This window comes from Lepisma saccharinum, chromosome 25 (genome assembly GCF_977018435.1).
Source record: "Lepisma saccharinum chromosome 25, izLepSacc3.1, whole genome shotgun sequence".
Lineage (NCBI taxonomy): Eukaryota > Metazoa > Arthropoda > Insecta > Zygentoma > Lepismatidae > Lepisma > Lepisma saccharinum.
The window spans coordinates 56,857,644-56,929,732 of NC_139253.1; the positions used below are offsets into that span (position 1 = coordinate 56,857,644).

General features: G+C 34.2%; 6 pseudogenes; 3 read left to right on the top strand and 3 right to left on the bottom strand.

Annotated features, from left to right (window-relative positions):
* Positions 1-155: 155 nt before the first annotated feature.
* LOC145978572 (cytochrome c oxidase subunit 3 pseudogene) lies at positions 156-932 on the top strand (annotated as a pseudogene).
* A 1,299-nt stretch (positions 933-2,231) lies between these two features.
* On the bottom strand, positions 2,232-3,279 carry LOC145978793 (NADH-ubiquinone oxidoreductase chain 5 pseudogene; annotated as a pseudogene).
* A 290-nt stretch (positions 3,280-3,569) lies between these two features.
* On the bottom strand, positions 3,570-4,757 carry LOC145978794 (NADH-ubiquinone oxidoreductase chain 4 pseudogene; annotated as a pseudogene).
* Positions 4,758-13,729: 8,972 nt separating this feature from the next.
* Positions 13,730-14,398, top strand: LOC145978795 (cytochrome c oxidase subunit 2 pseudogene; annotated as a pseudogene).
* A 1,002-nt stretch (positions 14,399-15,400) lies between these two features.
* On the top strand, positions 15,401-16,177 carry LOC145978581 (cytochrome c oxidase subunit 3 pseudogene; annotated as a pseudogene).
* Positions 16,178-17,325: 1,148 nt separating this feature from the next.
* LOC145978796 (NADH-ubiquinone oxidoreductase chain 5 pseudogene) lies at positions 17,326-18,018 on the bottom strand (annotated as a pseudogene).
* Between the last annotated feature and the right edge of the window lie 54,071 nt (positions 18,019-72,089).

Here is a 72,089-nt window from a genome sequence, read left to right on the forward strand (position 1 = left end):
TGCAGGAACAATATTAGAAATTATTGGGATTTCAATACTAATTTTAGCACAAATTATATTAATTATTATAGAAACAGCCGTAGCATTTATTCAGTCTTACGTATTTGCCTTATTAATTGCTATTTATTCTAGTTATTAGTTATTCAAAATAACTAATGTCAGCAAATCAAAATCACCCATATCACTTAGTAGATCAAAGCCCATGACCAGCAACAGGAGCCCTTAGAGCAATAATATTAACAACAGGGATAATTAGTTGATTTCACCAACAAAATATAGTACTATTATTAATAGGGATAACAACAATACTCCTTACAATAATTCAATGATGACGAGATATTTCACGAGAAGGAACATACCAAGGATTACATACAAATCAAGTTATAATAGGACTACGGTGAGGCATAATTTTATTTATTATTTCAGAAGTACTATTTTTCGTATCATTCTTTTGAGCATTTTTCCATAGAAGTTTGTCTCCAACAATTGAACTAGGAATACTATGACCACCAAGGGGGATTACTCCATTTAACCCAATGCAAGTACCTTTATTAAATACAGCAATTCTGCTAGTCTCAGGAGTAACAGTAACATGAGCCCATCATAGACTATTAGAAAAAAACCATTCACATACAACGCAAGCACTTATATTAACACTAATATTAGGAGTATATTTTACTATTCTTCAAGCATACGAATATTATGAATCCCCGTTTACTATTGCTGATGCAGTATATGGATCCACATTCTTTATAGCAACAGGATTTCACGGACTACATGTTATTATTGGGTCAACATTCCTAGGAGTATGCTTAGCTCGACACATCTCATGCCATTTTTCACCAACACATCACTTCGGGTTTGAGGCAGCAGCATGATATTGACATTTCGTAGATGTAGTATGATTATTCCTTTATATTTCAATTTATTGATGAGGTAGATAATTTAATTAGTATATTTAAAGTACACTTAACTTCCAATTAAAAAGATTATAATAAAATAAAGTAAATAATTAATATAATCATAAGTACTTCATTATTAATTATAATAATTACATCAATTGTAATAATATTATCCACACTACTATCAAAAAAAATAATTACAGACCGAGAAAAAAGATCACCATTTGAATGTGGATTTGACCCAAAATCCTCAGCACGAATTCCATTCTCTATAAAAAAAATTTTAATTGCAGTAATTTTTCTAATTTTTGATGTAGAAATTGTATTACTATTACCAATAACAGTTATTATTACTAATTCAAAATTAATATATTGACTATGTGTTAGACTCCTATTCCTATTAATTTTACTTTTAGGTTTGTATCATGAATGAACCCAAGGATCACTAGAATGAGCATGCTGGAGTAATAGTTAATAATAACATTTGAGTTGCATTCAAAAGGTATTGAATTATTCAATTTACTTTATTAAGCAAGAAGCAAAAGCAATCAGCTTCGACCTGAATAAATTGGTGTATATTACCCTTGCTTACTTGACTGAAGCCAAAGAAAGGCGGCATATTAATGTTAATAATAAAATTAGGATTATCTCCTCAGTTAAGGGGTATGTTACTAAGTGGGAGCTGCTAACTTCCATCTTTAGTGGTGAAATTCCATTAATACTCTTCACACTATTTCTTTAGTATAAAGTTACATTATCTTTTCATGATAAAGCTGAACTTTAAATAAGTTCAAGAAATGTTTACAGAATTATTTTATTCTTCTTAATAATAACAATATTATGCTTTATTATAAGCTATATAAACACACATAAATTATTAATAAAATTACTATTAAAAATGAAAATATAAAATAAATATTAAAATAGTTAGAATGTATTAATTGAATGTTTAAAGAACCACTCCTTATATATTTATACATTCCCTGACCCCCCATAAGTTCACTTCATCCATAATCAATAGCCTTAATATATAGCCCCCCCAGTAATAAATGAACTACCAATTAATCCACCAGAGGATAAATAAGGTAAAAATCATATTCCTCCTAATAAATAGTATATTATTTTATTATTAAAAAATGGATAAACTTCGAACAAAAAAGATGTAATATTATACCCAATTCATCCCCCCAATAAAATACAAATAACTGCCCCTATTTTCAATTTAAGAGGAATAATAACAACAAAAACAGAAGGAAAAACTAATCACATTAGCCCAGAGCCACCTACAACAGATAACAACAATAAGCCTAATATGCCTTTAAACATACCTCACCCCCCATCATCAGAAAAGAATTGAAATGATGTACCTCTATAAGATTTACCAGCTAAATAATAATTTAATCGAAAACTATAAGCTATGGTTATGCCCGTAGAAATTCATAATAAAACAAATATTACTAAATTAAAAGAAGATATACTTAATATTTCCAAAATTAAATCCTTAGAATAAAATCCAGCCAAAAATGGTATTCCACATAGGGCAAGACTAGAAACCATTATACAAGAAATAGTTATTGGTATTTTATTAATTAACCCCCCCCATACAACGGATATCCTGAACATCTCCTATAATATGAATTACTACACCAGCACATAAAAACAATAAAGACTTAAATATAGCGTGTGTCAACAAGTGAAAAAATGATAACTCCTTTAATCCCATGGATAATGTTAATATTATTAGCCCAAGTTGTCTTAATGTAGATAAAGCAATAATTTTCCTTAAATCATATTCAAAATTAGCACCAACCCCAGCTATAAATATAGTTAGCCCAGATAATAATAAAAGTACCCTACCAAAAGCAGTATACATCAATATATCTCCAAAACGAATTAATAAATAAACCCCAGCAGTAACCAAAGTAGAAAAATGAACTAATGCAGAAACTGGGGTTGGTGCAGCTATAGCTGCCGGCAACCATGCAGAAAACGGAATTTGTGCACTCTTTGTTATTCCAGCAATAATAATAAATCTAGTAATTAATATTATATCAAAATCAGAAACTAATCATAAATAACAAATATAATTTCATCTACCATAATTTAATATTCAAGCAATAGATAATAAAATAAATACATCACCAATTCGATTGGACAGAGCAGTTAATATCCCAGCGGAATAGGAACGAACATTCTGATAATAAATTACTAGACAGTAAGAAACTAATCCTAGACCATCCCACCCTAAAATAATTCTAATAATATTGGGAGAAATAATTAAAAACATTATAGATCCAACAAATAATAAGACTAAAATAATAAATCGATTTATATTATAGTCTCCCTCCATATAAGAACCTCTATAATTAATAACCATGGAAGAGATATATATAACTAAACCTATATAAAATTAAAGATATTCAATCGAATAGTATTGTTATAATAATGCTAGAACTATTCAAATTAACAATATTTCACTCAATAAAAATTGTAACATCCTTAATTAAAAATATTATCCCTAATAACAATAAAATTATTCTACTAATCAATAAAATAATTGATACTATGCTTGTAATAAAAAAATTAAAAACCATTGATTTAAGAACTTTTAGTTACCACTAAGTCCACAACTTACTATTCTATTTAAACTACTTAAATATTTTAAATTCAATGAAATATTGGAGAACAAAAAATAATTAAAAAATTTAATGGAAATAAATGACAAAATAATAATAAATATTCACGAATATTACTTCTTCAACAAGAAAATACACCAGAATAATATATTCCATGCTGAGTATAAGAATATAAATATAAAGTATAACCAGCACTTAAAAAAGAAAGTAATGCAACACCCACAAAACTAAAATAAGATCACCCAATAATTCTATTTAATAAACTAATTTCACCCAGCAAGTTAATAGAAGGAGGGGCCGCCATATTAGTAATTCTTAATATAAATCATCACAAAGATAATCTAGGGATATAATTAATTATTCCCCTATTAATTAGTATACTACGACTACCTAATCGTTCATAAGTAATATTTACTAGACAAAATATCCCAGAAGAACAAAGGCCGTGTGCTACTATTAAAGTAAGGCCACCATTTATCCCTCATGCTCCTATAGTTATAATCCCTATTAAAACAAGACCTATGTGTGCTACAGATGAATACGCAACCAAGGCCCTTAAATCAATTTGACGTATACAAACAAGACTAATTATTCAAATTCCAACAATTCTAATGCCAAATCAAAAAATATTATATTTAATAGCTAATCTCTCAATACAAGAAATAATTCGCAAAATCCCATATCCCCCAAGCTTTAATAAAATTCCAGCCAAAATTATAGACCCACTAACTGGAGCCTCAACATGAGCCCTAGGTAATCACAAATGAACCAAAAACATAGGTATTTTTACTAAAAAAGCAAACACCATTCTAATATATCAAACAAAATAATTCATATCAATATTAATATATCTAAATATATACATATATAGACCACCCACCTTATAATTTAATATAAAAATACCAACCAAAAGAGGTAAAGAAGCAAGTAATGTATAAAAAAGTAAATATACCCCCGCTTGTACTCGCTCTGGTTGATATCCTCACCCTAAAATTAAAAATAAAGTAGGTACTAATGATCCCTCAAAAAACAAATAAAATAAAAAAAAAATTATTCTTATAAAAGTTAGTATTAATAATAATAATAAAATAATTAACAAAAACATAAATCTACAAGGATAAAAATAAATAGATATAATACTACCTCTAGCCACTATTATTAAAAAAATAATTCAAATACTAAGCAAAATTAGAGAATAAGACATCACATCTAATCCAATAAAATAACCAGCCCCGCACACTCCGATACCAAATCACACTATTAGTAAAAACAAGAAACAACCAAAAACAATAGAAATTTGAACCACCATTCATAAAGAACTATTAAATCTTAAAAGGATTAAAAATATAAAATAAAAAATATATTTTAACATTTTAACAATACAAAAGAATTAAAATAATCATTACCGTGAGTACGTGTAACTGATACTATAACAGATAGACCAAGAGCCCCCTCACATACACAAAATGAAATAAATAATAAACAAAAATAAGCTTCTTCCTGATTATTAATAAAATAATAAGTTATATATAAATATAAGGATAATACAATAAATTCAAGTCTTAATAGAGTTACTAATACATGCCTACGTTGAGAAATAAAACATAAAAATCTAATAAATAAAATAGTTAATATAAATAGTATGCTTAACATCAGTTTTTATAGTTTAATAAAAACAATGGTCTTGTAAATCATAAATGAATTAATAATTCTAAAAACATCAAGGAAGATATAATTATATCATCATTAGCTCCCAAAGCCAATATTTTTATTAAACTACTCCTTGATATTAAAATACAATTAATACTAATTACCATTATATTATTATTAGCACTAATAATATTATATATAAAACATCCACTATCTATGGGGGTTATACTAATTATACAAACTGTTACTGCATGTCTAACAATATCAACATTCCTAAAATCCACATGACTTTCCTATGTATTATTCCTAGTATTTTTAGGAGGGATATTAGTTCTATTTATTTATACAACAAGACTTACACCAAATGAAATATTCAAAATAAGAATAAAAATATTGGTTTTGTGTGTAACCCTCATATAATTATGTTTATTTATATTAATAATGATAGATCCATTATTAGCCCCCTCAATATTACAAAATATGGATACCTATACAACCTGAAGAAATACCCCCATCCTGCCAGGAATAAAATTATATAATGAATCCATTATAATAATAACTACTATAACAGTAGTATATTTATTTATTACATTAATTGCAATTGTAAAAATTACTAGACTTTCACATGGTCCTCTAAAAATAATTAAATAATTACAAATGACAAAGCCAGCACGGATTTATCACCCCCTACTTAAACTAGCAAATAATGCATTAGTGGACTTACCAGCCCCACTAAATATTTCATACTGATGAAATTTTGGTTCACTTATAGGAATGTGTCTTTCAATCCAAATCTTAACAGGTCTTTTTTTAGCAATACATTATATTTCAAGAACAGAGTTAGCCTTTTCTAGAGTAATACACATCTGCCGAGATGTAAACTATGGATGAATATTACGAACTATTCATGCTAACGGAGCCTCCATATTCTTTATTTGTATATATATACATGTTGGACGAGGGCTATATTATGGATCCTACCTATATTTTCACACATGGTCTATTGGGGTCATAATTATATTAGCAACAATAGCAACAGCATTTGTTGGATATGTACTACCATGAGGTCAAATATCATTTTGAGGTGCTACAGTAATTACTAACTTACTCTCGGCAATTCCATATTTAGGAACTATATTAGTTCAATGAATTTGGAGTGGATTTGCAGTAGATAGTGCCACACTAACTCGATTCTTCGCCTTCCATTTTTTATTACCATTTATTTTAATAGCAATATCCATAGTTCATTTACTTTTTTTGCATCAAACCGGATCTAATAATCCACTATCTATCAATAGCAACATGGATAAAATTCCACTCCATCCATACTTCTCCATAAAAGACATATTAGGGTTTATGCTTATAATTTTAATATTAATACAACTCTCATTAATATTTCCAACAACCCTAGGAGATCCTGAAAACTTTACTCCTGCAAATCCGCTAGTAACCCCTGTACACATTCAACCAGAATGATACTTTCTATTTGCATATGCCATTCTACGATCAATTCCAAATAAACTTGGAGGAGTAGTAGCACTAGTATTATCTATTATAATTTTATTTATTATACCAATACATCATAAAAGAAATTTTCGTGGACTATAATTTTACCCCTTAAATCAAGTACTATTTTGACTAATATTTGCAACCTTTATTTTATTAACCTGAATTGGAGCCCGACCCGTAGAAACTCCATATATTACTACTGGGCAAATATAAACAATTATATATTTTATATACTTCATCATATCCCCGGCAACCCTACTACTATGAGATAAAATTTTAAAAAAATGACTTCTTGACTGAAATTTTAAGTGTATGTCTTGAAAACATAAAATAGAATGTAAATATTCTAGAAGTCTTCACATTCTAATTATTATGCAACTAAATATAAATTGATACAATCAAGCCCCTAAAACCAACAAAAATAAATAAATAATTCAAAGAAACCGGAAGAAAACTCCTTCAAGCTAAATATATGAGCTTATCATAACGAAATCGTGGTAGTGTACCTCGAACTCAAATATAAATCCTAAAAAAATAACCCTCAAATAAAAAAGATAAGAAAAATGGTATCCCCCCAATAATAAAATTCTAAATAAAACACTTATAAATAAAATACTAGCATATTCAGATATAAAAATTAAAGCAAACCCCCCAGCACTATACTCGATATTAAACCCAGAAACAAGTTCAGACTCCCCCTCAGCAAAATCAAAAGGAGTTCGGTTAGTTTCAGCTAAACAAGAACTCAATCAGGCTAACGCCAATGGTATAGCAATAAAAATAAATCATAAATAATCCTGAAAAACATTGAATAAAAGTAGATTATAACCACCAATTAAAAAAATAAAAGACAATAAAATTAATACTAATCTAACCTCATAAGAAATAGTTTGAGCAACTGCTCGAAGCCCACCAAGTAATGCATAGTTAGAATTAGATGATCACCCAGCAGATATTACTCTATATACTCCTATTCTCATACAACTTAAAAAGAAAAACACCCCCAAATAAAAATTAAATAATAAGGTGTGATATGGAAAAACAACCCAAACAACCAAAGATAAGAATAAACTAAAAACTGGAGATATATAATATGGGTAATAATTTCTCAAAGTAGGTAATGTTTGCTCCTTAGTAAATAATTTAACTGCATCAGCAAAAGGCTGAAAAATACCACAAATTCCAACCCGATTAGGCCCCCTACGAATTTGAATATAGCCTAATACCCTACGCTCAAATAAAGTAAAAAAAGCAACTCTAATTAAAACACACACAACCAAAATAATAAAAGAAATAACTCCAATAAATAAATCTAATATCATCTACTATAAAAAGAAATTTATCTTCATTATTGAATTCTAAATTCAATGCACTTCTCTACCATAATAGTAATTATTATTAATCAATATCACACATATAATATAAGTATTTGGTCCTTTCGTACTAAAATACTTTTAATATTAAGAGATAGAAACCAACCTGGCTCACGCCGGTTTGAACTCAGATCATGTAAGAAATTAAAGGTCGAACAGACCATCAAATTCGAAATGCTACACCCAAATGATATCTTAATCCAACATCGAGGTCGCAACCCCTCCTGTCGATAGGATCTCTCAAGAAAGATTACGCTGTTATCCCTAAGGTAACTTATTCTTTAAATCACTAAAAATGGATCCCAAATAACAAAAATTATTGAATATTAAATAAAAAAGAGCTAATTATTATCTTCCCATCACCCCAACGAAATATTATTAAATAATATATATAGTTATACTGCTAATCAAAACATTATTAAAATAATATAAAGATCTATAGGGTCTTATCGTCCCCTTAAAAAAATAAAGCCTTTTCACTTTAAAGTAAAATTATACATTAATTAACTAAAGACAGTCTATTCCTCGTCCAACCATTCATTCTAGCCCTCAATTAAAAGACTAATGATTATGCTACCTTCGCACGGTCAAAATACCGCGGCCATTAAACAAGTGTCATTGGGCAGGTTATACTTCATATAAAAATCATGAAAAGATGTTTTTGATAAACAGGCGAGAATAAATTTTGCCTAATTCCTTTAATTAATTAAATAAATATACTAATAGAATCATAATTTCAAAATAAAACCAATTAAAACATATAATTAAGTAAGAAAGTAAAACCAAACTAAATTTTTAATAAAATTTCAAATAAATTATAACAAAATTACAAAAATTAGCAATCTCCAAACCAATAAATATAATAGTTTATTATAAAGTTATAACCAACATATTAACCAGAAGCACATCCCCCTAGTCATAACTAAGCATTAATATTATAATATATATTAATATAAAAAATATTAAAATGTAAAGCTATATTAAATATAATTCCCTAATAACTAGATATAAGGTAAGTCGAATAACATTTTATTACAAGTAGCAATTTTAACAGAAAAATATAACACTTTTACCTTAAAATTAATTCTACTAGCTCCTCACCCTTCGAGAAAACAGAATATTCAATTAAAATTTAATCCTCCCTGATACAAAAGGTACGATTATTAACATCTCCTATAATAAAAATTAATATTTCATATATTTAATAAATCCCAACACTGTACTAATAATCTATAACAAACTAATTTATATGTACTAAGCATATAACCAACCACAATAAAATTCCTTTTTATATATAAACAATTTATAAACAAAATTCAAATAGTAATAAAATTTCTATCAAAATATATCGAATTGCACGACTAACTACTCAATGTAAATTAATATTCTAACTAACAGAAATATTTTTATAATATTCAAACTAGGCACACCTTCCGGTACGCCTACTATGTTACGACTTATCTCACCTATATAAATGAGAGTGACGGGCGATGTGTGCATGCCCTAGAGCTAATAAATCAAAATGTTATTCTAAAACAAAATTACAATTAAATCCAATTTCAAATATAATTACAATACATTATCCAAATCAACATAATGTAACCCATCTCCACCCACTAATAAGCTGCACCTTGACCTGAAATATATTCCAATAGAAAAAAAACATATATATTTAAATATTCAAACTACGGCGGTATACAAACCGATATTTTACAATAATAGGTCAAATAAAACGCGGAATATCGATTACGGGACAGGTTCCTCTAAATAGAATAAAGCACCGCCAAATTCTTTGAGTTTCAAGATCATAACTAATACTACTCAAACCAAATTCACAATGATAATAATAGGGTATCTAATCCTAGTTTAATATATCACCTTTATAGAATTAATAAAAATAAAGAACAAATTATATTAAAAATTTCACCTAATAAATAAAATATAAACAACCAAAAATCAATTATTACTACAATTAAGCCAACAACCCTCCACTTATGTCCCCACGTCTAACCGCGGCAGCTGGCACGAATTTAGCCGGACAAAATAAATATTAAAACTCAAAATCCTGTAATCTAATTTACATTAAAATTAAACAAACCCACACACTGCGAACTAAATCAAAATAAGCCGTTTCAACCCATAAAAAATTGACGGAAGTTTTTCCTCTCTTTAATAAATACATAAAATTTAACTAAGGAGATTTAAGCTAGAATAAAACTTTAATTTTAAAATATAAAGAGAGGTTCTTTATTATTACATACTATGTATTATATTAAATTAAATTATAATTAGAAATTATCTCACGAAAACTTCCTCCCTTTTTATTTTTACTCACTTTCCCGTACTATATAGAACACAATTTTTTTTCCCTCAAAATTGTGTTCTATATAGATATATTAACTTCTTTTTTCTCTAGATTCAATAAGTGTTAAAATGACATGTTAATTAAGTCAATTACTTTAAGTTAGACTACAAAAACTTAAAAAAATTGGATAAAATTAAAATCAATTCTGAAGTATTTTATATTATTTAATAAATAGGTTCTTATTGATCATAACAATAAAAGTCTAATAAATAATATTATTAGCCCGCTATTATAATTTACTTATAAATAAGATGTCTGAAAAAGGATTACCATGATAGGGTAAAGTATACATGAAACTTAACATGTTCTTATTAAATTCATTTTTATTAAAAATGAATTTATATAACTGAAAGAATTAAACTTTCTCCAATGGTATCAAACCCCATAGTGCATCATACACCAAAATATAATAAAAATGTAAGCTAATTAAGCTAGAGGGCTCATACCCCACATATGAAGGTCTATAATTAATCCTTCCCTTTTTAATACTCACAACCCCCCAAAAAATAATATTCCTATTGACCCTCACAATAGGAACCCTCCTTTCTATTTCTTCCACCTCATGATACGGAGCCTGAATAGGCTTAGAAATTAATTTAATATCTTTTATTCCATTAATTTCCACACCAAATAATCAACGAAATACAGAAGCATCACTTAAATACTTCCTAATCCAAGCATTAGCATCATCAATAATTTTGGCCGTAGCATTAATTATAATTAATGCTGCAAATTTCAATATACAAACCCAACTTCTAATTATAGCTTTATTAATAAAAATAGGAGCCGCTCCATTTCACATTTGAATACCAGAAGTTATAGAAGGAATAACATGAAGTAACTGTCTAGTAATAACAACTATTCAAAAAATTGCCCCATCAACATTACTTAGATATGTAATTGACAATTTAAATATAATTTTAATTTTAACAATTAGAACATCAGCAATTATTGGGGCAATTGGAGGATTAAATCAAACCTCATTACGAAAAATTATAGCCTTTTCATCAATTAACCACATATCATGAATTATCCTAAGAATAACATCAGAAGATAACACCTGATTAACATACTTACTACTATATGTCCTTATAACCACCTCTACCATTATGCTATTTTCAATAAACAAAACATACTACATCCATCAACTGTTTATATTGAAACTTCCTCCCATCAAAAAAATATCTTTATTTATATCAATAATATCTCTTGGTGGGCTACCACCCCTACTAGGGTTTTTACCAAAATGACTAGTTATTATTCAAACAACCAACCTTAAACAATTAATTATAATTATAATTCTAATTAGTATATCACTATTAACCCTATACTATTACTTACGAACCTCACTTACATCAATTTTAATAAATTATAAAACTAATATATGAAACATTATTAACAACAAACCATTAAATTTAAAAGAACAAGTATTATCGGTAGTTACAATTTTTCTCGCAGTGTGTGGGCTACCTATAATTCAACCAATTTATATATCTTTATACGATCTTTATAAGGTCTTAAGTTAATTTCAAACTAATGACCTTCAAAGTCATAAATAAAGGGTATTCTTTTAGGCCTTAATACATATAACGTATCACCCTGAAATTGCAGTTCAAAATTATTATTCTTAACTATAAAGCCAAGATTTAATGAGAGAGTTTAAAACTCATAAATAAATTTACAGTTTATCACCTATATAGCTTCAGTCATCTCATTCTTGCAACGATGATTATTTTCTACTAACCATAAAGATATTGGTACAATATATTTAATTTTCGGAGTATGATCAGTTGGCATAGAATTAGGCCAACCAGGAAGTTTAATTGGAGACGATCAAATCTACAATGTAATTGTAACTGCACACGCATTTATTATAATTTTTTTTCATAGTAATACCCATTATAATTGGGGGATTTGGAAACTGATTAGTACCTTTAATAATTGGAGCCCCAGACATAGCCTTCCCACGATTAAATAATATAAGATTTTGATTACTACCCCCGTCATTAACTCTACTATTATCAGGAAGAATTGTAGAAAGTGGTGCAGGAACTGGTTGAACAGTATATCATCCCCTATCTGCAGGAATTGCACATGCTGGAGCCTCTGTTGATTTATCAATTTTTTCATTACATTTAGCAGGAGTATCCTCTATTCTAGGGGCAGTAAACTTTATTACAACAGTAATTAATATACGAACCATAGGAATATCTATAGAACGAGTACCATTATTTGTATGATCAGTAGTAATTACTGCAGTTCTACTATTATTATCACTACCAGTTCTAGCAGGAGCAATTACTATATTATTAACGGATCGAAACTTAAATACCTCATTTTTTGATCCATCTGGTGGTGGAGATCCAATCTTATATCAACATCTATTCTGATTTTTTGGACACCCAGAAGTGTATATCCTAATTCTACCAGGATTTGGAATAATTTCACATATTGTAACTCAAGAAAGAGGTAAAAAAGAAACATTTGGAGTTCTTGGAATAATTTATGCAATAATAGCAATTGGATTCCTAGGATTTATTGTATGGGCACATCATATATTTACTGTAGGAATAGATGTTGATACACGAGCATATTTTACTGCGGCTACAATAATCATTGCTGTACCAACAGGAATTAAGGTATTTAGATGAATTGCAACATTACATGGGACACAAATTAATTACTCCCCATCAATATTATGAGCACTGGGATTTATTTTCTTATTTACAATAGGGGGATTAACAGGATTAGTATTAGCAAATTCATCATTAGATATTGTACTACATGATACATACTATGTTGTAGCACATTTTCACTATGTACTGTCTATAGGGGCAGTATTTGCTATTATAGCAGGACTAGTACATTGATTTCCGCTATTTACAGGAGTAATAATAAATCCAGATTGATTAAAAATTCAATTCATCTCAATATTTATTGGAGTAAACCTAACATTCTTTCCACAACATTTTCTAGGATTAAGAGGAATTCCACGACGATATTCGGATTATCCAGATGCATATATAATATGAAATATTGTTTCAAGATTAGGATCAATCTTATCATTTACAGCAGTAATTATTATAATTTTTATTACCTGAGAAAGTATGACAAGCGCCCGACCAACATTATTTAATCTACAACAAGCATCATCAATTGAGTGATATCAAATGTCACCTCCTTCTGAACATACATATTCAGAACTTCCAATACTACTTACTAACAACTAATCTTTAAGGTGGCAGAGAAGTGCATTGAACTTAAGCTTCAAATATAAGGGATACCCCTTACTTAAAAGTGGCAACCTGAAATCAAATAGGACTACAAGATAGATCCTCCCCATTAATAGAACAAATAATATTTTTCCATGACCTCACAATATTAATTTTAATTATAATTACAGTATTAGTAGGATATTTAATAGCATCATTATTTAATAACAAATTAACAAATCGAATACTTTTAGAAGGACAAACATTAGAAACAATATGAACAATTATACCAGCAATTACCCTAATTTTTATTGCCCTACCCTCTTTACGTTTATTATACTTATTAGATGAAATTAATCAACCTTCATTAACGCTTAAAACTATTGGGCATCAATGATACTGAAGTTATGAATACTCTGATTTTATAAAGGCAGAATTTGATTCATATATATCCCCAACAAATGAAATATCTTTAAACTCATTTCGATTATTAGATGTAGATAATCGAACAGTACTACCAATTAATATAGATATTCGAGTATTAACTACATCTGCAGATGTATTGCATTCATGGGCCATGCCATCCATAGGAATTAAGATAGATGCCACTCCAGGACGACTTAACCAGGCAGGGGTAAACATTAGTCGAATTGGTCTATTTTTTGGACAGTGTTCAGAAATTTGTGGATCTAATCATAGATGTATACCGATTATTGTTGAAACTACAACTCACAAATCTTTTATTAATTGATTAATAAAAATTATACAAGAATCATTAGATGACTGAAAAGTAAGTAATGGTCTCTTAAACCACAAAATAGTAATATAACAACTACTTCTAATGAAAAGAGTTAGTTAATATAATAACATAGGAATGTCAAACCTAAATTATCCTTGTAGATACTTTTTTATTCCACAAATATATCCATTAAACTGAATTATTCTATTCACAATATTTATATTAATTTATTTTTTATTTTTAATTGTCAATTATTATAACTATAATAAATTATTAAATAATAATAATTTTAAAATAGAAAATAATCCAAAAATTAAATACTGAAAATGATAACAAGATTATTTTCATCATTCGACCCAACATCATCAGTTATAAATATATCACTAAATTGAATAAGAACATTCTTGGGATTATTAATAATTCCAGCCCCATTTTGGTTAATACAATCACGAACCTCAATATTATATAATATAATAATAGTAAAATTACATGAAGAATTTAAAACATTTTTAGGAATAATTAGTCACCAAGGAAGAACTCTAATATTTATTAGTATATTTTCAATAATCTTATTTAATAATTCAATAGGATTATTACCCTATGTATTTACTAGATCAAGCCACTTAGTATTTACCCTAACCCTAGCTCTACCAATATGATTATCATTTATACTATTCGGGTGAATTAATAATACAAAACATATATTAGCACACCTAGTACCGGAAGGTGTGCCAGCACTATTAATACCAATTATGGTAGGTATTGAAATAATTAGAAACCTAATTCGCCCAATAACTCTATCAGTACGATTAGCAGCCAACATAATAGTTGGCCATTTAATAATATCAATAATTGGAAATGCAGGAACAATATTAGAAATTATTGGGATTTCAATACTAATTTTAGCACAAATTATATTAATTATTATAGAAACAGCCGTAGCATTTATTCAGTCTTACGTATTTGCCTTATTAATTGCTATTTATTCTAGTTATTAGTTATTCAAAATAACTAATGTCAGCAAATCAAAATCACCCATATCACTTAGTAGATCAAAGCCCATGACCAGCAACAGGAGCCCTTAGAGCAATAATATTAACAACAGGGATAATTAGTTGATTTCACCAACAAAATATAGTACTATTATTAATAGGGATAACAACAATACTCCTTACAATAATTCAATGATGACGAGATATTTCACGAGAAGGAACATACCAAGGATTACATACAAATCAAGTTATAATAGGAATACGGTGAGGCATAATTTTATTTATTATTTCAGAAGTACTATTTTTCGTATCATTCTTTTGAGCATTTTTCCATAGAAGTTTGTCTCCAACAATTGAACTAGGAATACTATGACCACCAAGGGGGATTACTCCATTTAACCCAATGCAAGTACCTTTATTAAATACAGCAATTCTGCTAGCCTCAGGAGTAACAGTAACATGAGCCCATCATAGACTATTAGAAAAAAACCATTCACATACAACGCAAGCACTTATATTAACACTAATATTAGGAGTATATTTTACTATTCTTCAAGCATACGAATACTATGAATCCCCGTTTACTATTGCTGATGCAGTATATGGATCCACATTCTTTATAGCAACAGGATTTCACGGACTACATGTTATTATTGGGTCAACATTCCTAGGAGTATGCTTAGCTCGACACATCTCATGCCATTTTTCACCAACACATCACTTCGGGTTTGAGGCAGCAGCATGATATTGACATTTCGTAGATGTAGTATGATTATTCCTTTATATTTCAATTTATTGATGAGGTAGATAATTTAATTAGTATATTTAAAGTACACTTAACTTCCAATTAAAAAGATTATAATAAAATAAAGTAAATAATTAATATAATCATAAGTACTTCATTATTAATTATAATAATTACATCAATTGTAATAATATTATCCACACTACTATCAAAAAAAATAATTACAGACCGAGAAAAAAGATCACCATTTGAATGTGGATTTGACCCAAAATCCTCAGCACGAATTCCATTCTCTATAAAAAAAATTTTAATTGCAGTAATTTTTCTAATTTTTGATGTAGAAATTGTATTACTATTACCAATAACAGTTATTATTACTAATTCAAAATTAATATATTGACTATGTGTTAGACTCCTATTCCTATTAATTTTACTTTTAGGTTTGTATCATGAATGAACCCAAGGATCACTAGAATGAGCATGCTGGAGTAATAGTTAATAATAACATTTGAGTTGCATTCAAAAGGTATTGAATTATTCAATTTACTTTATTAAGCAAGAAGCAAAAGCAATCAGCTTCGACCTGAATAAATTGGTGTATATTACCCTTGCTTACTTGACTGAAGCCAAAGAAAGGCGGCATATTAATGTTAATAATAAAATTAGGATTATCTCCTCAGTTAAGGGGTATGTTACTAAGTGGGAGCTGCTAACTTCCATCTTTAGTGGTGAAATTCCATTAATACTCTTCACACTATTTCTTTAATATAAAGTTACATTATCTTTTCATGATAAAGCTGAACTTTAAATAAGTTCAAGAAATGTTTACAGAATTATTTTATTCTCCCTAATAACTTCAATATTATGCTTTATTATAAGCTATATAAACACACATAAATTATTAATAAAATTACTATTAAAAATGAAAATATAAAATAAATATTAAAATAGTTAGAATGTATTAATTGAATGTTTAAAGAACCACTCCTTATATATTTATACATTCCCTGACCCCCCATAAGTTCACTTCATCCATAATCAATAGCCTTAATATATAGCCCCCCAGTAATAAATGAACTACCAATTAATCCACCAGAGGATAAATAAGGTAAAAATCATATTCCTCCTAATAAATAGTATATTATTTTATTATTAAAAAATGGATAAACTTCGAACAAAAAAGATGTAATATTATACCCAATTCATCCCCCCAATAAAATACAAATAACTGCCCCTATTTTCAATTTAAGAGGAATAATAACAACAAAAACAGAAGGAAAAACTAATCACATTAGCCCAGAGCCACCTACAACAGATAACAACAATAAGCCTAATATGCCTTTAAACATACCTCACCCCCCATCATCAGAAAAGAATTGAAATGATGTACCTCTATAAGATTTACCAGCTAAATAATAATTTAATCGAAAACTATAAGCTATGGTTATGCCCGTAGAAATTCATAATAAAACAAATATTACTAAATTAAAAGAAGATATACTTAATATTTCCAAAATTAAATCCTTAGAATAAAATCCAGCCAAAAATGGTATTCCACATAGGGCAAGACTAGAAACCATTATACAAGAAATAGTTATTGGTATTTTATTAATTAACCCCCCCATACAACGGATATCCTGAACATCTCCTATAATATGAATTACTACACCAGCACATAAAAACAATAAAGACTTAAATATAGCGTGTGTCAACAAGTGAAAAAATGATAACTCCTTTAATCCCATGGATAATGTTAATATTATTAGCCCAAGTTGTCTTAATGTAGATAAAGCAATAATTTTCCTTAAATCATATTCAAAATTAGCACCAACCCCAGCTATAAATATAGTTAGCCCAGATAATAATAAAAGTACCCTACCAAAAGCAGTATACATCAATATATCTCCAAAACGAATTAATAAAATTGAGTAAAAATGAATGAATTGAATGGTGAAAAGCTCATAAGATTTTCCGCAATAGTTGAAGGAGCTATCATAGAATGGACCCTTATACATTTGACACTATTATTCAACAGATACAGATAGTGATCTACATATTCATTTTCAGTAACTTTTCTTGGTGATGACACGCTTTGACCTTAGCTCACAAACAACTCTTGCATCATGGAATTTATCTTTCTTGAGTGACATAAAATGCAGAATGCTTTGTCTTGCATAGTTATATGTTTCTAAAATAATTTTTCATCTCTTATTTTTCTCGTAGAGCTGAGATATGGTTGGTTAAAATATGGCGAAAGGACTTGAGGCACAAAACATACAAAAGTTACAGAGTTTGTGGAGACAATTTTTCAGAGAAAATGTTTATGAATTCTAATAGAAATAAGTTAGTGCATGATGCGTACCCAGATGTAGAACCAAGTAAGTATATTTATTGCATTTCTTATGGAATGACATTGTCATCAGTTATGTGGCCCATGCATAAGAAATTGTATTTTCCCTTCTCTGCATTAAAAAAATATATGCTTTAGAGATAAATTTTGCTTAAATTACATAACACCTAACAACACAATACATGGCTTGAGGATGTTAGAAACAAATGTATTTAATGTTTCACTAAATATTCCAAGCAGGGTGGATAAAAAAGATATGATTTTCAGCTAAACAGTCCTGTAAAATATTTGAACAGTTTGATTAAAGGAAATAAAATGCACACATTTTTCTGTTTGAGACTGTACATATGTGAACCTACTATGGAAATGTTTGTTGAGTGTGTTAAGGATGCTTTAATAATTTCAGTAACTTTTATTCCAGTGAAAGTCTGTAGGACCTCAAAGAGATTATCATACCTTATGCAAAATATATTAATTACTAGTGATTCAATAAATATATGTATACCTGAATAAAAATATGTTTGTTTATTTTCCCTTACATTTGTTATTAGCAATAGAATATAATGTTTTACATTTCCACAATATGAGTACTAAATCATTAAGAGTAATGTACTTACTCTGAAACAGTTCTCTTCTTCTGGAGTATTTCAACATGTAAATTCATTCTTGGTGAAGAATAACATGTCACCATAGTGAGTGTCCGACCAAGAAACCTATCAGTATGACTATCAATGACTAATGGAATTTCATTAACAACATTTTGATAATATTCAATACAGCGGAAATTAATTGATGTAGGGTTTTAAGGATTTCTTATAGTATTTTACTCTATATTCCATATGTTTAATGCTAACAATATAATTTATATATGTAATTGGAAGTAAGATGCTTGAAATAGATTTTGGGACTTGTAGGCATAATGACCATATTGGGCCATTCAATGTATGTGAGGAAGAATCATCTTGAGTTTGAACTGTTCTTTTAGGTCTACTTTATGCACAGAAAGGCTAATTGGGTTGAGCCTACAGTTTAAAGTGGGATCCGAAACACTATGGGTCTCCACCAGGTATCGAACCCATACCTGAGTTAAAAAATGGGTATGAAGAGCCCCTTGTGAAAGGTTGAAAGTGAAATGTTATAAATACTTGCAAAGGATATACACAAAACTACGAACTTCCTCAGAGACAGTATAAGAGCCCCGCTCTTCTCAAAAAGGTAATTACATTTATTAAAGTGCTGTCATTATCTCCCAACCTGGTCAATAATTGGTAAAATCAAAAGTTTGAGGAAAGTATAATCTACACATTAGGTAGGAATAAGCCAATCACTTAACATTTAGACATGACACATTGGATGGTCTAGCCCTTGCAGCAAATCATCATGAGTGAGACACCTATGTTCGATACGAAGCCAAGTTAAATTTACTTCTTGATGGAAGGGATGGTATGAGAAATGCACCAATGATGGACCTGATAGTGTGAAGCTTGAAAGAATGATTATTTATTAATTATTTATATTCACTTTCTTTGGACTGACTAAAAACATGTGTGACATTATTTAGAAGCTGATAATGAGTAGCAGGGATTTTGTCAATATGGCATCCACTATGGGTGAAACGTTGCTGTTCATTGGTTCATTTCCAAGTGACATATGTCACATGTCACTTTGGTGTGAAATCTCTCTAAATTGCAAAAAATACTGTTGGTTTCTTTGTCATCAGCTGGAAATTGCACATTCCTTTGTTTTTTAATTAACTGAATGCATGGATTGTATCATCTTCAGTACTGTATTAAGTATTTGAATATATAAAATACATATCTGTGCAGGATAAAGATCTTTCAGTGGTGTATTTATAATTCCATTGTGTGTGTGTTTAGGAGTGGGGGACTGGGAGTGTGCTTATCTAGCTTGATCGTACATACTCCATGCTGCTTTGTTTTGTATTCTAAGACATTCACATTTCGAGTCCAGTTTTTTGTGTAACTATGAAATATGTAATGCCATATGATGAAATTGTAGTCGATATGTAGAGTGGTTCCAGTAAGTAACTTCGAACAAAACTCGCTTGCATGACATATTCCTACTCCCATTCTAGATTAAAAATTAAGGATGTTTGACAAATACTAAAATGAAAAGCATGCAGTGATTAGTTATAGTGCTGTTATAGGAGATTTCCCAGACTTGGTTACGCAACTCACTTGTAGGTCCCCAATTTTCTTAGGATGGTGGTTAAGTTTGGAAAACAAGTACTGACCATATGTATATATCATTTATTCCAGTATTTCATACCTACAAGCCGCCAGCCGATTTGTAATGGTTTCGTTCGATGAATAGCGCTAATGTTCCATCAGTAGTTTTTAATATACGTTTTATGATTTATTCTTATTTCCTGAGACAAAACCTTCGAATCCTGTCTTTTGCATCCCTGGCATTTTCAGCATCAAATCTCCCCCCTCTTAGGGTACTCCACTAATATCAATTGCATAGAAAGTGGATGCATTTGTCTTTCGTTTTATGAGGCCATAGACAGATGAATGGAATTTGCTACGTTGGTAAATCAGAAGTGTCTACATCTTGCGATTGAATATGGTAAGCCTGCACAAGAGAGAAAATTACAGTGACGGCACCAGAAACAGTTGCTGATATTAAGTGTACTGTATCACGCAGATTGCCACCCACGTTAAACTGTGCAGCAATTGTTATGAAGAGAAAGAGACAATTTGGGAAATGTTGCAACATGGCTCGAGTGCCCTTTAGAACACTTTGGGTAGCGCAATGATCCGCTCACCCCACCCTCCCATTCCTGCTTTTATTTTCTGCTAATAATTCGGACATATCTCGTAAGGTCGTAGTATTTATTTTATTTAAGTGCATAAAAATGTTCTACAAGGATAAATACCATTGTTCAGTTAATGCAGGTGTCCTGGGTTCGAATCCCTATTAGAGCTTTCTTTGTGTCATCAAATTGGAAAAATGCGACGCTAAATAAACAACGACGAGGGAGGGTTAAAACGCATTGATCTACGAACAAAGTAATCGCCGTAGAGTTTACACAAGATAAAATCGCGATTTGCCCAAAATGTAAGAAAAGCAACGCATAGGCTAATAGGGAGAATACGAAATAAAAATACTTATTACCACAGATAATACACGGACCATTCTTCATGCACAACGGAATGATTTACGTGCTGGAATTTCAGGAACTTGAAATTATTTTCATATGTTGTGCTTCTGGGCTACTAATTCTGTATATCTCGTAACTTAGATGTAGAAATCATTCAAACGTAACATGCATTAACTGAACAATTTTATTTATCCTTGTAGAACATTTTTATGCACTTAAATAAAATAATTAATTCCACCTTACGAGATATGTCCCGAATTATTAGCAGAAAATAAAAGCAGGAATGGAAGGGTGGGGTGAGCGGATCATTGCGCTGAGACGCATTCAACTGTCACTGCCAAGAGTAAGATATGATTGGCGGAGAGGTTGCTATGACAACGCTTTACGTTTCGAAACAGCCGTAGGGTGGCTCCACATGTCCGGTTTGGTATACGCACAGATTACAAAGGAGAGATAGGAAGTAAGCGATCTTATTAATCTGTGATATCACACTTTCGCCACGGATCGACGAAGCTTTTAAATTTAAAAGGAACTCCTCGGTGTATGGTAGTTCGGGGCGCAAGCTAGGCCAATGTGACCATATGTACGCCGATAGCTATGCATTGATGCTATGCACAATACTGCAACCATTCTACGTTAAATAATAAAGCTAGCCTAAGGATTAATTTGGAAATGAGAGCAAAGATTGGCTCAGTTATTATTGCATATCTCTTGGTGTGGTAGTTCGGGGTGCAAGCTAGGTCTATGTGATCATAGGCATGCCGATAGCCACGCATTGAGTTTATGCGTTTTAGTTGAATCAATTCATCGACAAAGCGAAGTAGTATAATTGATGCTATAACCAGGACACTTATAGCGTAGAAAAGAAGAGCTCATATGATTAAACAGCCCGATTTGCCACACTTAAAACTATGCCAAGATGCTCTTATTCCCCATTTCTTCAAGTGTGACATGCTCTCAATCCCAAGAAACTTGAATCCTAGTGTAGAAAGGAAGAACCCTCAATAGACAGATTTGCCTACACTTAAAACAATGTCAAGATGCCCATATGCCCCAATCGGCCATGTGTGTACATATTTAAATCTAAAGAATTTTGAGCCCTAGTGTACAAATGAAGAAGCCTCAACAGACAGATTTGGCCAAGTGTCCAAAGGCCGAATCTCTGTTTGTTGTCCATAAACTTGTCAAAACAATGCCCCCCTTGATATTGATTTGACTATACTTAAAACTAGGGCAAAAATGCTTATATTCTCATCCTCTACAACTTACAGATCAATACAATAGGACAAGGGCAGGCAAGCAAATTAGTTTCATGTTTTTTCTAATCTTTGATCAGTTTCATGTCCCGGCCAGCAATAAATTATGCACGCCTGGGAGATTTTATATGCTTGCATGCATGAGATAAAATCTACACTGTGCCCTTTCAGGGAAAATTCCCCATACATGCCATCATGTCATTGACTCCAATTGAAATTCTTAGTAAAAAGAACATTGGCCTCTTGCATGTTGTCATATATGCTTGAATTGGATTCAGGTTTTGCCTTGTTCTGATAATATATACCCGAGTGAGACTTACAGAATATTCATTGCACAGTTCAAAGTCCAACTTTGAATTGTATTTAGCTGATATAGAGCTCATAACTCCTGGGTTCTGATACTCAATAAAATGTGGACATAGTCCCATGGCTTATTGCCTTGTAAACAAGAGCTCTGGGTTTGAGTCCTGGTAAAATGTGAGGCCTCCCCTGATGGCAAAGTGTTAATATTGTTGCCTTGTAAACAAGAGCTCTGGGTTTGAGTCCTGGTAAAATGTGAGGCCTCCCCTGATTGCAAAGTGTTAATATTGTTGCCTTGTAAATAAGAGCTCTGGGTTTGAGTCCTGGTAAAATGTGAGGCCTCCCCTGATGGCAAAGTGTTAATATTGTTGCCTTGTAAACAAGAGCTCTGGGTTTGAGGCCTGATAAAATGTGTAAAATTGAAATACATGTGGCAAAATAATATCTCCACACGTGAGATTTTGAGAATATTCACTGCTAGTTGATAAACAACTGATAGCTCCCAGATCTGAAACCTGGTAAAGTGTGTTATACAACAGCATAATAGGACAAAATTATTTTATATTGGGGATCACCAGAGCCTAGTTATTGCTGTTGTTTGGGTATAAAAGCACCAGCTCAGCCACTAACTACTGTTATAATTGTTTTGGCATATTGTCCATAGTTCTGTTTTTTGGACCCAGAAATTTTATATAAACAAACAACAAAAATGCCAAATCAAAAATATTGCAATAAGTGTAATAAAAATATATCTAGTTCTAATTGGTCTAGACACCGGCATATTTGTGACCCTAAGAAATGCAGAAAGGCCACAAAAATTTGTCCAAGATGCCATAAAATATTAAGCAAGGCTTATTACAAATGGCATAAGTGTATTTGTTATAAACAGTCATCAACATTGCCCCCACAACCATCTACATCTGGTCTGAAAAGGAAGCATGAAACACCTGTTAATGCTGGACCGGCAAAGCAGCCACGCTATGCACCACCTATCCATAGCAGTTTTAATGGCCAACTTAGGGATTACCGGTTTGTATCAGAGCCAAAATGTGACATTAAGAATTTTTTGAACAGTATAAATTCTGATGTGCAGGCAATTCTAAATGCACAAAATGGCTCTTATAAGCTGTCCCTCAAATTGTTTACACAATATAAGAAGCCAAATGGCACAAAATTTACACAGCCCCACATAACAGAAACTGTACCGGTATATTCAAATGCAAATTCAGACAAAATAATAAGCAGTTTGATAGATCAATTGAATATTAAACACTCTGAATTTGCTGGAAAAGAGTCTGGATGGAGCCTATGCGGATCTCACACAGGCTCTATGTTAATATTTCTGAATTCAGCCCATTACAAGGATCTACATATTTGTCATTACCTGCCAATATTAAAAACAAACAACCCGTGGTTAATATAAAAAATAAAGTTGAGAAATGCTTTTTGTGGTGTATTTTAGCTGCTTTGTTTCCAGTTTTAGATCATCCTGAGCGAATAAGTTATTATAAACAACAAGAAAATGATTTTGATGAAGCAATGGAGGGTTTAGAATATCCAATGTCTGTTCAGAATATTGATAAATTTGAAAAAAAGGCCAGGAATATCAATGGTAAACAATTATCTATTAATGTATTTTATTTGTTCTACTGGCCGTGGCAATTGCTTGATAGCACCTCTCAGAATCAGTACATTTGATGATGATTCTGCTGTTCCGATTGATCTGCTCTTAATTGAAGGGGATGATACACACCATTATACTCTGATACATAATCTTGAAGCTTTAGTCAGAAAACAACTAGACAAAACTCATAGAATATTCAAGTTGTGCAGAAGATGTTTGACTGTATTTGATGGTAAAAAAATAATAAATGGGGTTCGGGAAGTGAATGCAGAAATTGCTAAAAACAAGTTAATTGAGCATCTGAAATACTGTGGCAACCATAAACCTGTTCATATGGTGATGCCTAATCCAAGTGAAAATGCCAAATTCAAAAAATTTGAAGCCTTGTTGGAACACCCAGCATATATAGTCTGTGATTTTGAATCAAATCTCAAACCTCTTGCATTCTGTAGCCCAGATCCTGAGGAATCTTCAATTACACCATACCAGTTACATGAACCTTCTAGTTTTTATTATGTTGTTGTACAGGATGGTGTTGTTAGTAAAGAATATTTATACATGGGAGCAGATGCCATCAAAGAATTTGAACATAGAATAGAAAATGAGTGCCATGACATAGCATCTAATATCTTATTAAAATCAAAACCCATGTTGCCTTTAACAGAGAAACAGATTAAAGATTTCAACAATGCAGAAAAATGCCCGGTATGTGATTCTGAATTTTCAGATACAAATATCAAGGTTCATGACCATTCTCATACAGATGGTAAATTCTTAATGGCCCTGTGTAATAGCTGTAATATTAAGATCCAGAGACCAAAATTTGTCCCCATATTTTGCCATGGTGCATCCAATTATGATTTTCATCATTTGATCAGGTACGAGGGGTTTGACAAGCAGAATTTAAATATTTTAGCTGAAAATAATGAGAAATATATTGCTATTAGCAAAATAATTAAAGTTAATGGTGTTCCTATTCACTTAAAATTTATTGATTCATACAGAATTCTGTCTGCTAGCCTGGCTACACTGGCCAGTCAATTATCTGATGATCAATTCAAAATCACATGTGCTTTGTTTCCAAATCAGGACCTGAAATTAATTAGGCGGAAGGGTGTATATCCATATGATTATGTTACAGATTTTTCGAAAATTTGATGAGTGTTCTCTGCCACCACAACAAGAGTTTTACAGCAAAATCAGAGCATCTGGAATCACTGATGATGATTATCACCATGCCCAGTTGATGTGGAACAATTTAAAATGCCAGACATTTGGTGATTATCACAAGGCATATTTAAAACTTTATGTGACCCTCTTAGCTGATATACTGCAGGCATTCAGAAAATCTTCCATGCAAAATTATAAACTGGATCCAATGTATTTTTACAGTGCTCCGGGCCTAGCATGGTCTGCAATGTTTTTAAACACTAAAATGCAATTGGATCTGATCCAGGATCAAGACATGTATCTGTTTATGGAACAATGTATAAGAGGAGGCATGGCGCAATGTTCTCAGAGATATGCCAGAGCAAATAACAAATATATTCCTGATTATGATCCAGCACTGCCATCAAATTATATACTGTATGTAGATGCCAATAGCCTCTATGGTTATGCTATGATGAAAAAACTGCCATATGCAGGGCTTGAGTGGGTTGAAGATTTCAATATTGAAGATCTTAAGGATTTTGATGACAGTAACTATGGCCTGTTCTTAGAGCTTGATCTGAGAATTCCTGATGATTTACACAACACATTTTCTGATCTGCCCCCAATTCCTGAGGTTGAGTGCTCACCTGGCTCTAAACAAAATAAATTGATGATGACTCTAGAGCCAAAACAGGGTTATGTCTTATATTACAAAAACCTCCAGTTCCTAATAAATCATGGTGTCCAAGTCACAAAAGTTGGAAAAGTTTTGAGGTTCAGGCACTCAAAATGGTTGAAACCATATATTGATACAAACACAGAGCTTCGAACATCTGCAATGAGCCAATTTGATAAGACCTTGTTTAAATTGATGGTCAATTCTGTGTATCGCAAAACAATAGAAAATGTCAGAAAATATACTGATGTTAAATTAATTACTGACCCCAGCCGGAGCAAAAAATTGATAGCAAAGCCCAACTTCAATTACAGAAGAATTTATGATGAAAATATGGCACTTTTCAACATGAAAAAAACAAAGATTAAGTTTGATAAGCCTATTTATGTAGGGGCTGTGATATTGGAATTGGCCAAATTACACATGTTAAAATTGTTTTAAAATGTGTTGAAGCCTTTTTATAAGGATCGTGTAAAACTGATGTACATGGACACAGATAGTTTTGTTCTTGATATTCAAACAGAAGATGTTTATCAAGATATAGCACAGCCTGAATTGTTTAAATATTTTGATACCACTGAACATTCAAAAATTAAACACCACAAGAAAAAAGTGCCTGGCAAGTTAAAAGATGAGACACTTGGTGATGTTATTGTGGCATTTGCTGGGTTAAGGGCCAAGATGTACAGTTTTGAAACATGTAGTGGTGCTGTTGCCAAAAAGGCCAAGGGCATTGGCAGAGTAACTGTTGACAAAGAACTTGAATTTGAAAATTACAAAAATTGTCTCAAATCATGTAGCACAATCAGAACATCAGAATGCAGAATTCAGAGTAAAGATCACTTGTTGACTACAAATGTTGTAAGAAAAGTTTCTCTGGACCCACATGATGATAAGAGATGTATTTTATCATGTGGCATACATACTCTACCATGGGGTCATTGTGATTTGAAAAGTGGCAATCAATGCCCAATTACAGAGCATGATTTGAAATAAATAAACATGCCTATGAACTTATTTGGGTTCAAAAAACAGGCTATTATGGACCTGCCAACACCAGCACCCTCTTCTGATATAATATCTAAACTAAGTGCTTTGTTAATTATTCATCTGAACAGCATACTTACAGATGTTGATGATGAAACAGGTAAAACATTGTACATATTTAACAATAATTTAAGTCATTACCATTTACCTGTAGGTGGTGAATTACAATTTATTACAACTCCCGAGGGTAATGTCAAGGTTTCAATAGGCAAAAATATTTACAGGATAAAGCACTCAAACATGATTTCTGGCACTGTATATACTGTTTCTGCTGGTGACTGCTTATATATTGAGGTCCCTGGATCCTATGACAAGCTTATATCTTTTTTTATAGAATTAAGAATTAGATATTCAATAATAAATAACCACTAAAACAAAAATGCTTAATGATATATTTGGCCATACAAAGCATGAAGATCACAGTGATGAGATTCTGATGCTGGATGTCAGAGTCAAAAAATTAAGAAGTGATTTGCAAGCTTTACAAACCACACTGAATGCCAGTCTTCAAGTAGAAATTACAAATTTGCAATCACAATGCATGGACCCTCTTCTTAAAATTGATTCAGAACTCAAATTGCTGCTTCAAAAATATACTGACTTGGCCACATTGGATAATTTTCAAAGTTTAGAGGAGGCTGTAGCAGCTCTTTAAGACCCAGGCCACCAACTCTGAGCAATTGAAACAACAATTGGAAGAGCAGATAAATAATGTCCAGACACAGCTCCAAACAATTGTCAAAAGCATAAAATCACAAGAAGATTTTGATCTAGTGATTTCCACTCTAAAACAACAGATTCAATCACTGGAGATTCCTAATCTGGGCCCTCTGAACAATGCCATAGCCGAGGTTAAAGAAAAAATTGAGACACTTGAAAATTTTATGAACAACTTGCCATCTTCTGATGCTTTGAGTGCTATAACTCGCAGTGTTGCCAACATCAAGCTGCAACTTGAAACATATGAAGATTTTGGAAAAATTCAAAGTACCATAACCCATCTTGAGGGTACAATAGCAGCAGTGCAAAGTGATTTGACAAATGTACAAGAATCTCTAGAACCTCGCCTGCCTGGAATTGTAGACACCCTTGTCAGTGTCCAGCAACATCACAAAACTTGAAAACCTCAACACTGAATCTGAGCTATCTCATTTTCATCACTTGATCGATGATATCCAAACAAAGCTTGAAATTTTACAACAATCAACACCTACTCAGGCAGACATAACCCTGCTTCAAGATGCTATGCGTGGTGTGGTTGATGCTTCTGAATTAAATGATGTGAAATTGGCACTTGAATCTTTGCAGAATACTGTATCAAATCTGCCTACATCACAGGAACTTAAAAATATTAAGAGAGCTGTGAATCGCATATTGAAATCAGAAGATATCAAGAATATCCAGACAGAGGTCAAACAAATTACTCAGACAGTGGCCACTCTACCAACTAATCAACATATTAATGAACAGCATGCTCTGTTTGAGGATATCAGAAGACAAGTCCATGATCTTACTGCTCAAAATTCAAAATTGGCAGTTGTTGAAAATTTACAGCAAATTGTAGCTAATATCAAGCAACAGCTAGGGACCATGGAATCCAATCAAGCAAATGCTTTGTCTGTTTTTGCTACCCAGCTTCAAGAAATTGTGCAACAATACAAGAAACTTGTTGTGGACATAAAGATCAAGCCAGGCCATGATGATGTTGTTAGGACTATCAATGAGCATCTTGAATCTGTAACAAGTAGATTGCTTACAGCCGAAAAAGAAATAACTGGCATAATCGAGAATCCTAAACATACAGTAATTCTTGAATTGTACAGTATCCGCAACAAAGAATATGATTCACCATTTACACCAGGTGGCAAAATATATATGCTGTCCCCTGCTCAATTTTATTACCAGTTTTTTGTTGGGGGCACACTGAGACCAATCAAGATCAAATATTGGCTTCAACCACAGGCACACCACTACCCCACATAATCAATAACAAATGCTGACAACAAACCAAAAATCACCAGTGTAGAGTTAGAGGATTTTACAGATCCCAATACATTAGAAACATCTTATGCTGAAGATGATGGCTCTCTGGAATTTCATATACAAATAGGAGACAAATTATATTTAGAAAATCCTGTAGTATCAGCTGCTGAACACCCCATAGTTGCAATATTCTTGTTTTCATATTATGTCTAGACAAATTATTGTTGATGAATTACACAGACAAGCCAGACATAATTATAAGAGACTGCCAGTAGTCACAAAAGGCATAGATGATTTATGGCAGAGCGACTTGATTGAGATGGCAAGTGGACAGCTGAAAAACTTAGACAGGATCAACAAGGGCTACAAGTATCTACTCACTGTCATAGATACATTTTCAAAATTTGCCTGGGCTGTGCCACTCAAATCCAAGACTGGAGCATGTGTTACAGAAGCCTTCAGGACAATCATCAATCAGAGTGGAAGATCACCGCGCTATTTGCAAACAGATAATGGCAAAGAATTTTATAATTCTGTGTTCCAACAATTTATTAAAAGCCAGTCAATAAAACATTACTCTAGTTACAGATATTAGTTGAGTTTGGAATACCTAAGAAGCTTGTTAGTATGATAAAAGTATGCACCAGTGAAACAGAAAGTAAAATTCGTGTGGGTATTAATATGTCTGACAAATTTACAATTCATGATGGGTTAAAACAAGGAGATGCATTATCTCCATTGCTCTTTAATTTTGCCTTAGAATATGCTGTTAGGAAGGTAAAAGAAACTAAAGAAGGACTAAAATTAAATGGTGTGACTCAGTTGTTAGCATATGCAGATGATGTAGACTTACTTGGGGATGATGTGAATACAATTAAGAATAATGCTAAAATATTTTTCAAAACTGCTAAAGAGATAGGTTTGGAAGTTAACAAAGAGAAAACTAAATATATGCTTACAGGCCGAAACCAAGTGTTAGGTAATAATCAAAATCTAATTATTGATAACAACTCGTTTGAACCAGTTTCCAAATTCAAATACTTAGGAGTAATATTAACAAATGAAAATTATATTAAAGAGGAAATAAAAAGTAGGCTTAATTCAGGAAATGCATGTTACTTCTCTCTTCATAAACTTTTGTCTTCTCGTTTAATATCTAAGAAACTGAAAGTTAAAATATACAAAACAGTAATTTTGCCTGTAGTATTATATGCATGTGAAACTTGGTCCCTTACATTGAAAGAGGAACATAAATTGAGAGTATTTGAAAATAAGATCCTTAGGAAAATCTTTGGACCTAAAAGGGATGAGGAGACAGGTGAGTGGAGAAGGTTACATAATTTAGAACTACATAATTTGTATTCATGTCCAGATATTATTAGAATAATTAAATCAAGAAGACTTAGGTGGGCAGGCCATATGGCACGAATGGGAGAGGAACGAGGAGTTTACAGGATTCTTGTTGGGAAACCTGATGGTAAGAGACCTGTAGGAAGGCCAAGACGAAGATGGAGGGACAACGTTGAGATGGACCTAAGGGAAATCGGTAGGGATGGAAAAGAGTATATAGAACTTGCTCAAAATAGGGAAACATGGAAGGCCTGTGTTGCTGCAGCCATGAACCTTCGGGTTTAAGAAGGCTAGAGAGTTAGTTAGTTAGTTAGTTAGTTAGTTACAGTGATCTCAAAGCCTCAATTGTAGAGAGATTCAACAAAACCCTAAAAAATCTTATGTATAAACAATTTACACTTCAAGGTAATTATATATGGCTTAATATTCTTCCGGAACTTCTACATGAATATAACAACTCGGTCCATTCCACAATCAACATGATACCCTCTGAAGTAGCTTCATCTGATGAGCAAAAATTGATCAGGACTGTTTATTATCCTAGATACCAGCCAACAACAAGAAAAGCCAAATACAAGGTGGGTGATCAAGTAAGAATCAGCAAATATAAGCACTTATTCAAAAGAGGCTTTACAAGAAACTGGAGCACTGAATTATTTACAGTGGTTCAAATTAAACCCGGGACCCTTAACACATATATAATAAAAGACCACCGAGGAGAAATTCTCAAAGGCCGGTTCTATGAAGAAGAACTCAACAAAACTAAACAGCCTGACACATATCTCATAGAAAAAATCATCCGCAGAAAAGGCAACAAGTTACTTGTCAAATGGCTAGGACTTCCAGAACACAGCTGGATCGATGCAGACAAAGTGATAATATGAGCACCTGGGATGTTATAAAAAGGCTGCCAGAACCTGAACAGCAGATTAAGAGATATGGCAAGTTGCTGCCTGATAATATTAGATGTCTTATTGTTGGGCCATCAGCTTGTGGTAAAACTACACTAATGATTGATAATTTTTTATTGGCACCCAACTGGTTAGACTGGAAAAACAGGCACTTGTATATTTTCTCTAAGAGCTTGGAACAATTAAAATATCAGCAGCTGATGAAGCTATATGATGGACTGGATATTGCCACTTTTGAATCAGATGTTAAGCCACTTCATGAATGTCTCGATAATTCTGTTGTTGTGTTTGATGACATTATACTGGATAATCAAAACAAGGTTAGAAATTTCTTTACACAGGGCCGACACAAAAACATTGATTGCTTCTACCTGGCACAGACTTTTTCTAAAATACCAAAGCAGCTGATCCGAGATAACAGCAATTTTATATGTGTGTTTCATCAAGATCATACCAACCTCAAACACATACATGATGAATATGTAGGTGGGGACTTGAGCTACAATGATTTTTCCAAGTTTTGCAGTAGGTGCTGGAATCAAAACAGTTATGGGTTTGTCACAATTGGTATGACAAGAAAACCCAATAGTGGCAAATACAGAAATAAAATCAACAATTTTCTAGACATTGAAACATATATAAATAACCATGAAAAGGCCAATCATTGATGATCTTAAATTAAGAGATTATCTTGTAAAAAGATTTAAGGGATGGAAATGAGACAACCGAGGAATTTATGAACAACACAAACAAACAGAACAGCCTATTATTGATGCTATTAGTGAATTAGGTAAAAATATCAAAACTGTTACAGAGCAAAATTAAAATTTGATCACAGAGCTTGTACCTGTAGCTGCAAGGAACATATTAGATTATCCAATCACCCTACTTTCCAGTATTCATACACCTAGTCCTGTTGCTCCTCGAAGAATTGAAGCTACTCAGGATCCTATTGAATTGGGTCTTCTTGCTCAAAAATATTTAAGCACACCTAAAGACAACAAAGATGAGGTCTTTGGCTTATATGCTGACACAGAGCGTGATGGTAGCATCATACATAGAATTGCCAATTTCAGAGTAACATTTATGAGAGATGATCTCATTGTATATTCAGAATCTCATCTTGGAGAAAAAGGTGGTTTTGTTAAATATCCTGGCACACCTGGATTGTGGGAACTAATGACTAGGAAAAGGCCTGGCAGCTATACAGATCAAGATTATGAACATTACAAAGAAATATTAATAAAATCAGATGCTCTATACCAGAACAATGATCCCACACAAAAAAGAGTCAAGTCTAGCAGTGGAGCAAAATACAACAATTTAATCAAGCCCATATGGTCACAGATCAAGACAGGCAGTGGAATCAAACAATACAACACCCTGCCTAAAGAATTTGTGTGGGTTGATGATGTCAGGAAACTTGTAGATAGGTTATTGGTGATAGCTGGGGAGGAAAATGCTGGCAACCACAATTTTTATAATGAAAAGGTTGGAATTATGGACATGATAAGCACTAAATTGTCTAATTTTATAGTGAATGACACTAAGGGGATTGGATATCTTATAAAAATTATTAATACTCTACCACCTAAATTTTGGAATATCTCTGAGGGTCGGGGGCTGGTTAATGACATTATAAACAAGCTGCCATTTGAACTACACATTCCAGGCTATCAGTATTGTGGTCCAGGCACAAAATTGGACCATAGATTAAACAGAGGTGATCCTGGTTTTAATCCCCTAGATGCTGCTTGTAGAGACCATGACATAGCATACAACACACATTCTGATCTTGACAAGAGACATGTTGCAGACAAAAAATTAGAAGAGGCTGCATTTGGTAGATTTGTAAGCAAAGATGCTTCTTTGAGTGAGAGAATAGCAGCATTGGGAACCACCATAGCTATGAACACCAAACAAAAACTGGGGTGGGGGTTGTGAATATGTATATAATAAACCTAGGATGAAGGCCAAGGGTGTTATGTATCAAATACCTTATGCAGGTCTTAAATCTCTTAAAACTATTGATAGTCTTTTAACCAAAAAGCAGCGCAAGAAAAAAAATTCTTGTATTGCCAAGGGCCATGGTATGAAATTGTTGCTTAGTACCCCCCATTAAAAAAATTACAACAATCTAGAAAAAAATCACATGTAGGGGGTTTCATATTTACTATCCCGGCCATCTTAGCAGCACTTGGGGCTGTAGGGAGCTTGGCTGGGGGATCAGCTGCCATAGCAAAAACAGTAATAGATGCCAAGAAAAATCAGGCAGAATTAGATGAATTGAAGCGCCATAATCTGACCATGGAGAAACAAGGCAAAGGTGTTAAGAGAGCCATGAATAAGTTTAAAAAAAACAAGAGCCGCTTACAAACCAAGATATTGAAGCTTTAATTAAGCCACTGGGCATCAAAAATTTTAGAGGTGTGTACATGTCTGATTCTTTACCAGAACAACCACTCAACAAAGAGTGTGGCATAGTTAATTTGGATAGGTACAAAAATCAGGGCACTCACTGGATCTGTTATCTTAAATATTTAAAAAAATGAGGCATTTGTGTTTGATTCATTTGGAGGTGTTCCACCTGAAAATTTAGTAAAATATCTAAAATCAACTAATCTTTATTACAATAATGCCCGTGTTCAAAACTTCAAAGATGTTAATTGTGGACATTTGTGTTTATCTGTTCTTAGATATATGTCTCAAATAAATAAACCATCAATTGAAAATTTTCAAAAGGCCCTGTGGTATTTAAAACATCATGGTGGTATTCCATCTCACCAGCCAAAATTCAATATTGAAACTCAAATTACATGATGATATAGTGTATCCCAAAACAATAGCTCTCAGAGCATTTTATGGCATGTACTTGATCCCTTATATTACACACCACAACAACACAATTGCAGTAGGGGATCAAAAAATTGTCATCACTCCAGGGCAATATAATCTATCTACTCTAAATGCTCAGTTACCCAGAGGTATAGTTTTAACTCAAAATTCTGTCACTCTCAGAGTAGAGATTGTATCTGCTACAGAAACAGTGGATTTGGGTACTATAGGAGAGCTGTTAGGATTTGAGAACAACACAAAACTTGAACCAGCCATCAAACACACTGCTATTAATATACCTAAATTCTTAGCCATAGAGACTCTGAATATTCACTGTAATGTGGCCGAGAGTATGATCACCAAATCAAATGGCATAGGCACTCACAAACAAACTGGCATCATTGCAACATTTAAACCTAATTCTGAATTTATGGAGCCAATCATCTACACTCCATCCCCAACATTATATTTTCCTGTGTGCCATAATAGAATAGATTATTTTGAGTTGATGGTCACTAATGAAAAAGAAGAATTAGTTGATTTTGCTGGAGCCACAACAACTGCTATCATAGAAATTAATATTTAAATAAAAATACATACAAAAAAAATGGAAAATATTGAGAGTTATGAGCTACAATCATTCCCCCCAAACAGGAGGACATTTGCAAATTTAAATCAATCCAACACAGAGATTGAGGTTGATCTTGATGTAGGGGATGGCTTTATACACCCTCACAGAGCAGATCTATACATCAAATTTGATGTAAAGCTCGATGGTACAGATTATCCGGCAAATTCAAATATAAGATTGGTAGACAATTTTGTGCCGCATCTGTTCTCTGAAATTGAGATCAGAAAACATGGTGTTGTTATAAACAGAGTGGATTATCCCGGCATTACCTCCACAGCTTTGGCCACACTAAAATTATCCAAAACCGAGGCTTCTTACTACAAAATAGGTGGATTTGAGGCTGGTGATAAAATTATATCTAAGAGCCACACAGTGCTGTTCCCAATGCGCCTGTTGCCAGGATTCTTCTCAGATTACAAAGATATTATATGGAAGGGTGGTTTAAGAATCACATTTAGAAGAGCTGCCAATGATAATAATGCTTTGATGAGGTACAGTGCAATAAACTCTACCGGGGAAGCTTTGCCTAATACCCTACCTGATGAGGGCAAATGCAAATGCAAATGCAAATGCAAATGGAGCTAAGAATCCCGGTTGTTGAATATGAAGCCAGTTATGCTCTTAAATACAAAGCAGATATAATAAAAAATCCACAGATTCCTTTACAATTTTATACATATCAATGTGTACAGAACCCTGCCGCTGGTACTTATTATGAGTTTGATGCTACAAATTCATTCTCCAGTATACAATATGACATGCCGGATTTTGTGGTGGTACTGTTTCAGACTGGAAGACACAATAATCAGGAAAAAAATTCAAGTAAATTTGATAACTGCAACATCAAGAACATATATCTTAAAAATGGCAGAAATGAGGTATTCCCTAGAGAAAATTATAATTTAGACATGTCCAAGGATGATTTTCTTAAATTATATGAAGCATTTACAGCATACAAAAGGGTCACTACTGGCAATACTGACATGTATTACACACCAGATGAATTCAAAGCACAGAGACCCATGTTTGTCATCAACACTTCAAAAAGGAAACAAGTTGTGGTTAATGACAGGACAAACATTAAAATTATCTGTGAATTCCACGATACACTTCCTGATGACACCATACGTAGTGTTATTCTTAAAGGTGAAAAATCATATGTTTATGATGTAAGAAATGAGAGAGTCACAGAGCAATTCTAGAGGGCCTCTGCATATTACATTGTCTTAGTACTAGATATATGAGTTGAGGCTGGTGTCCAATTAAAATATTGAGCATATTCCAGGTAACAAGTATTTAAGCATATATTACATTATATTATTGTGTAAGCAAAAGCTCTTATAAGCATTTTTGCCCTAGTTTTAAGTATAGTCAAAACAATATCAAGGGGGGCATAGTTTTGACAAGTTTATGGACAACAAACTGAGAGATTCAGCCTTTGGACACTTGGCCAAATCTGTCTGTTGAGGCTTCTCCATTTGTACACTAGGGCTCAAAATTCTTTAGATTTAAATATGTACACACATGGCCGATTTGGGCATATGGGCATCTTGACATTGTTTTAAGTGTAGGCAAATCTGTCTATTGAGGGTTCTTCTTTTCTACACTAGGATTCTAGATTCTTGGGATTGAGAGCATATCACACTTGAAGAAATGGGGAATAAGAGCATCTTGGCATAGTTTTAAGTGTGGCAAATCGGGCTGTTTAATCATATGAGCTCTTCTTTTCTACGCTATAAGTGTCCTGGTTATAGCATCAATTATACTACTAAGCGAAATCCTCGCTTTCGTCTCAAGTATAATTGCATTATAATTGCAATAAATAAAGAATAAAACCTTTCAGTTTATATATACTGCACAAATGTGTTCTTTTTTTCCTCTATGCTGTGAATATTGTCTTTGCCTAACACTATCCCTGTACCTGAGAGGAGTCTGTGTACTTCACCGAGTCTCATTGTTCACCGCTGAGTATTATTAAGTTATTATTAACAGTATAATAATACAACGCATTCATACTTAGAACGAATCAATACAAAATGAAGTGTAGAGTCAACTCAGCATTTGCTTCAAACGAATTCACAAAATGTTTCCAATTATTTCAATTACTGTCCTCACTTGGCCCGTTAAGTGTTTGAATTAACTACACTTATTATTGTATTTTCTTCTCTGCTTTCTAAATATTATAATAAATACTTAATATAAAACAACACATTTTATATTAATATTTCGACTATTACTACCTTCCACTGATGATATATTACTTATATCTCTATTAAGAACATATAACTAAAATCTGATGATTATCAATTTCCTTGATTAACTATTTTTTAAATCCACTAACTCACCTCTAATCAGTATGGCGTCACCTCACATCGAGTACCCTAATCGACCAACTTGTATGTATTTACCTTGGTTATATTTACGCAGAGATCTGGCAACATGGCACTCGGTTGCCATGGCAAACGGTGCTGCCATCCGTTATCGAAAAATTACTACAAAATTTCCTTTAGTAAGGCCTAAAAAAAATAATTATGGTTCTTTTGCATTTGCTCACTTACAAACTCAGAGAAGTCCGAGTTAAGGGAAGTGATACCCCTAGAATTCAGAAGACCTTAAAACGACCTTTAGAAGCGTGTCAATTTAAAAACTAAAAAAAAGGCTGAAATAGTACATTTTCTATTTTAATGCACGGCATATTTCGTAGTTGAAGGTCATACTCAAGATGATTTTGCAGTAATTTTTCGATAACAGACGGCAACACCGTTTGTCATGGCAACCGAGGGCCATGTTGCCAGATCTAAACGCATAATCAAGATAAGTATATACAGGTTGGTCGATCAGGTATTTACTCATGGAAGATGATGTCAGATTGATTAGTGGAATTTGGACAAAATTCGTAGGTGTGCAGCAATGTTATTTATTTTTATGAGATCAGTTAGAGACTTTTATTAGTAAAAAGAACGAGTGTATGAGCATCGGAAAGTAGTAAAGTCCAAAATATTAACAAAAAATAAAAACAATCATATGGTTAGTTCATACACCAAACAGAGCAACAACGAATAACTCATTACGTTTGAAGCAACTGCTGCGATGACTACGAGATAATAGGCGTGTTTCACCTACGTCACAAACTGTTGAATTATGACTTCGAGCAGACAAGTTTGAGGCCAGTTCTTGTAAGCACACGAAATTCAAGCGACGGGCGGAAGATACTAAGACAGGCATCTGTGATTTAAAACAAACGTGCCGTTCATGGAGATGTAACGAAAGTTACGAGGTGGATATCTCTTTCCAAACAACAATTAAAATTGGCTGCAAAGATGGCGGTTGTGCGCATCCTGACGTCACATGAAACCCACTTATTGAAGATACTTAGAGATAAGCTATTATGTACAACACTCTTTGACGACATTTCTCGCTCTTATCTGAAATGTTTACCATATTTTCTTCATAAATTTGCAGGAGGAAGTTCAGTCTTCAATATATCAATATTTCACATAGTTACTCTCTAGTATCTAGTCCTTTCCCTTATAAGTGACTAAAGATTGAGTTCTCTGGACTTACTATTTCTGGAGTTATGTTTCATTCTTAAAATATTTTACAGAAATACAACGATTTTGAAAAAAATAAAACATAAGTGTCCTGGGCCCAAAATAAAAGTCAGTGAAACGTGTTTGTTCTAGGATATTTTCTTACTTGCGTGTGATGGTGATCGTTAGTATTTCCTCAAAATGTTCGTGGGTAGACATTTCAGGTTTAGATAATTTCCAAAATACATAACATTTTCCAAGAGAAAACAAAAGAGAGTCGAGTATTTTAGAAACCACGTAATATATACGATTTAGTTTAGTTATATATGTTTCGAAAGTTGTTAAATTATAAAATAAAGTTACAGACATAATGTTTCATTTTAAATAAATTGGTTGATTGATTGATTGATTGATTTGCTTAATATTACTTCGCTTCTTGTGCCACTTTTGGCTAATTTGCGAGGAAGGGGATACGTGATGATATGATTATATTGATGAATGTCTCACCTCGGCCTTTCCCATGGAGACCTGTCCGTAGCTCAAAATCTCACTGAGAAACCTTACCTTCGTCGGGAGACAGAAATCTTTTTTCTAGGTGCCAAGCTAAACGGTTCTATTCCAGGGCTCGTGTGACCGGATTGGTTTTCACCCCCGGCGCATAGCCAACTGGTGCATAAAGTGATGTTGAATAATTAATAACCATAATAATAATAATAATGACGTCGATAATAATAATAATAATAATAGTAATTGATATTTAGTCCTAAAATCCAGCGGAAATGAGCTGAACAAAGTCTTAACGTTGAACAAATATTAATATCAATATTAAAGACTATATATATTATACTATATAAACACAAATCATAGTCATTTGTAGGATAACAAAAATATATATTTTATAACATACAGAAAATAGACACATTACACAACTCCTCATTATCACTCAAACATTCACACTCTCACTCATACTGCAGGGGATAAAATACATTATGTTCAATACATTGGCCATTTATAGATACCAAGATATATTTAGATTTCTTATGAGCTGGAATGATTCTTAATCTGTGCCTGCAGACGTTAATTTGTTTAGCATCCAAGATACTTGGCATAGCAAGTAGTATTTTATATATATCGGAATTAATTAAACTTTAATAAATTATTGTCGAATTTTCACTAACATGCCTTGGAATTTAATAACATTAGGCAGGGCACACAACTCGTACAACATAAATGTCGAATACAAGGAAAGTACACGTTTACAGAATAAAAATGAAGACAATTGATGCACGAATATAATAAGAATAGCACGAAGTTAATTTACTTACTTATTTAACAAACTTGAGAGGTGATCTCTTCAAGAGATACACGAATTCTCCGTATGGGAGACAAGCTACGTACTTTTAATCAAATATTTAAGAGTACACACCTAATATGACATAAATATAATTATTCATACGGCTCGGCACAGAGCTTGGGAAAGACAATTGTATGCCGTGAACGATCCTAGGAATTACAAATTGTTACGACATTTATATTAGTTTGGCCAAAAATTTAATTAATACTGTGGTGACTTTTATTTCAAAAACGGATATCTTTTCATTCGACGCCCGATATTTGGAGTCCTGCGTTGATGATCACTCACACAAATAGAAAAATTAACAGTTGTATACTGTACCATCTCGGCGTTCCAGCGACGTTTACAGTAGTCCTTTGGACGGCAGCGTGACGCCAATCCGTGGTTTTCGCGCGTGTCCTCTTCGCGGCACTAACAATTCCCCACGTTACTTTTTTGTAGCGGTGCTTCGCAAGCTTTTTTTACACGCCTTTCTTCTACGCTTCAACATCACAGCGACGAAAATGGGGGAAACTGTATCTTTGCCATCTGTCTGCTTCGTGGTGGAGTGGTTAATTCCTTCATCATCATTTCTCTCGGGGACGGCGAAATGGGCGAAGTCGCTGTACTAGAGCATTCGTGGCTTCTCGCCGCTGGCTTACACGGGACGTCGGCATCGACTCTGGCATCGTCTCAAGACGCATGAAGTGTCTATTCATATCTCAATCTCTTCTTCTAGATGGTATGTATAAGTGAGAGCTGGTGTCGCTTCATCTCTCTATTTCTCTCTCTCTCTATCTTTCTCTCTCTCTCTCTGTAAAATTATTTTTGTCGGTCGTCTGCGTCGAAGTACTCAAGGACGCTGATTCGGCTGGCGGCTTGTGGCAGCATCGTGACATTGCTTCATATCAGGCTGTGCACGTCATTTGTACCGTGGCGTGGCGTTCATGGCGGCGTGGCGTTGAATTAGCTGTATAGCGTCGGGACACTGAGCGGTGAACTTCTGCGTCGGTTTCATGCAGGCTAGCTTCTTTGAAGACTCGTATAGCCCCCCTTCCCTTCTACTCTAGCCCGCCGTGAATGTGTCACTGTTCCTTATCACAAAAAATGAAACAAATGCAGTGCGCAGGTCACTAATTAATCAGCACTGCGAATGTATTGCATTAGTCACTGTCACTCACCCAGAGTAAAACACTCGGCGCGGTAGAAAAAACAAAGTCCCGAATCTTACTCCGTACTTTCGCAGAGGTGTTGTCGGAACGAAAACTGGCGGTAAGTTGTGTCCTGTTGTTCTGTTCGTTTATTTAAAGACAACTAGAAATTTCGAATTCTAACAGACTTTACGCGCGCAAAATCCGAAGTTCCGTCGTTGGTGGTATATCGTCTTCTTTGGTCCAGTCTCCAACAGGCTCAAGTGTTGTGTCAGAGTGGGGTTAAAACAATATTTCTAACGCCTGGCCCCCATCCGGTACGTAACATGCTTCTACAATAATTGGCTTCCCAAGTCGAACTTGCCGTCGCAGAATGTACAAAAGTCGCCCTAACAGTGAAAGATTTATCACAGCATATTGTCTTTCCAAGCTTCTCTGATAGAACAGGGAAAAGTCGAAAAAGCAGACATACACGAAAGGTTCAGAAAGTGGTATTTCTCTACCTAAGCTTCAAGAGAATACAAAGTTACGCAAAAATATAAAATAATAAAAACCTAGGTGACAAAAACTGATTGTCACAAATGGACATTCACAAACATCCATGTCTAGACCAGAATTCGAAACCGACCGCTGACGTCGTAGCGCGATGTGTTAACCAGTCCGCCACGAGGGTCAGCCAGCTTTTAAGGAATTAAAAACATTATTGAATAAATACTTAAAATTCAATTCACTAGTAATATTAATTTTCACGGGCGCCCGTAGAAAAGGAGGCCAGGGAGCACTTGCTTAACTGAGATATCTGTAAAAACTTCATGTAATTCGAATAGTGAAATTGTAGCGTAAAAACATGATCGACGGGTGCCACGGAAGATTGTCGATTAAGAGGCATCTTATAGAATAATTTATCTAAAAGAAAGTGCAGAGAACAAAGAACTGTTGATTAACAAAGTGACTGATGTTCATGGAAAGGAAACAAGTCGAATTAAGTTTGCGATTTGATAAGCGGATTCAGGTCTGAAGTTCAACACCAGGGTATATTAAATTCAATTTCAATTCTTTGATTTGTAAAACATTAGTAGTAAAAATAAAACGTGTAATTTTAGCTTTTATAACTGAAGGGTAATATAAGAAATCTTACTCTGCCCCACCCCAAGAGATTGAAGTGTAAATTCCTACCTGTTAACGATGCTTCACCAAGTTTCGGGAAAGGTGAGGTGAAGCTTGTACGGACAACATGGAAAACATGCAGTGGGTGGGAAATGCCGCGAAAATTATCCTGGAAGAGGAAGATTGATGAGTATTTTCTTAATTTTGGGATATCATCACTCCACGTTCACCCCACTCTGAGCACTGCTTCCTCCCTGAGAAAAAAATCCTTTTGGCGGTCTTCGCTGATATCAAGTCCTTAGAAGTAACGAATTAGTTACTTAACAAGTGACAAGATTTTCAAGTACAACTGCTACAACTAGTAACCGTAACTCTGATAATCCTACAAATAACCTAACTAAGTTAACTGTTAGTTTTAAAATTACTTTTCTTCTCTTTTTGCATTGACACGAATTTTCTTCATTCGCAATATTGTCAAGCAAATGCCGGACTGAAAGAAGGATGATTGTTAAAATTGTAATAATAATAATAATTATTATTATTATATTAACGTTTTTTTATTTTTGTTTTAAGTCCACGTTATTCATAGAAAGGTTTATTAGTGACTATATCTACAATTCAATGATATATTTCCATTACCAAAAATCAACAACTGCACATGTCCTTACCTTATTTATATTAGTACACCTACGACATGAGTACATACACATGCAATCTCCCGCAATTATCTTGGAAATACACAATTTTTTGGTTGATCAGCATTCCTATAAAGTGACAGTCTGATCTTCATTTTTAAGTAAGAGAGATTTAATTTAAACTTTATTAACCATATATTTTTATGTATAAACATATGTTAATTAAATTATATTTTATGAGACATAAGATAGTCATCGGTGAAAAGTGTTATCGTTGTTATGAAATATATTTAACTAGTTTTCTCAAATACAATTGAATAGTCTTTAGTTCAAAAAAATAAAAAATTAAGTACATCATCAAAATTTACGTTAATATATATATTTTTTAATGTCTCTTGGTATTTATTTCCTCGTAACCTGTAAATCTCTGAGAGGTATGCTTCTTGCTTTACGAGACTCATCCAGTTCAGGACGAAATGAATATTCTAAGTTTTGGGAAAAAATATCACTTAAAATTGCAACCAACAAAATTTCAGTCTACTTGCAGCCTGATACGTCATACATTATCATTTCTAGAGCAGATTATGGACTTTTGATATCTAGTAAATAATCACCATTGCACCAAGTTGTCTGGAGAAACGAAGAACAATGTAGGCCTATGCACTCCAAAGAGCATATATTACTCTGTTATGTAAATTACACACAACCCTCATTGACGATTTGCATTTCATAGCATCTTATCCGCAAGATACGATGGTGGACAGCTGCCATTGTCAATCAATTTTGTTGCTCGTTTACAAAAGTTCAACTCTCAAATGCTTATCTGAAAAAGAAGAATGAAAATAAAGTTAATATCGTGTATGAGACAACATATAATATATCTCAAAAAATATTTACATTATATTGTTCTAACCTTAGACAAGTTGAATATTAATAATGAAATACAAAACTTACTTATCTTCTGGAAATGGATGTGAAAATAATGGATCTAAATGGTAGTACAGCTGTTGACGATATCGTCTTGAAGTTAAAGGGTTACTGGTTTGCTTCATGGTAGGTGATCGTTTCAGTGCCTGCGATCCAACTTTTAATGTTAAACATTAATTTGTACCTAACAGGAACACGCATTAATAAATAATAGCAGCACTTATTGTTACAGTCATAGATTGATTGATTTGGTGTTAAAAGTCCACTTTATGCACAGTAATGCTAATCATGACTATACCTACTGAGACGACCCCCGACTGTAGAGGTCTACCCAACATTTCACCGTGTCAAAAATAACCTCAACTTAAACTTCAAACTTTCCCATAAACTCTAAACAAATTCACCCAAAACTATCCAATCCGTTCCGTTTCGTCTCGCCAGTAGCTCTGATAGCAATGACTGGAGGACCACTGCTGACAATTCGTTAAATTGAAATTAAATATTGTTACACTTAATCAAAGTAGCTGAAAGAATCCAAGTTTCAACCTCAGTTGATCATTACATTACATTTTGTACCTGCCTCAAATAAACAGATGTCCACTCTATATGTATTAATATATATACCATAAATGAACCTCTCCCTCACATACACCCTGTATAGTAAGATTTATTAAGCGTAGTCAAGCCCTTTTCTTGTTCTTTGTATTATCCGGATATTACAAAATAATATTTAGCTTAGAACAATTAATCTTTGATAAATTTGCCACCTGGGATTCAAACCATAGCTATTGTACATGAGATGTTGTTACATAAGGAACTTTACTTGGCACCTCCTCCAATTAACATCACTTTCCCAAATAATTCTTGCCCTTACAGTTCTAGAGACTATGTTTGTATGTTGATACCCCAAGTCAATATTTAGAGCACAAACCAGAAACTGGCACGATGCCAACAGAATCTATTTCCCTTATTTTAACGTTAACCCCACAATGCCTTCAGTATCTTACTAGTATAGATATTTCGTGGTGACCAATGCGAAACGGAATTCTCCCCTCTGGAAGAGAAATCTGACATTAGTACAAAAATGGCCAAATAACTACACACTTAGGAAACCCTTGGGTTAAACTGCAACACAATAATACAATAACATATGCTTTTATTAAACAACGAAAAAAAATTATAAAAATAATCCTTTCTAATTTACAAACGTTACGAATTTATGTTTCTCCTCCTTCAATGAGAGAGCAAAAACAAGGCCATATGCGATTATTTCACATGCAGGGATTCTTACATGAAACACCATAAAAAGCAATGATCCTAAAATAATCCATGTGCTTTCATTCTACTCGTACTCACTGATTTCAAAAACAGGAACTGGATGCATTTTCATTTAGTACACAATAGTATTATTTTCCTATTTTAACGCTCAATTACATGCTATACGTTGCACTGTAAGAAGAATTAAAAGAAAATGAACGGATTTCAAAATTGATAGATTGGAATGAAATTAGCAACAAACCAACTGGTGACGACATAAGAGCTGATATTGGCTGGGAGCTATCTCCCTTCACTTTAAATAGTACAAATTTTAATGTCATAACACATCAGGTGACCTTGACCCTCATTACTATTTTTCACACTTTACTAATATCATATAGTGAAAAAATATTCAATTTATGTCCCATCCATAGTTCGATCACCTTCTCAGTACTTTTCACAAATATTTATTCCTGATCAGCGATTCTTTTAAAGATGGCTACGCATAGCCCTTTGTTCACTACCAAGTTTGGCGTTGAAACAATTTCGCGGATTACGGCCATAAAACGCATCACAAGTATGCTAGCATAAGACAGAAGATACAGATACGCCGTTTTCCAAAATCCTTACATAACCAACAGTTATCAGTTACGTTTTCTAGAGATTGCGTACTCACGTCATCACATATGCAAGATACCAGTCCAGACCAGCCGGGAATAAAACTCACTTTATATCGTTCAACTTGTCGTACATGTCAATCAGTATTCCGATACAAACGTAATCCTCAATCTTTCGTGCTTATTTCGTGATATAGATATGATTTCGTTCTACGTTCCTAAACCCGATGTCGTACAATTCCTCGCCCTCGTCCTGTTAAACGTCCATCTTCCGTACTTTCTTCCTATGCCCGTCAATGGCCGCATTCAACCCAAGGCACCTTTATTAGGTAGGCCATTCCCGAGGTTCCGACATTTTTCTCATGATCCTGTGCGCGCTATGACGTCATTAAGAGGACAGAATGGAACTTTTTTCGTTAGCGTATACGGAAGCTTGAAATAAATGGGTCGATTTTTTACCTGTACACACCTTTTCTTGAATGTCGGTAGAATGAGTACAAATCACCCTGTTTTTGCTCCCACCACGTGCAATAATATTAGAAGAAAATCGCCTGGAATATAGTAACCATCGCTTCCCAAAGAACAAGTTGCTGAAGCAGATTTGATTCAATTTGTTCCTCCAAAGTTCGAACTTACTAAGTGGTGCAACCACAGGGGGGGCAGGGGGCATTTCCCCCAACCTTCGATGGAAGTCAATTCTAGGAGTGGCAAACATTGATGGCCAAGGGCATCTGCAGGGGACACAGAGGGGCAATTGGCTTCTTGTATTTCAAATTTTATACAAATAAAAATACATTTCGTAAAATGTTCTTTCTCGCTTCGCTTGCAATGCCTACTTCTCTCTGTCTCGTCAAGTTCAGAGCCGTAGTTTGGGGGCGGCGGGAGTCGGCCATAGGCGCCAAATGGTCTAAATTAAAGTAAGTTGTGAAAGAGAGAATGCCTTGGAGCCATGTGATGTTTTAAATTGCAAAAATTGGATCTAGAAATTTTCTTTCGCTCGCAATTTAATTGTTTTCTGTAATGTAATGTATTTAAATAATATGTTTTGTATATATGTATTGAATAAACTTTGAATACGTACATAATTTAGTGTTAGCATCTTGCATATGTATTTTCTTATTTTATGTCGCTCCATGTTGCATATGTGTAAAACATATGTTGTACATGAAAGTTATACATGTTATATGTACAAAAAAATATCTTCGGCATGCATTTATCATTCATTTTCTGCCATTCAAAAATACAGTTTCTGTACTTGTTTTCCATTATTAGCTAATGTAAAATTGCTGGTGATGAAAAAATATTTCAAATAGTTTGTTCCAAATAAATGCTTTAGCACAGACATCTACCCCCTCTTGCGTAATTTATGAAGATAATAACGTCTTTGATACTACTACAACTACTACCACTAGTAATAATAATAATAATAATAATAATGTCATTATTAATGTTGTTGTTATTATATTATCACTATCATTATTGGTAGGTTTATTCTGGTACTTGCCCCCTCCAGACAAAAATTCGTGGTTACTTTCACACTCGCCTTCCGCATCATTACGTATGCAAGATTAAAAATGCATTACACAATCGGAACTTACTTTCTACGTATTGCTTCATTGAATATTGAGAGCAAGATAAGATTTATTAGCTTTGAAGTTGAAACATCGACGGCGAAATAATACTTTGAACATCTCGTAGGTAGCCAAAACTAATTAACAATTGCACTGTGTTACTTTACTTTATGTGCGTTTGTTGAGACAATGTGCTAAAAATATAATGTATGACTTACAGGACATACGTTTTGTCCTTCCACATCCTTTCAATCTTCTCGTCGATCAATATGAACAGTTGTCATGTAAATAATGCCCAAAGAAGCTATTCAATGTAAAGCATACTTATCAAAGCAAGGAAAATTTTATCAATGATTTTTGTATTATCAATATAATAGCTATGTTGTATACACGTCTACTATATTATACTTTATAGATATCGTACAAATATAATACTATTTTGCTGGCTTTAATTTATTTTATATGTGCTTTAAAAAGCCTCGTTGGTTCAGTCGGTAAATAATCTGACTGTCACGCTGAAGACGAAGATTCATTTCCCAGGGTGGTTGGTGTCGAAGGGGATTTTCTTAGCAACGTCCTTGCATGAAACTGCTTTGAGGTTCTGCAGAGGTCTAAAAGAATAGTATTTTGGGAGCCGGAACGTGATGCTAACACCATCTTCACAAATGGCCGAGATTGTGAATCATAATCCCTATATTCATTCATGGCATCTGCAACGTTCGATCTAAGACGTCATGCCTTGTGCTCTGGCTACGGAACACGCAGGTTCGAGTCTCCTAGGAAAAGAGCAACATCTTTCCTTCTGAGGTTTCGGACTGTGTATGGGACTAATGGCCACCCAAAATTGTGAGGAAATTGGAGAGCTACGAATGAGTAGCGTAACCCGGTCATGGAAACTAACAAAAATGACTGGGGGGTCGTCGTACTGACCACACGTCACCTCGTAACAGGTTGGATGATTTCCCGCCTCGGCAGGTGGAAGTGAGCCCGGCAGTCGGCAGGTAGGCCTTAGCCCTGTATTAGTACATATTTGAATACATGTCGCGAGAACAATGACACATTATGAAATTTGTTTGACTCAACTCAAACATACTACAGAAACTCTTTCCACGTAGATTTAATAGCCGGCATCCGTGGCAGTGGTTAGCACATCGCGCTACGACGCCAAGGATCCCAGGTTCGAATCCCAGCCTGGGTATGGATGTTTGTGAGTGCCCATTCATCATATAATCACTCATCCCCATCTTTGCAATTAGACAAAAGTGGCAGAAAAGTGAAGTAAAATAAACCAAATGAAAAATAAAAAAAACTAGATTTAACAACTAACTCGTCACTCAAAACTTTGATTTTCAGTTGACCTGTGCAGCTTATTTCTTTTTAATTAACCGCTTCAATACCTGTTACTGCTGAAATATTCACTTCGCCCCTCGAACCGAACCAGCACTACACTGAGGCTCCGGAAATTCCGCTGTCGTAAATGTCTTCACCTTTGGACCCGAACTGCGTTACTTTACGGTATTTAGTCCTTTTCATTTTCGAATCACTAGATCTTATAAAGCCACCAATGGACACTGATTGATCACTAATCGACTGTATGAACTGTCACACTTACCTTTGAATTCTCATTAACCGATTTTGTTGTACAGATCAACCTGAAAATTGAAGCCGCGGATGTTAACCTAATTTTATTCTAGAACGTTCCGCAGATAAACCGATTCGTAAATATTGCCAGTAGTTCGACTCCTTCTCTTATTCAAGAACGGTCCCTCTGGCGCTTTCCAGACATTAAAAAATTACAATGAATCGCCCTACCTGTGGCGCTACGTTTGCAGCTTCCAAATGTTGACAAGTCTTTACATAGTGTAGGTGCGACAACACCAAAAGCGCAAGAAAAGTTTTAATGCAAAATTATCAACAACAAGGTTACAGAACATTCTCCGTGTTGCCTTGGTAAGTATTTCTCTCCTTATATCATCGGCACATTATTCAAGAAAACATAAACCTAATTCAATGTAGTGTAAACTGAAAATTTTTCTTTGGGGGGGGGGGGAGGGGGCTCGAGCCAGCTGATCTCCAACTTGGATACGCGTTATTGACAATAACAGGGTTATAGAACATTCTGTGTCTTGTCTCGATAATTGTATTTCTCTCACATTATCATCACATTATTCAAGAAGCCATGAACCTAATTTTATACAGCGTAATCTGAAAAATTTCCTGAAGGGGGTGCTGAAGCCCCCTGATTCCAACCTTGGATACGTTCTTGACTCGATAATTACTTCTATACTTAAATTATTATCGTCACAATATTTTATTTCACGCCACAAGAAACCAAAAACATCATTTTATCTAGTGTGAACCGAAAACTTTCGGGGGTCTCGAGCCTCCTAAGCCCCCCTTGGATACGTGCTTGCTGCGAGTGTCCCTTCATCAATTTAAACTAATCATCACTCATCCTGTTCGTTGCGATTAGCCAAAAGTGGAAGAAGACGCTAAATAACAAAAATAAACACAAATTTATCCTCATCGTAGCGATCAACTCGAGAATATGAAAAGTAACATAAAAATATTAAAGGGAAATTCCAGAATATTCAGTAAGAAGTCATATCAGAATATGCCCTGACAAGAACTTTTCTTAGAATTAGACATTTGAAATAAATGCAATAGTTTAGCTGAAAGCCGACAATGGACTACAGCCTACAGGAACAAAATATTATGCATAATAATATCTGAAAAATAAACTATGCATTGTTTCGGAATAAATGTTATTTTCTATCGCGTATTTCATCTCTTGTCAAATTAAACTAACAGCTTTGTGGTATAATATCAAAAGGAACATGAAAACGCAGCGCTTCATGTGCCATCTGCTCATTCTACGCATAGCTTTCTTCCGCTCGTGTCCTCTTGGTGACGTCACAAGCTCTAGCCAATAACGTGTAAGTCGCGGTGGCCCCCTCTGCGTTCAACCATCCAAGTTCCGCTAATTGCTTCAAGATTATTAGAATTATACAAGGTTGGGGCATAAGATTGTTTACTCAAAATGCATGCGATCTGATGACGATTTGTGGGATCAAGTGAATCTAACCCCCGAAAGTTCACATAAAAGTGTTGCATTATCCACATATCAAAAAAGAGCTCAAAGTGAAAACTTGAAACGGAGCACAGAAATGCTTATATTTTAATGTCTCAGTTCATTTATGGATCGTAATTACTCAAAATCTTTAGAGGCTTTCACTATAAGGGGGCTGAAATTGCATATTTTCAGATAGATATGCAAGCTGTCTAATGTGGGGGAGACCGGGGAACTTTGTCAAAATTTTTACATTTTATTTTTTTGTGGCTCTCGCGTAAGGCCGAAAATTATAATTTTTTACATGCAAATACTTAGTTATCTTGTGCACAAGATATGTTCCTCTGTACAATGTAACTCATCCTGAACTGGACTTATTAACTCTTCTTTATGATCAATACAGTTGTGACAATTTACCCCATATACGGGGTAAGTCGTCACAATATCTGGGGCAAGTTGTCACATGCTATTCTAGTGGCAGTTTCATTAAATAGGTATATATTATTAATGCAACTCCTAGAAAAAGACTGGCAATGTTACTAGAACTAAATCCTTAGCATTTAAAAGTGACTTAAAAGCTAATTAAATTAAAAGGTAAATTATGCTAACTAGACAGGAAATAAAGAAGGTGGGCCTGTATATTTTCTTCATCCCAAAAGATACAAATATTGTTACATCAATTTTTATAGGTAAACCAGAACAAGACTAGCTTACAGAGTAGCTAATGAATCAACACTACAAACTTAAAGGTTACAGAAAACTGTTTCAGTAAGAACATTTGCAAAAAATAAGGCCTACACTTCCAACACACGAAATTTGCCAGTGGCATTCAACTTTCTTGTGATTTTAGAGTTAATAAATTGCAAAAATATTCCTATATATATATATATGTCCGAAGCTTGGTTTAGGTATGATACTAGTAAGTCTTCCTCAGGTTCCGCAAATACTCTGTTACATGTTGAGTAACCCAATGTGAATGAGCATTGTCCGGACTGTAGTTCACTATCTGTAACACGTGCACAAAATCTCGCTAATGTCCTGTAGTGGACATGAAATTCTTTGGCAGCTTTACGTATTGATACGGGGTTGTCGTTTCTTTTCACGGCTCTTGTGCAGCCAGTAGGTCTCCCATGGGCGGGGCATTCCTCTCAGTCTTTCTCTTGTATATTCTCTTCTTCTGCGAAGCAACAGTACCACTTATTAAAAGAGGAATACACCACGTGTATCATGACTAACACACAGTGGGGCACATTGTCACAGTGACAACATACTCCGTCTTATTTGTGACAACTTGCTCCACGTGTCGTAGTTCCTCTTTTTTAAAAATATCTGTACCAAGCAATACGGTTAAGCGCATTCAGAGTACCACATTATGAAGCTCTATTTTTAACCTACATAACACACACGAAAATACTTACCGCTCACGCTTTCACGAACACACCGTAGGAAAATTCTAGGACTCAAAAAATTTACACTGAAGCACTGAAAATAGACAAAGCTCAACTGACTCAGCCACGTGTTTCCCGCGCACCTCTAAACGAGTACAGTTGGAAGTGATATCTAGTAGATAAAAGAGAAAGCAGCACCAGCTCGCTGACTTTTAGGCTTTTCTCAGAATTGCTACTGTGACAACGTGCCCCTTATGACAATGTGCCCCGGTCTCCCCTACAATCCAAGGCCACCGTTCAGCATTATAGATGTTCTGAATTAATGTTTTCAGCAATAGTTTTACACAATAAATATCACACATGAAATCAAATAACGTGAAAAGGCAAGTTTCGCAATTGAAATCAAATGTAAGTTGTTAAATCAGTGTATTTCGATTACTAGTTCAAACCTAAAACAATAGAAAATATAAGTATCATTCATAACACACACGTCTTGTTGTGGCAAATTAGCTCAGTGATATCGTTATTGCTTAATAATCTCAAGGTTGTGAGTTCGAATCCGCTAGCGGAGACGTTTGCTTTTCATATTTGTATTTTGCAGATTCTGATTATCTCCGTCACTTTAATTGTATCGCGTAACATGATATTGACATCTTATGATTCACTAATTCGAAAAAGTAAATATATGTATATTTTAGTGAAAACTGGTAGAAGTAATTACGTGATAATTTATGAATAATTTGTAACATGATTAGTTATTGAATCCTGAAAAATATACCGGGTGGTCCAAAAGTTCCGGAACGGTCACACATCTTGAGAAATACACATCGAATGAAGAGGACTTCATTCCGAGTCCAACGAGCTATCAACCATCCTCCTAGCTCAATTAGAAACGGAGATAGGGCGATTTTTTTTTTTTTCATAAAACCCCAAAAAAAAAATTCAAAGGGACGTTCTGCCCCTAATTGAGCTAAAGTGAAAGCGATTGCAGTTTCGGAATCTACACGTCAAGACCTTTCAATAGAGTATTTCTTGCGAAAATTTATAATCGCCATATCTCCGTTCCCAATTGATCTACGAGGATGGTTCATAGCTCGTTGTACTCAGAATGAAGTCCTCTTTCCGATTCTACAATACAAAATGGGGGTTTCTATTTAAAATTTCACAGTTGTCCCCCCCCCCCCGCACAACCACAGGGGGCGGGGGTGGGGAATATAGTGTGATATCATTCAATAGATTTCTTTCACTTATTGAACACGTATTTTTTCGTTTTCCGATTCGATGTGTATTTCTTAAGATATGAGACCGTTCCGAGACTTTTGGACCAGCCGGTATATAATATTACGTAATTGTGAAGTTAATACCTCATTTCTAAAAAGGAATGGAATTAGAACACAATTTTTCAACTGCGGAAAAATACATTACTGATACCTTTACTTATTTCTGTTGTCAGTGGTGCAACCAGAGGGGGTAGGGATATCGTAAAAAACTTTTTCTCGAAATGTTAAGGTGGCTAGTGCGGAAAAGTGGCCATTTGTGACCAAAAACACGTCTAATTTTTTTCAGATTTTTTGGAGGTCGTTTAGGTGGCGCGCATCGACCTTGAAGTTTCGATAGTGATTTGGTTAAGCAACACGCACAACAATTTCACAATTTTTTCTGCATTATGCTCATTTCTTGTTTTGTTTATGGCAAATATGTTACATTCGTGCCTTAGGGGTGGTTTCCTATGCTGTTTACGTATGCTTTTGGTCAAAAATTGTCAATTTGAGGCTAAAAACTCCATTTTTTCTATTGATAGTTTCCAATTGGTTTCGACTGTGTTTTATTCGAAAGTTTTCCGATATATAAGACAAAATAAAATATTTTGGCTTTCTAATTGCTAACAGTTCCTCAATTACTGTCCAGCGCTTCGCTTATTTTCATAGCTTATTATGCTTTGAAAATAACCCAGAGCTCACCACGAGGAGGTGGCTGGACTGCGAGCTCCACCCACCCAAATTATGTTGGCAAACATATTTTTACTAAGGGGCAGGCCAAGATTTTCTTCTAGTTTTCTCCTTGAACTTTATAGTCACTTTTTGTTCGAAATGTCGGCATATGTTCTCTAGATTCCAATTTCGCTTTGATGTAGCCATCACGTGCGCTGGCGCCAAAAGCGGAAGAAGCCGCCTCCGTGATGATTTTCTCAAGTCGCTCCACTCCTTGTGTGTGGCAGGGGAAGTCTATGGGGAACTTCTAGAAGCCTCTCACAAATTACACCACGTCATGTCGATTAACTGGATGTGTGGGTTAGGGACACGTGATTTTTCCTCACCACTGATGAGAGTGTGACGAAATGTTCAAATTGTCTCCGATGAAATGTTCTATCACCATCACTTCACTTAGTGTTTATTTAGAAAGCGCCTAATCACATGTTATTTAATGTCAATAATTGTGTATCCTAAATACTTCATCACCATGCATTACGAATATACTCGTTTTCATTTACTTCATTTTTCCAAAAATTGCAGGATAGATTATACACATACATTTTACTTAATGCCATTACACGTATCATGATTACACTTAGTAGAGAATTCTCAACTCGAATATATTTATTGAAAATCAGAAAGTGAATGATGTGACCATATAAGTTATATTAATAATCTGATAATGGTGAGCTCTAATAACACTATATTAAATTTCCTTACTTTATAAATGGTCATTTTGGAACCTGAAAAGCACATGAATAAACGAACATCATCATGATAAATTAGATAGATTTTCATAACCCATTTTTATAATACCTCATAAATGATCAATAAAATATACTAATAAGCAAATTAATTTTCAACCGTTATCTAATATCAGTAAATTCTAAGCATAAAATATGAGACATTTGAATATTACTACAATGAAATTAAAACAGTCTGACCTCAATTACCGCATGAACACAGGTGTTGATTATCATACAAATACACCTATACTTGAAAATAAACAAACTTCTACTTAGGTTTCATTTTTGAAACTACCAGCTAACTCTCTAACTCTCTAGCCTTCTTAAACCCGAAGGTTCATGGCTGCAGCAACACAGGCCTTCCATCTTTCCCTATCTTGAGCAAGATCTATATACTCTTTTCCATCCCTACCGATTTCCCTTAGGTCCATCTCAACGTTGTCCCTCCATCTTCGTCTTGGCCTTCCTACAGGTCTCTTACCATCTGGTTTCCCAACAAGAATCCTGTAAACTCCTCTTTCCTCTCCCATTCGTGCCACATGGCCTGCCCACCTAAGTCTTCTTGATTTAATTATTCTAATAATATCTGGACATGAATACAAATTATGTAGTTCTAAATTATGTAACCTTCTCCACTCACCTGTCTCCTCATCCCTTTTAGGTCCAAAGATTTTCCTAAGGATTTTATTCTCAAATACTCTCAATTTATGTTCCTCTTTCAATGTAAGGGACCAAGTTTCACATCCATATAATACTACAGGCAAAATTACTGTTTTGTATATTTTAACTTTTAGTTTCTTAGATATTAAACGAGAAGACAAAAGTTTATGAAGAGAGAAGTAACATGCATTTCCTGAATTAAGCCTACTTTTTATTTCCTCTTTAATATAATTTTCATTTGTTAATATTACTCCTAAGTATTTGAATTTGGAAACTGGTTCAAACGAGTTGTTATCAATAATTAGATTTTGATTATTACCTAACACTTGGTTTCGGCCTGTAAGCATATATTTAGTTTTCTCTTTGTTAACTTCCAAACCTATCTCTTTAGCAGTTTTGAAAAATATTTTAGCATTATTCTTAATTGTATTCACATCATCCCCCAGTAAGTCTACATCATCTGCATATGCTAACAACTGAGTCACACCATTTAATTTTAGTCCTTCTTTAGTTTCTTTTACCTTCCTAACAGCATATTCTAAGGCAAAATTAAAGAGCAATGGAGATAATGCATCTCCTTGTTTTAACCCATCATGAATTGTAAATTTGTCAGACATATTAATACCCACACGAATTTTACTTTCTGTTTCACTGGTGCATATTTTTATCATACTAACAAGCTTCTTAGGTATTCCAAACTCTACTAATATATTATATAATTTATCTCTTTTGACCGAATCATATGCTTTTTTGAAATCAATGAATAGTTGATGGACATTTTGATTATATTCCCACTTTTTTTCAAGTGTCTGTCTGATGTGAAAAATTTGATCTGTAGTTGATCTGTTACGTTTAAATCCACATTGATAATCACCTATAATTTCATTAGCATATGGGGTTAGTCTTGTTAAAAGAATGTTAGATAATATTTTATATGTTGTTGAAAGTAGAGAAATTCCACGGTAATTATTGCAGTTCAGATAACACATTTATTTTGAAATTGATTAAATTTATGATATTGTTCATAATAAACAGACAAGAGTTCAAGATGTCACCTACTACATTTTCTCATGAGTTAAAAGTTGACATAATATCCATATTTTCAAAATATAACATATCAATAAAATACTTATTTTTAATAGATTTTTATACGATTCTGCAAGAAAACAGGATGAAATACCAAACCATGACAATAATTAATATTTCATGCACTTCAAAAATATAAGTTTAAAATAGATTGGCAGAAGAATAAATACGTCACAATGGCATGACCTCATATTTGCCTATCAACATGTTAATAGTGATTAGTTCATTTTTATTCAGTAAGTTTGCGATCGTCACTTTTATATGTATAGTTTTTCCTTTATAATAAGTAAACAAAATACGTGGCCGCGGTGGCTCAGTCGGTAACGCGTCTGACTACCATGCTCAAGGTCCCGGGTTCGATCCCCGGCCGGTTCAAATCCGGGAACTTTTCTAACGGTGAAAGCGGCCCCGGCGCCCACCCAGCGTCGAATAACATGTGTACCTGGGGGAAACCCTGGGGGGTAAAGGCGGTCAGGGGCGTGATGCTGATCACATCACCCCCACTCACGACCGGATCAAGAAAGTGTGGGGCGTTACCCCCACACCCCCTATACGCCTTCATGGCGTGGTGCTATGCACAGGGGAACACTTTTTTTTTTAAACAAAATACGTAAAAATACAAGTTTGGTCTTTGCAAATTTACCGTGACCATCATTAATAATTTTTCTTCCTAAATAAATTTATTTCAGCACATACTTAACACTTTACTTTCACTGTCAATTCAAAGTTATTAAACTACTACTCAAAAACATAAAATGTGCATTTAGCGGAATAGTGCATATCGTATCAATCCATAGGATTGTATGTTTATTTTATTAAGTCTCTCTGAACGCTTCATGTTGACCAGGGCATTCACTTGTTTTTCTCAGCTGTCTCAAGCCTCTTAGGCATGTTTAAAATGCATTGTGTTGTGCCATGCAAACCTCCTGAGCATTCAGGAACAGGTAACACTTCTGGTTTTAGAGTCAGCGGTTTGCATGGTAGCAATTATGATAATCACACGATTCGGCGATTCGGCATCGAGGAAGAGCTCGATGGCCAGGGAATATAGAGGTGAGACAAGCTGGGAGGTGACGGACTTTGGAGATTGAGTGGGGAGAGTGAAGGTGGTCAGCAAGTCAGTAGGTGAGGAGTACAACAGAGCTCTGGTCGACAAATAGGAGAGAAGCTTACAGAGGACTTCGCTATTTTCATTCAGCTAAAGACTTCAGTTAGACAGGTAATTATCCTACACCCAGCCATGATACAGGTTCAACGGTTCACAAAACACAACGAGTGTCCATTGTCTTTTCAGTAGTTTAATTCCTTTGTGTAATCTGTACCTTTCGCATGCCAAGCAATAACTCGTCATGTCAATGACGAGTGGTCTCATCAAGAGGATGAATGATGAGTAGTTTACATCACCCCATCAATTAACTGGTTCAGATCCCTTCATTCTATAGAATGACACGTGGTGGAGTTGCTTTGGGTCTTTTCATTTTCTTTGGAAATGAAAAGAGTTGCATTTAATTGTTAGCCTAGAAATTTCCCCCTATCTCCAGTTTGACACGTGGTGGAGATTAGCGGGTCTTTTCATTTTTTCAGAAATGAAAAGAAATTTTTAACCAGTTTAAATTCAACCCCACCCCAAATATTGACACATGGTCCAATCCCACCCCAAAATTTTGCTCATTTATTTAGTTTTTTTTCTCGTTAGTATGTCCTTGCCATATTTTATTTTGAAAATACATAGGGCTTAAAGCTTTTGCATTTATGGGGGGAGAAGAATTTACTTGTGCCATGATAGATGTCGAGCTTTCACCTTGCTGATGAACTCGACGAAACATTAGATCAATTATTAGATATAGCACGAGGAACTACAAGTTTTAATTTAGATGTTAGCGGCCCAGCTGCAAGTTCCACCCCCAAATTTAAACGTAGCCCAATTTTAACTAGATGCCTTCAGCGAGAATTATTGGAAAAACAGAAATGTGAACCACAATTAGAGCAACAGGATCAGGATATTAGAGATTTGTTCCCCCAACTATCTTAGAGGGTATCCCATTTCAGGGGATAGCCGGGGAGAATGTATCAAAATTTTTAGATAAAGTGGATAGCCTTGCCATATTAAATGGATGGAACAATGCCCGTAAGCAGGAAATATTTCCAGCCCTTCTGGCCGGGCCAGCGTTACGATGGTACCAGACCTGGACAAATGGTACAGAAAATCATGAAGTTTCTTACGAAGAGATACGGCAAAAAATTAAAGACGAATTTACAGGGTCCTTGGATCAACTCCAGATCGAGGAACAAATTCGATATAGATTACACAAGGAAACTGAGCCAGTTACGAATTATGTTCGGGACAAACAATTACTTCTACTCAAGGCAGACCCCAAAATGAGTGTTCAAAAACAGATCAAACAGATCATTTTGGGATTACAGGTGGATTATATGAAAGATATCCACCATAAAGAGTATGAGTCCGTGCATGGGTTACTTAAGGATTTAAAATCCTTTGAAAAACTTCAGTTCTTGATGAGGCAGCGCAAGCTGAAAGAACTGAGGTACGAAAATAGTTTATTCTCTCCTTTGCATAATACACCAACTTTTCCGCAACAGCAGCAGATTTTACTGCAGAGTAACAATCTGGCTACTGCTGAGTCAGCGCAATCGCGACCCACTTCAGACATTGAGGCAAAATTCAAAGCATTGCAAAAGGAGGTTGAGCAATCAAAATTATCCAATAATCCTCACAATACCAAAGCTCAAGTCCAGGCTCAGGAAACTGGTCTGGAAGCGAGGTTAGCCAGTCTCACTTTGAGATTGGATAGCATGGAGGATCAAAAACAGAACCCTGGCACCGACTCATCTACTCCAAAACAATTTAGAGAACCTTATTATAGGGATAATTATCAGTCAGGTAATAATTATAGAGGTTCCTATCGGGGTAATAATAATAGACGACAATACAATAGGGGGTATAGGAATGGACGTAATAATAATGGTAACAACTCAGATCGCAATAGGCGATATGGTAATACCCAACAATGGCGAGGACGTGGAAACTTCCGCGGACAGAACTCGCGGGGTTCCTCGTCTTCAGCAGGGCGAGACCAGGAAAACAGGGAAGAGCAACGGGGGAGACCACGCTGCTCAATTTGTAATTACCCTAATCACACAGCAGCCACTTGTTTTCAGAACACGGAGGCTTTAAACGAACAGTGACTGCCCATAGAAGAGACGTATGCGCAGATTTCGTTGGCAAACAGATATCAGTCTCTACTTTCCCCTATGAGGAATTAATTTATATTAACGCAGTGTTAGGGGGACAACGTCAGAGGTTTCTCGTGGATTCCGGAAGCCAAGTATCAGTTACCAGTGATCGAGGCATTCCTTCAACCGCCAAACGTTTCAAAATTCATACGGCCATAAGGGGAGTAGCCAAAGAACAAATTGAAATTAAAGAGATTGTCCTATTAACATTTGCAATAAACGGCCGCAATTTTACTCATCCTTTTCGGATGATTCCAAATTTTGAACATGGGACAATCCTAGGAAATGATTTTTTAAGAGCTCATAAGGCAAATTTGGATTTTGATCAAAATCGACTCACATTGAGGAGATTTGGTACTCCTCCGCGGAACCAGTTAAGGACGGAACACCGAAAGACCTTTGACGTTTCCATAAAAGTCGCTAGTCTGATCAGGGATTTATATGTGCCGGAATTTGTAACTTCCAGACAAATTAGAATCAAACCTAGATCTCATTTGTGTATTCCTGTCAAATTGACAAATTCTAGTAATCAAAATTTAACTTATTTGGAACCAGATTTACAGTTTCAAATGGACACAGGCTTAATGGTGCCTAGAGCCATTGTAAATCCAGAGTCATTTTTAATTTGGATTACTAATCCAAATTCTTACAAAATTAAAATTAGGAAAGGGGCACGCTTAGGTACCGCAGAGGCATGGCAAAATCCAGTACCAGCTTCGCGTCATACTGCAGATGACGGAGGACCTAACGTTATGGTGACCAAGGAGACTGGCACCGTGACAAAACCAGTGCACGACATTACTAAATTTGATATAAATCCAGCATTGGAACCCGATCAGAAATTGCAACTTAGACAATTATTAGAGAAGTATGTAGATGTATTTTCTTGGTCTGAGCAAGACATTGGTTGTGCCACTAATTATACGCATCGTATAAAGTTAAAGGACGATTCGGAATTTCACGTCCCAGCCTACCCTATACCAGTTCACCTGCGTAAGGAAATTAACCAGCAAATTGACAACTTGCTAGAAGCAGGGGTCATCAGTCCTACAACATCACCGTACAATTCACCAGTTTTTCTTGTCAAGAAGAAATCAGGAGCTTATCGCATGGTGCAAGATTTTCGATTGCTGAATGCCAGGTCCGTTTTCGACGCAGTTTCAATTGGAAACATTTCAGAGATATTGCACAATATGGCCGGTAAGAGCTACTACTGTAGTGCTGATCTGAAACAAGGATTTTTTCAAATTCCTTTAGCAGAACAATCGAAAAAGTACACTGCCTTTACTATAGCAGCCAGGGGACAATTTGCGATGAACTTTACACCTATGGGACATGTGACTTCTCCTGCGGCAATGACCCGATGTGTTCAACTCGCTACAGCGGGTATGAATGACAATAACTTTGCCTTTTATATCGATGACATGTTTGTTTTTGCCAATACATTTAAGGATATGTTGGTGAATTTAGAGAAAATGTTTCAATGTTTACGATCTGCCGGATTGAAATTGGCTGTACCTAAATGTTCATTTGGATACTATGAGACAATTGCCTTGGGCCACAATGTGGGCAAATATGGCTATCGTATAAGTGATAGAATACTGTCATCCATTAAGAATTATAAGGTTCCCACCACCACGAAGAAGGTTAAAATTGTTTTAGGTCTTTGCAGCTACGTGAGGAAATATGTCAAGAATTTTTCTGATATTGCATCACCATTACAGGGTTTAATTCGTAAGGGCAAGAAATTTACATGGGGTCCTGAACAACAATCGGCATTTGAGAAATTAAAGGAAGCTCTAATTACTGCACCTGTTTTGTTACCGTACGATCCAGCGAAGAACACCAAGGTTTTCACCGATGCTTCATCTCATGCGGTCAGTGGCGTATTAATGCAGCCCAATGCAGAAGGAGAGTACTTGCCATGTGCGTACTGCAGTAGAACGTTGACCGACACTGAAAAAAGATTGAGTGTTATTGAGCAAGAATTAACAGCAATTTTATATGCTTTCAAATCATTTAGATTTTATCTTGTTGGGCGCCATTTTGATTTATACACGGACAACAAAGCAATTACGTACATTAGGACATCCCGTAATTTGAGCTCAAAGCTTCTTCGATGGAGCAATCTTTTAGAGGATTTTTCATTCACTCCTATCCATGTTAGAACTACGGAAAACATCGCCGATCCCCTCAGCAGAGAATGTGGAGAAAACGTAGAGGATGGCAACACTGAAGAGGACATTCCCGAACCCAGGACACTTACTTTATTTGATGCAACCACAGATGTCGCGGAACATCAGAGACAGGATTCATTTTTTGGCCCAATTATTAAAGTTTTGGAGGACCCAGACAGGGACGATGGAACATTACCTCTATACATCCAGAGGCAGGTTTATCATCGTGTGTTGGAAGATGGATTATTATATAGACAGCAGAAATTAGGAGCTACTACCAAGAAATTATTATGCATTCCAATGACATTACGTGATTCTGTGATTGAGACACTCCACGCTTCACCCATAGGAGGTTCTCATCTGGGATTTACCAAGTGTTACAATGTGGCCTTACCAAGAATTTATTTTCCAAATATGAAGTTATTTATACAGAGGAAAATTAGGGAATGTATAACATGCCAGCAGAATAAACGCCGTCCAGGTTTACCAGCAGGAGAACTGTGCACTTTTCCCGCACAGAAGCCATTCCAGCGGATTTGTCTAGATTTTTCAGGTCCATATCCTCCTTCATCCAATCTTCGTCATCGATACATAATCGCTGCAACAGATTTTGGGACGCGCTATTTAATAGCCAAACCAGTTGCGGATTGCACGGCCAGTACAGCAGCAGAATTTGTGTATGAAGAGATAGTGTTACGCTACGGAACCCCACAGGATATTTACACCGATCGCGGATCAGCATTTAAATCTAAGCTTTTCCAGGAACTTGGCAATAAATTGGGAATCACCATTAAGTTTTCACCAGTCGGTCTACATAATTCTATAGGTCTTTCTGAACGGAACCACGCGGTATTGCAAAGTATAATGAAGTGTTATGTTAATTCAAAACATACAGATTGGGTCCAATATTTACAGCCAAGTGTATTCAGTTATAACACTACCAGGAATCAGAATTTGCGATATAGCCCATTCTTTTTAGTACATGGATTCCAACCTACTTTGCCCTGGGAGCTTGCATTACACACACCAAGCTGTGAAAATGTGGAGAATGATGTACGGTTCCGAGTATTGGAAAAAGCAAGAACCAATGCTACGGATATCTTAGCGAAACGTCATGTTGAAGTGAAGAAATATTATGATCAGAAGAGGAAACAGATCAAGTTTCAACCAGGCGATAAAGTGTTAATTTTTGACAGCACCCAGAAAATTGGAACCGCACGGTGCTTTTCAGGTATTTATAAAGGCCCAGCCACAGTTATTCGAGAAGAGAATCCCAATACATACCTGGTGGAATTCCAAAACAAGCGCGGAAAGACAGTAGTGGACTCTATTGCCGTCCAGAGACTCAAAAAATATTATGCGCCAGATGACGGTGAAGGCGAAGAGAATTTGGCAGGTGAAGATGAAGATCATCAAGAGGACAACGCGGACTCACACACGGATAATGGTCACTAAAATTGAAAATTTATATAAGTAACAGGTTTAACATTTTAATTTCACTTGCGTGACATAATAATAATTTATAATAAAACAGCACTAATAATATTAAAGATTAAAAGCAGACTTATTATTTAATAATGTGCTTTAGGCACAAAAGTTTTTTTTGCAGTATGTAATAATACTAGCTCAGCGAATACATCACTAGAATTTTTTAGTTACTCTTCAGACGAAGGTATATGATTATATTAGCAAAGTTTATTTTTAAGCGCCAGTTATGAGAATATTTATATTATATGAATATGTAGACGTCGACGTCAAGATTTTATTGCGCTCCACTAACAAGTATTTTCCTTCGGATATTGGATCATGACCAAAATCCTGGAAATCCATTCTGCCATCGCAGAATGATAATGATTAAACCACAACGGTTTTAGTTTTAGCTTTGCCACAATAATATGCTAAGCATATTTTAGAATGAGTAGAGAGAATTAAAGATTCTTCAAGTTTTAGTGATGTTAGTATTTTAATGAATTTAAAGATAGCATAAAAATTATTATTTTATTTCAGGTAGTCAGGAGTAAATCAGTCTCAATTTTTTCCTTACCTTGTACTTCAGTACGGTTCGATTGATTTTAAGTATTTAAACATAAAGTTAACACCTGAAATTAAATAAGATAAGTTTGCAGTAAAATTCAAAATAAGATAAGCTAAACAGTGCTAATAAATTTAGAGAATAAATAAATTATATTAAATAAATAAATTACGCAGATAATTTGAGCCTAGAGTCAGAAATAATTAAAAGTTGAGTTAAAATATTTACTAATTAGACTAGGCAGGATTAAAGTACGTATTAGCTTTGAAGAACTGTTTGTTTTGATTGCCTAAGCAACATGAAAAACATTGCGATTTTAGTTATTTTAAACGGATTTCTTCCATACGTAAAAGCTTCTAATTTTATTTATCTGTTGAACAAGTCCTTTGACTATCCTTATAATATAATTACAATTTTATTATTAACAACATTTATTATTAGTATTTTTATAATTTTCATAATCTGTTATTTTCAATGTCACCGCAAGAAATCTATTATTTATGACCATGAGTGTACCAACGAATTACCGTTAAGCAAACTTAATGATTCACCGTCCATTGATCAGATTTACGACGATATTGCACCGATTGTTGAAGTGGTACCATTATAAACGAGTCACCCGCCAATTCCCCCACCCTTGCCTCAGTCCATTATTATTCAACCTAGGGTACAACTAGAAGTTCAAGATGTATCCAGAAATAGTTTAGTCACTAAAGACGACAGTATAGATTTGCCGAAGAATATTTTATCCGTTAAAGATAGAGTTCAGACATTTGCCGTAAGCAAGGATCCTAATTTTGTTCAAAACAAACCGCAAAATGGAAAGTGAATTGCCTATTTCACCCTGTGTTCAGCCAGTTGTAAAAGTTAAAGAGTCATTTGCGAATCAGTCACCAGTAAAAGTCGAGAAAGTTTCAAGTGTTACTTTAAAAGCAGAAAGTAAGCCAAATTTTCAGGTTCCCGAACCTGTTGTATCGTTTACAGACCATATTTTTTACGACTTCATGTTCGCCTAGAATTTTTATATTAATTACGATTCAAATTTTAAGTATAATTCATTTTTTTACGTTTGATTGTACCCTATGCAAGGTTTATTAGTCATTTAGTTTGCTAACAGCTTCCCAACTGTTGTTATTTTACGAGCACGGAAGTGTTCAAGTAAACACGCTGTCGCAAGCGCAACGAAGTTTTTTCTTTCCATCCCATTTATTACGTCATTTCAAAGTCCTTGACTTTATTTCGAACTCCCGCAGAGCTTACTAGACCTTGTTCGTAGTAATTTAAAGTTTTGTAAACTTTAACGCGTCATGCTGGTGATCAGCGAATCATGGCGTTGCATTTTCTTCCTCCGTTCCTTTGCCCGCTGCCCGGAGCAGCGATTTTTCCCCTCCACCTATCCCGAACGGAACCCGAACTTCCCCGAAGTCGCCGATCACGCCTGTCGCTGTAGAGAACTCATGCCCAGTTCGCTCAACCATCTTTAAAACGTTCTTAACGAGTTGATAGTTAACGCACCACTAAAATCTTAGCAGCCTGTTAAACTTTTAATGTTCGCTCAAGCGATTTTATAGGCCTGTTAACTAACGACATGTTAGAGACGTTTTGCTTTGATGCCTTGCTATTCTCATACTTTGATACGAGAAATGCAACGTTTTCATTGGTTGCACCGTGGACAGTAGACAGTGCATAAGCGGATTTGGGCTTTTTTGTATGAAATCCCATGAACAAAAATAAATAATGTGTAACACATAAACATATGTTTAAGAAATGAATGTAAGTTAGGTATTTACGTCCGCACACCGAAAATGTTATGTATTAGGATTAACAGTTACATTGTAATTTCGTAAGTTAGATTTAAATGAGTGCCTACCGACTGCCAATACAAGATCAAAAATATGTAAATAAAAACTACTGTTCTAGGTTAGGGTAATCTGTTTGAAGTTTGATAAATTTAATTATATGAAAATGGCATTGCAAAAGAGGCCTAAAGGTGGAAATGAACGTGTGTTTGCTATAATAATTTTCCTCAACAAAAGAGAACATTTCACGAAATGTACACCATGCATAACTTTACTTACTGTGCCATGGCAATTAAATAATATGTAAATATTGCAAGTCACTTCTATTGGGATTGATGTGAATGTGGCTTTGCAAACAAGAAATCTACTGTTTCCAAATAATCACTGACAAAAAAAGAAGGCACGTAAAATGTTTACCAGTATGATTACCGTTCATGCGTATGTACAAGGGACGTTTCTGAATGGTTGTGTTTTTGTTTTGTACAAATATTTTTCAAAGAAAAAATATACAATACAATACGATATTTTATATTTGATTTATCATAAATGGTTAAAAGGACAAGTACACTGTTAGACAGTATCCTCACCACTTGTACGAACGTATCGTGCAAAAAATAATTTCCGAATGCGTGGTAGTGTGTTTTACAAACAAATATGCATACTTTTACAATGTCCATGCACGAAACTACATTACCAGACACAGCTTAGGATTAAGCTTTTTTCTTAATGAAACATACATGTGTAGTACGGTAATACTTTACATTATGTTTGGTTATTCATTATGTGATGAAATTGTAGTCATTCAGAAAATGTACCTTGTACATAGAACGGTTGATTAATATGATATTTTACATTTGATTTTTCATAACTGGTAAAAAAGCACAAAAAAAACAAGTGCACTGTTAGACAGTACCATTATCACTTGTACGTATGTACAAAGAAAAATTTCCGAATGCATGGTAGTGTGTTTTTCAAACAAATATGTATACTCTTACAATTTCCAGGCACGAAACGACAATACCTTTAAACTGCTTAGGACCTGAAGCTTTTTTCCTTAATGAAACATACATGTGTAGTACGGTTTTTTACAATATGTTTGGTTATTCATTATGTGATGAAATTGTAGTCATTCAGAAAATGTACCTTGTACATGGAACGGTTGATTAATATGATATTTTACATTTAATTTATCATAACTGGTAAAAAATATAACAAGTGCACTCACACAATATCATTACCACTTGTACGTATGTACAAGGAATAATTTCCGAATGGATGGTAGTGTGTTTTATGTCACTGCACAATGTCAAAATGTTACAATGTCCATGCACGAAACTATATACCTGAAACTGCTTAGGACCTCGAAGCTTTTTTTCTTAATGAAACAACATATGTAAGCTATATTACGTGATGAGATGGTAGTCGTTCGTAAATGTACCTTGTACATGTAACGGTTGATGATTTTTTTCAATTTTTAAGTGCTCTTTCAGTTTGTTATGAATACGATTTAATTTCCATTTGCACCGTTATATGTCAGCCCATTTTCAATATACTGCATAATAATTGTTTTGATTTTGTGATTATATTAAGACTCACATTATATTAAACAACATGTTTTATTCTACAGTACTTACGTACAGCTACGAGCTAAATAAGTAAATAGGTTAGGCAGGTTTTCTTTATTTCTGTACTTGGTTAGGTTAGGTAGGTCAGGTTTGGTGCTTTTAGCATCTCCAGTTTGCTACAGCTGTCCCTAGCCGCTTGTGATTCAGAATATAGAATGATGAACATTTGTGTCGAGCATTCTCGTCACTGCAAAATCATTTTTTCCCATTATGTTAATTGGAATAGGTGGATAATAATTTGAAAAGTTCGAAGGAACAATTCCCAACTACTTTGAAAGATTGCAGGCTACATTGTTTAATGTCACAAATTTATTTTACACTAAATGAGAGTACAGGACGTGTATTGCCTATTTCTAGGACAGTTGCTTCATTTTAATTTTATCTCTTACGTTTTCTGACATTTTTCAGTTTAAAAACAACATAAAATTGGAATAAGCAGACATAAGCATAAACACAAAAAACCACGACTTTCTCCAGTTTCTATGCGATCCACTGGAAAACGGCGTGGACGACGACACCGAATATTTTGGTGAATAACTTCACATTATACAAATTGAAATATGTAAAAGGAGGTTACATTATTTTTAAAAGTCATGCGATATTTTGTGTTTATGGTTACAGTGCATTGAAGGTGGAAGCCCAATATGCATTTTAAAAACATCAAGTTCGTATAATTAACTATAAGCATATATTTTTGGCTAGACAGGCAAAATTAATAAATGATCACGATGCCATTATTGACAAAACTTTAAAAAGTACATTGATACAATATTTCTCATTTAACTAACATGTGATTTCTGATTTGCAGTACGAATTTATAATATGAAATACGAAATGGGAAAATTATTTTTGCTGTAGAAAGAAATCGAACTAGTGTATGTTTTGCGATGGTATGCAAATAATGTGTTCAAATCGGTTTGGGATAACCTTTGAACACAACAGCTGGCATACGCAATATCGCCATCTTATTTCCGACACAACACAACGCGCTGTTAAGCACTTTAATGAAGCAAAAGAGTGCCTTTATATTTAACGACGACATTAGAGATCTGTTAGCCTTAACGAAGGTTGGAGAAATGCCTCAATGTGCTAATGTAGCGTTAACTTGATTTAACGCTTCTTTAAAATTTAACGCGCGTTGAGCGAACCGGCCATCAGTCAGTTAAGTACAAGCAACGTCGGAATGCAACGATAAGCAGAAATACATCGCAGCTGAATTTGCAAATTCCTTTCTCCGCACTGTAGCTCTCTCCCGAGTACTTTGAGCACGCTGGAAGCTTAGAAAACACTTAGCATGGAGATTACAACAACCAGTGGCGGTCGTCCATTAAAATTTTATGGGATCAGTTTAGCTAAGCATATGGCCATTAGAATTTGATTTTTACGATAGAACGTTATGTTAACAATGTTAGGGATATTTTGTTTTACATAGGTAAATTTTGCCATAAAACGTCGCATTTATGCACTTCAGACTAATTACGACCTATAATTTTACAAAGGAACAACAAGACGAATTTTTGCGTTTTTCTCGCAAAATTTTCCCGTTTTTCATAGAGATATATATAGTAAGTAAATTTTTGGGAAATTGACGCATTTTTTCATTAGAATCAGGATAGAAATAAACGAAATTTCGATAAATCAGGGAAATTTTACAAGAGGGCAAATTTTTAGCACTTTATGCACATAGAGTAATCAAGATTATTAGCAACAGGCCCAGGCTAAGCCTCGGTGATTAGCACAGGCATGTGCAGCAAAAGTCGCCACGGCATCATTAGCCTGTCCAAATTTAAACCGTGTGGGTTACCACAATGTTATCATTTGAGAAATTATTATTATTAATAATTATTATTAGGAAATTTAGCTCACTCACCCAATTTGCACCTTATTCGACGATGCAGACATGAACTTCATTACTTCTTACTGATTAACTTAGTGTTAATTTTAGTACAGTAGGTAATATTAGTAATTTGTATTTATATTTTAATATATTGCATAACTATTCTCGATCTATTTTGTTTGGACATACCTAAGGAATTGACACACCATTCTTATATGAGTCAAGTATACTTTTCCGCGGCGGGTCTGTTTACACGAGCAAGTGATTTGAGGTATACGGCGGACTCAAGAAGTTTTGAGTGGTTAAATTTCTTTTGTTTAAAGAAAATTTAAAATTGAGAAAGTTTTTATTATTTTTATTGTGTTTCAAATTTGAATTTCACCTTTTTAATTCCCTAATGCTATATTTTTTTACCACCTGGAGTTTCAACGAAACTCAGAAGTAGCATTTAGAACATGCTTGCAACACTTATCTTTGTTTATTAATTTTACATTTTGTAATTTTGAAGTGAAGTCTATTACTGACAATAAATTATTTCAGTTTATTAGGACACGTAATGGTATTTTAATATCAGGTTCAGGTCAATTTATTGTCATTCAAAATTTGAATAATAATTTGAACACGCACAGATCAGTTCAGCTTAACGAAGGCCAATCTTTATTTTTTAATTATCAGGATTTTTCGCAGATTATTGTGGATCAACAAATTTTACACACAAGAATGTTAGCTTTCGAACAAGTCAAAATGAAGGAAATTGAGTTACTACCTAATATTCCCAAGAATTTATCTGATTTCACTATTCCCCAATGGACTCCGCTTGAACTTGCTTTAAAACAACTTAATCAATCAATTAGTAAGAACATCTCATTTCAGGAATTAGTCCTAAACCCTTTGCCCATGACTATATTAGTTTTTGTTATTTGGAATGTTTTATTAACCGCAACCCTAGGATATTATTTGTATAAACATTATCAGCTTTCTAAACAGATTCATTTAGAGCAGCGCAGTAATAATTAATAGGTTAAGGCAACACATTAATCATGGACATTAATATTTTAATTACGGTTGGATATTTTATTTAAATTTTCCTTATTTATTTTCAAAGAGTTATGGCAATTATTTTATTTATTTATTTAATTTATTTTATTTTGATGAGACAATTTAATTTGATTTTAAAGAAAAGGCACTGGAAATTAGTTGGTATTGGGTACTGGTATGAACATGAATTATACATTTCCTATCCTTCATTATTTCCTTTCTTTGTCATAATTTTTCCTTTTAACCTAACCTGTCTATACGGAGCACCATGGACAAGCAATGCCTACACCATCCATGGGCATTTTGATGACGGACATCCGCAGGCAGTCTACTATTACCAGGCAGAAAGACTTATTACTATTCTACGAGGGAGACATGCAGACATTTTAAGTATTATTTCAAGGAGATACTCGTCACCACCAATTTGAGGGAGACATGCAGACATTTTAAGTATTATTTCAAGGAGAGACTCGTCACCACCAATTTGAGGGAGACATGCAGACATTTCTAAGGATGTAGTCAACCATACATTTCCCAGTATAGCGGACTATACATTATCAACGACACCTAGTGATGGAGCTAGATAAAATTTCCCTCTACACTGTTTGCAGTTCAAACAACAACTTTTCCCCATCTCCCAAGTTCTACGGGTAATTTACCACATATTTTTTACATTACCCCAATGCAGTCAAGACGACAAGCAATCCAGAAAGAAGAAGAAGCATAGAAAACGTACTTTCTACAAACAGCAGTTCTGGTCACAAACAATAATTACAGAATTGTGCTACAGTGTTTCTACACATACACATGTGAGCTCCTATCATGTGTATTTATTTGGTTATTTAACATGCATTATGGGAAACAATACTTTTCCATAGCCCTTATACACATTTTCAGTTCTGTGCCATGCATGAGAACCAGTTTTATATGCATTCAAGTTTATATTATATTACAAGGCAGCGACAAGCGCCAGTGGTGTCAATTGACCAGTGCTTCAATTAGTGCATATTTTTCTTTTAAGAAGAAGCTTTTTACAATGGATATCCAATTGCACATGCAAGCTATAACAAGCATAGCAACAGTACTTTCAAACATTGCAGACAGTATGCTTTAGTTTTATGCAAATGTTTTTTTTCCAAACAGTTAATTGTGTTTCACCAATATGGTACATAGTTAAATTGCACATTGGACATTTTCTGATATTTTCAATCAGAGTAGACAGTTGGTAAGATATTGCAAGGTTATTTTTTTTGTGTGTGCAGTCATACAAAGGTATTCACCAAGCCATATATATGTATACAAGTGTACGGATTAACGTAGAAAAGAAAATTGAACGCTATAGTTATGTTTTACCAGCGACAGTTATCAGTGTCACCAATTAAACGCATTGAATATTGTATTATGATATATTGGAATGTGCAACATAGCTGTGCAAGTTCATATTCAACGATGTTAGCAGTGCACTGGCTACGTAGTTAGCTCAACGTATTACACAGGCTTTAACACAAGACAAAACATTGAGATATATATATATTGTGTCAATAATTTACATGCTTATTTTGGACGAATGTGACTATTCACATTTTATAGACTCACGTGTGTACCCTTGTCAAGGTTTGTAGTGTATTTTGGACTCCACTCCTAAGAAACAGTGGGAGCTATGTTTTGTTTTGCGAAGACGCTCCAGCCATCCGTTTGCCTCGCTGACGACACAGAGTAGTTACCGCTTGGCGAGGCATCACAGACTATTGACTAGGCGCTGGCGGATGAGCAATTCTACATAATAAACATTACGTACGCACAAATGTCGTACATTAAGAGTTTTATCGCTTAACGACACGAACTTTTGTGATTTCTAGTCTTATAATATTATATATTATTGTTTTTACATCGTATAAACATACGAATTTGTT